At 32.5% G+C, this 72,089-nt stretch overlaps 3 protein-coding genes across 3 annotated transcripts in view; 1 reads left to right on the top strand and 2 right to left on the bottom strand.

The window, feature by feature from the left end:
- Nucleotides 1-300: 300 nt before the first annotated feature.
- On the bottom strand, nt 301-29,945 carry LOC110999605 (proton-coupled amino acid transporter-like protein CG1139). The gene is made up of 10 exons (XM_022268740.2): nt 29,836-29,945; nt 10,546-10,601; nt 7,213-7,329; nt 6,202-6,352; nt 5,455-5,576; nt 5,266-5,350; nt 3,926-4,170; nt 3,105-3,317; nt 2,083-2,252; nt 301-1,714 (listed from the first exon to the last, which is right to left on the bottom strand). Exons 2-10 carry the CDS (start codon nt 10,587-10,589, stop codon nt 1,440-1,442), a joined length of 1,422 nt encoding a protein of 473 aa, XP_022124432.1. The 5' UTR covers nt 10,590-10,601; nt 29,836-29,945; the 3' UTR covers nt 301-1,439.
- Nucleotides 29,946-40,960: 11,015 nt separating this feature from the next.
- LOC110999616 (sucrose-6-phosphate hydrolase) lies at nt 40,961-42,522 on the bottom strand. Its single transcript, XM_022268771.2, has one exon. The coding sequence runs from the start codon at nt 42,466-42,468 to the stop codon at nt 40,999-41,001; it is 1,470 nt and encodes a 489-aa protein (XP_022124463.2). The 5' UTR covers nt 42,469-42,522; the 3' UTR covers nt 40,961-40,998.
- An 11,901-nt stretch (nt 42,523-54,423) lies between these two features.
- The window catches only part of LOC110999611 (cholecystokinin receptor-like), a 21,658-nt gene continuing 3,992 nt past the window's right edge, over nt 54,424-72,089 (top strand). The window contains exons 1-8 of the mRNA XM_045632050.1: nt 54,424-54,666; nt 55,533-55,647; nt 61,417-61,617; nt 63,972-64,154; nt 67,964-68,061; nt 69,090-69,209; nt 69,567-69,638; nt 70,751-70,923. Coding sequence (XP_045488006.1) covers nt 54,424-54,666; nt 55,533-55,647; nt 61,417-61,617; nt 63,972-64,154; nt 67,964-68,061; nt 69,090-69,209; nt 69,567-69,638; nt 70,751-70,923 — 1,205 coding nt within the window. The remainder of the gene's footprint in view (nt 54,667-55,532; nt 55,648-61,416; nt 61,618-63,971; nt 64,155-67,963; nt 68,062-69,089; nt 69,210-69,566; nt 69,639-70,750; nt 70,924-72,089) is intronic.

Here is a 72,089-nt window from a genome sequence, read left to right on the forward strand (position 1 = left end):
TTCAGTTATTAGTGATTACATGCGCGCATAGATAAAACAGTCTACACAGCTGGGGATCGCGCCTTCTACCGCAAGAATTACGAGTCTCGCTTTGAAGCCTATCGAACAGAAATATTTATTTATAAATAATCTTAGTACTTATGATTTGCATAAATATACATCACAGACAATTATATATGTAGTATTCTAATGGTACAAACATTTCATTATGTTCTTTTTTTAATAATGCTGATCTACTATTAAGTACAAAGCTAGTGGACGTAACATATAAATCAGTTTCCAATTAAAATAAACAACTGCTTAATTTTTATAATTTATTTAAACTTATTTACACATTTATTTACAAAATTACATAATGATCAATGTATGAACGAAATGAAAAGGTAACATATTGTTATAAAATGTCTGACTAGTTTATTGTTAATGAGCCACCTTTGTTGATACAAAGTCTATTATAATTATGAAAACTCAAAACATATTTCATCGATTATGTGATCCACAACTAAAATTTAATGAGAACAACTGAAACAATTATTTGAAGCTCTAAATTCAATTATTTAAATAGTACGATATAACATTTTCATTAATGGAATTCTGCAGTAATTTTAGCACTATAGAATAAATTTTAATATTGAAATTATTGCATGCATTTCAGTAAATCGGTACCTATTTTTAATATAGGTATGTTTGTCTTACTGTTACAGCATATGTTAAATATACGTTTACGTATATTTAACATATACTATTGTCTAAGTCAGAGGCGGCCTTATCCATTGCGAAGTTTCGAACGGCAGCTCTTTACGAGGCCATTTGTCCTTAGTGAAAATTTGTGATGCGAAAGTATATCTGGATGTTTGCTTTAGGTATTTAACACGTAACTACATAATGATTTTTTCAATTATGTTATGAGTGAATAAATTAGTCAACTAACTTTATTTTAATTTACCGTTTTGTTTTAACTTTATAAGTATTTAAGGATCAAATACAAAAGTTTTCAATAAAAATAAAGTAAAAAAAACGATTTTTTTAATTTGCTTGGATTGTTGCGCTAGACCTCTGCAAGAACGAGGCCCCAGGCGATTACCCTGCAACCCTCTGAGGCCGCCGCTGCTCTAAGAAACTCAATTATTAATGAGTAGAATTCTTCATCAATTAAATACGCCTACTTTTATGCGAAGTATTGATAACAATTTGTAAGAAATGAAATAAATAATTATGATTATTAGTATAGACTGAACTTATAAGGGTAATGTCAAAACCACAGAAATGTACTCCTTGTCAGTGTCAGCGACTTATTTCACCAATAATACAAAATAATTTAAATAGTAAATTCACTGACTTTGTTGACTTACGTAAAAATATCACAATAATAAATTCTCGTCAGTTTTTGTGTACTTTGTTCGTTACTTAACTACATTATGGTCTAGTTATTATGGCAATTAAACAAAAGTGCTATTAACATGTTCCGGTTCCTTAGAAAAATCTTCAATCATTCCAACAACGGATACATAAGCCCCAGAAATCAAGGCCACTATGGAGATGATACAAATAAGTAGGTTTTTGATCAACCTATATTTAAGGAAACCAAACCCACGGTCCCAGTTGTAAACAGTGTCGATAGATGCTGGAATCAGGAGGCCGAGGGATGAAAAGAAGATAGCTCCAACGAAGCTGATCACAAGTTCCAAATTGGGGAACGCGGCGGCAATTGCAACTGAAATAAAGCAATATTAGTCCACAGTACAATGTTTGGAATTTTTAATCAAATAGCGCACAAAATGAAAATACGCCCGATTATAATTTCCATATTAATATGGATAGTCGCAACCAACAAGTTAATTTGAATATATTATTATTACAATATTATAATACTGCATACATGATAAAAGTCATTTTTACAAAAAATTGCTTATCACGAGTATGGTATGCTTCGAGTTTAATTGAGATACTTTGAAAATGCGTATTGATTTATGTCATTTTTGATATCTAGTACTACAACTGAGTTTTACAGCAATAGTTGAACCTGTCTATTCAAGTGCAGTGTGAACCGTTGATTAATGTAATTTGAAAGAAATAACTCACCAACTGTAGTCACGATGACCGTTCTAATACTAATCTGAATAATATTCTCAAATTTATTGGACTGTCGGCTCTTCAGTAATCTGTTTATGAACTCCATTGGCACGTAGAATTGCAGAGCGAATGAAAAGTATATTACCACCGCCATTAGTACTTTTGTGGCTTGAGCAATCCTGGTATAAATACAATATTTTAATAGTATCTTTCGAAAATGTACAATTATACTAAGAATATAACACACATGATGTTGGTATGGATGAATTTTTGAATGGGTATTTGACCAAACCTGAGCAATTGCGAAAGGACTATTATAAGGCTTCAGATACAAAGAGAAGTTTAATAACTTCCCTCTGAAATTCCTTGACGAAATTTGAAATAAACAACCTTTTTTCTACAGTTTTATTTAATTTCTTTTTTACGCTACTATAAAAGAAAATATAATAGTGTAGTTTATTTACATGTTATATGTATCTTATATTTACTAATCTATTTAGCGTTCCAAAACTTATACATAAAATTCTCGTTGTTTCATAAAATTTTCGCGATGTTTGTGGTTAAACTCCTCCGACGATTCTCATGCAATTTTGTGTGCATATTGGGTATTTCTGAGAATCAGACAACATCTATTTTTCATCCCCCTAAATGTTAAGGGCAGTCAGTCCACCCCTAAATATAATTTTTAAATTTTTAGATAAATTTTTATTTTTTTATCAACTGTATCAACAGCATTAAAAATACATACAACTCTAAATTTTAAACCTAAGATATACAAGGCAAAACGACGTTTGCTAGGTCAGCTAGTAATGTTATAATATGTCACAGAGCTTATGAATTAACACTTCAAAACCGTTAATAGTTTATTTGCCAATATACCTAGATCTATGAACAAACGGCAATTTAATGTTTGATAGAAATAATTACTACATACGATATAACTTAAAATTTACATTTTTGACACATGACAATCAACAAATCAACGTTTAAAATAGGTTAAAAAAATAAAATATAATGATCATAATACTTACACATGATCCTCAGGCAAGTTCAGGGTAACACTGCCTTTGGCTGCATCACCGTATTGGACGTAACCAAAGAAACCAACAACTCCAAATAGACTGATTACAATAACCATAGATGTGTTCCATACTCCAGGACAGCCCAAGAATCGCTGAGGGTTTTTCATTTCATTCTCAACTGGCATTACGACGCCTATACCTTCCATAGCGAAGATGACGGTACTGAAATTATATTTTTTTTAATTGCAACATTTCAAATGTATACAATCTAATAAATCCTGTAAACTTTTCTAGACTTTTGTCATTAATATAGCTATGCTGAAAATCAAACCGTGTCACTGACACAATTTTTAAGATATAGTAAAACACAGAGATCCATATTGAAGAATACAAACAGTTGTCTGATGGTTAAAGGGTTAAAAAAAAATTAAACCCCGCTACAACTTCTTTAGGTCTTGGCCTCAGATTTCTGAATCTGTTTCATGATCATTTTTAAATCTAATAGGCAAGTAGGTGATCAGCTTCCAGTGCCTGACACACGCCGTCGACTTTTTGGGTCTAGGACATGTCGGTTTCTTCATGATGTTTTCCTTCATCGATCGAGCAAATGTTAGATGTGCACATAGAAAGAAACTCCATTTGTGCACAGCCGGGGATCGAACCTACGACCTCAGGTATGAGAGTCGCACGTTGAAGCCACTAGGCCAACACTGCTCTCGGGGTAAAGAATTTTGCCATAAATAGAAATACACAGAAAACGTACTTCATATCTATAGATTATATATGGATCGGATAATATCTTATGTATTGTAATAAGCAATATTTAATACCTCATAAACAGGGGCCAGGTGGTAATGCTAGCTACCATTTCTCTATCTGTGATCGGTGGTAGGTCTAAGAAGACAAAGTAGAGTGTGATACCAAATACACCTAACAATAAGATGTTAGCTATCGTTGAGAATGGTACCAGGTACTTGAGATTCCGTATCTGACACAGCAATGCTAAAGGTACTAGCGTTAAAACACAGTACATCTGAATAGAAATAGTTACAGATGGAAAGTAGAAGTCAACGACCTGAAAAAATAATTATTAATTTTAAATTGGCAATTCATGTACAATGAAAATACAGTTTTTGTTACGAGATTCTTGATACCAGTTTCGAGTCATAATTTAAACTACTTTTAACTTATTTTGTTCTTACTTTTTACTAAAAAATATTAAACATGTATTTCTAAACCTTTTAAAAAGAAATTGATGTAAAAATCACTCAGCTGTAGATAACTAATGATGTTGACAAATGATTTTCAAAGCCTTTAGACAAAGATATCAAAATGAAAGTGTCTTAGCAACTGAAAATAAATGTTCGTAATATTTTATTTAGTACGTTTAATCTCGCTTAGCTTGTGTATAAATAGAATAGAATATTAAAAGTCGGAAGTCAAGAAATTCAAAGAAAAGCCTATTTGGCTTATACAACTTTAAAATTACTGATAAAAATATTTACATATTCTTCTTATATACATGATATAGGCTACGCGGTTTATCTCTGCTAAGCGTTGCTAAGTATGCAGAGCATATAGTGCCCGAGTGTATATGTAGGGAAGTGCACTCTCTATGTCATAACTCTCATGCAATGGCCCGGATGTCCGACACAACTGCATTGTGAGAGTAGGGTAGTACCTGCACACGCTTTGTACACTCATAAATCCTACAAAAGTGTTTAACTACCGTCTTCTGAACTTACTAGTGGGCCTTTATTTAGGAGACAAATCTAAATGGCCCACCCGGAAATCGAATCCAGAATCTCTCGATCTGCAGTAATGCTAGATCAATGAAACTAAAATCTTAATATATTTAAATTACGTGTCACGTTGTTTGTCCGCTATGGACTTCTAAACCGAACCGATATCAATGAAATTTGCACACCGTGAGCAGTTTGATCTTAGTTTGAACTTAAACGATCATGGCAAATATTTGTTTATTATTTGATACAATTCTAACAGATGGCGCTGTGTTAAAAGTACCAACGTTTCACATAAGTTCTCCTACCGTTTCCCTTGAATAGTTTACTACTATGTAATATAACAAAAACCAGCGCAACCCTTGACCGAGTCTGGTAGTATTATATATATATATATATATCGTCGGATATTTTTCGATAATCCTTACCTCTTTCAACGATGAACCGATGAAAACCACATAGACGCATAAAACACTAATGTAAGTAACCGCTATAGAGTAATCAATCAATGTCCTGAAACAATGTTTATTATTATAACTTATATTCCTTCGGAAATATTAAAGCAAGACTGCTTTTTAATAACGTTGCCTTTTAGATTCGTTGAGGCGTCAACTTACTTAACAAAGGAGCTCCACGGGCGAAGTTTTTTAGGTCCAAATTCGAACGCCGCGCCGCAAGTCTCCGCAAAACTCATCGAAGGCTTTTTAGCTTCGGCGCAAACCTTTTGCGATATTGAAACCTTAAAAGCATTAGAAGTATATATTTGTTGTTTCTATTATGGTAACTTTTGAAATTAAAGTTTAAAGCTTTATTGGAGTTAATATTCTTGTTCATTTTAACGCACCAGGATTTGGGGTAATTAAACAATTGTTTATTCATTGAACTGAAAATTTTTCTTTTCAGTACTGAATACATTATACGCGTCAAAAGGTACAAAAGTAAGTTATCTTTTAATTATTTAAATTTAATTGAAATATCAATAATTTATTTTGTATGTTAACCTAAGATTAGTATTATTTATTAAGGACAAATTTTAATGATTACATATTTTTCTAATGTAGAATGAGGTGGCGAGTTGTGAGAAGAGATGATATATATTTTGTATGTGAGAATTCAACAATATATCATTATTATAGGTTTCTGACGCATTTATATCGCATATTTGAAGCGATTAATCTTTTTCAGAAGGAATCACAATCGTCGTTTCATATTTTTATATAATTTATAAAAACGAGTAAAGATGCCTGTCGCCAATCAAAGAGCAACTGAAGACAACGTTCAATTCAATGCACTGCTAACAAATTGACAATTTATTACCTATCTCTACGTGTTCTATTTTTAAATAATCTCTGACATATACGTACCACAAGCTGTACTGTATGTGTGCAGACCAGTCCAGCGAATAACGTTCCTATAACTCCTGCGACGAGCCCTGAGTTCTTGAATGCTGCAGGCATAGCCAACACTCCTGTTCCTATGCATGCTTTCAAGATATGTGCTATGGCGCCAAATGTACTGAAAAAAATTACATTTTTAGTACGTTGTGTTATTAAAAACATGTGTGCAATTCACACGTGGTAGAACTAAAACCTTCAATGAGTTTGGTTTCAATATAATGAGACGAGTGTAATTTTAATTTTTAGTGTAGTATCAATTATTAATTTTAAATTACAACGATTAAAACTTTTTTATAATTAATATATAAATTCGACGGTTTCTATTGTTATCCTTCACCATATGAGCGAATGTAAAGGAAAAAGTAGGAAAGTACATCGGAGCACAGCCGAGGACCGAACCTACGACCTCAAGAATGAGGGTCGCACGAAGCCACTAGGCCAATACTGCTTTTTCCATTAATTAATTAGAGACTACTTGTAACTAGGACTATACGTTTAATTTATTTAAGCTTTGATTAATTAACCATCATTATTATAGGTGCTGACTTATTGTAGTTAAATTTGAAATATCTCTCGTCTTTGTCAAACTCCAGTGACAAAGGTCCCTCAACTGTAAAATTAAGATTCTTTTGCGCATTTTATTTAGGCTTTCATACTTTATCGAACCTAAGGTGGAACTAATATGGTAAATACAATTCTATACTTTTTACAGAAATAGTGGATGAAAGAGCAATAGAGCCTAGTGTGCAATGTACTTGTCTTTATATGGCTGTTCAAAATGTCATTCGCTCATACGGGGAGGAAAACATCGCGAAAAAATCTCGTCTGTTTCCGCATATACCCAAAAACCGATTGCGTGTGTCATGTACATAACAAGTATCACCTGCATGAAATATCAAGGAAGACATAAGAGACCAACCCCTAGAGTTGTTTAGCCTCAGTCTTTTTAAATTATTTAATAAGATATTTTAAACTCACGTTGTAGGATGTTCCACCTGTCTATGCTCGAATGGATTGTAAGCCTTCTCCTGACAAGCATCCTTTGACTCGATGCTCAGAGACGACTGGAATCCTACATTGCTTGTTAAGTCAGCACTGAAATACAAGTTTTAATTACAATTTTTAATGACTTATTGTATGAATTATTATATACTTACGAAATAAGATGCGGTAATTTGTAATTGTGTTGAGCTAGTGAAGCCTGCTTTATATGATCGTGAGTTAAGTTTACGAAACCCACTGTGTTCATATTGTAAATAAAATTGATGTTATAAATTTAATATTTCATGACGAATTTATTACAGAAGGGGAAAACCTTCATCATCCTTATCCTTGCTTCAGAACAAGAATTATATCTTATGACACTCCCTGACGAGTCTCGATTTGAATCATTAAACAAAAGTTTCACTTCCCTATTCCTCTTGCGTTACGGAAGTGGGTAAATTTATCAAGGAAACCAAAAGCCCTTCAGAGTATCAGCAAACATCGTAATATTGTATGGATGTGCTACATTTTCCTTATGTGAGAGTGAGAAAACCATAAAGTACGCGTCAAACAAGTTTATGCTTTATATCCAGTATTGAATTGTTTTGATCATACAAAAGGTTTGAGTGGTGTTTCCGATAATTTAAAAATAACCGTGTTTGTTTGTAATTTGCTCTCGATGTCTTGGGTTCAATCAAGTGACAAAATTTTTGCTCTTCAATGTTCAATGTTTTGTTAATTCTTTTCCCTTGAAAGACTGCTTATGTTTTATTGTAATTTATGTGAATGTGCGTGAAAATTTCGCATTTCGTAAGTCTAAGGAAATAATGCTTAGGAAATAGAAATATTTTAGCAGCCTTTCCTTAACATTCGACATTCGTAGTGAATAGTATGGTAATTGCATAAACAAGCATAGGAATTCTTGACAAACTATATGTAAACCATTTCAATATATTGAAGATTAAGTAATGGATCAAGTTAATACCATATTTAAGTTTGACAATTAGGGAGACAAATTAGATTACTAATGGTCACTGGTGTTACATTACACAACAGATCTATAAATTTATTTAAAAATCTTCTTTTTGATCATTTTTCTTCTGCCTCGTAATTGGATACTACTTATTTAATTTTTTAATTGTGACTCAATTAATCCGTGTATATACATATATTTGTTTTTTTTAGATTTACCTTATTTTAGTTTAAGGTTATTTTGAGTTTTTTTGTATATATTTATGAACTTCTTGTACTTTTACACTTTGTGGGTGTTTCTTTCTAAAGTGAACTTTTTATCGGCGTTGGAAAACCATTTACCTTCACATTTTTTGGTTACGCGTCACATTTTCCGCTACGCGCCATCATTCTTGTCCCTACCATGGTTGATTCGAAGAGATTCGAAGCCATTAATAACAAAAATATATAATAACGACAACATAGCCTTTTTTTTTAAAAAAAAACCAATTATAGTAGTAATCCTACTACATTCAGTGAAATTCTGTAATAATCTGTAATAAATAACTATGGCAGAACGTCGTGAAGCGCATTACATCTGCGCCTTCTACCTCATAGCGATCACGACCGCTCTGTCAATAGCGTACCGAATAAGAAGAAGAAGTAATAATCTAGTAGTGATGAGGTAAAATGAATTGTATAATAATTGTATTATTTATATTTAAGTCTACGATAGTCTTTTGTAAGAGTTTATCTAATTTGATGAATTTGGTTAAATTAAACTTATTTTAAGTTCATTTTTCAAAAAATAAGGTCATCAGGAAGTTCAAATTTTTACGTCTTTACGCTAGTACGCACACACATTTTTTTAATGTTCCATATAAGGGTTGTGGGTAGAAAACGATAAGTAACGAAGTTCAATTTTTTTTTATAGAACAGGGGGCAAACGGGCAGGAGGCTCACCTGATGTAAAGTGATACCGCCGCCCATGGACACTCTCAATGCCAGAGGGCTCGCGAGTGCGTTGCCGGCCTTTTAAGAATTGGTACGCTCTTTTCTTGAAGGACCCTAAGTCCTTAAATTAATTAATAGCAACACGTAAATTGCTATTGTAATAAATAAATTAAACAGATTTAATTATATACTTAAATGTGAATAAACTGAAATTGGTTTTGTATTATAAACATAATTTGCTAATCCGTGTTATTCTCTTATATAGATGTGTTTACAACTCTATCAATATTTACCATCGATATTTTATCACTTACAAATACTTAGCAATTAACCAATATAATTCATAAGACTTCGTCCAATAAATTAAGTGGAACTAATCCTCAATTGAATTGTTGTTTCATGATAAGCTGACTTTCACCAGAACTTCGATTCAATGCTCTAATAAATATTTAACAAATATTTGCTAGAACTGACAAATTCGATATTAATATGTAATAATATTGTATTGGTATTTTGAGGTTCATTCATACGGATGTTTTATACAAGAATTAACATAATATTTTTACTCAACATGGACAATGTTGTTACCTATGTTACATAGTTGTAATATAATATGTCGATGAGAGTGTCGGTGACTACTCAGATATACAGATGTCAGACATACTGAGATGGAAACTTTGACGATTTCGCTAATGGAGACGTATTTAAGACTAAGTAATGCCTCCACGAGTAATGTAAAGTTAATGTATTGCCTAAGTTAAATCTAAAAACATGTGTTATCGAGCTAGGTAGCTAACTACGATGCCGAAGCGCGAGTTTTAAATCTTTCGTGAAAAATTTCAGAGAGTATTGAAAATCCACCAATTTACAAAAGCCATTTAAATGTTAATGTTGTAGGTTTCGATTTCAATTGTTTAAAAACTATAATTTTGACTTTAACTCTGTATAATGAATAAAATGTGTTTTGATTTAATAAACAAAAAATAAGTTATGTTAATAACCAAAGGTTTGGTAAAGTATTAATTACATGTACACTATACGAATATTTGTATCGACTAAACAAATCTTTCGAGACTCAATAACTACTACTACAGCAGGATCAAGTAATCAATTTGGATTAAATATGAAAGTTACTTCGTAATGAAGGATTGTAATGATACAAGGTTTGTAACGATGAAAATTTTATATCAAGGGAAGAGGGCTTAGGACAAAGCGAGGATAATATAAAAGAGTAAGTCGGAGGCAAAGAAAAACAATTGTCTTTACTACAACCAACTAAGTGTCACCCAAGTTGACTACCATTTTATTTGCACCGCAGCAATCGCTATTTACCACTATTAGTTATTATTTATGTGTTTTGTTCCTAATTCTAGTTTTAAATGCAAGTAAATGTCATGTAGTAGCTAGTATAAGAACGCTTACGTAGACTTGAAGTTTTCAGCGACTGGCTTCTCCTTCGAAGACATTATGATAGTTATCTGAAACAAAATTTAATAATAAGTTAAAAAGTTTAGTCGAAATCACAGGAGAACAAGAGCTGGCAGGGACCTCGCACAAAAAATTAGTCGAGCTATTCAAAGGGGGAACGCTGCCAGTATCTTCGGAACCTTGCCTAATGGGACTCCGTTTAATTATATATTTTAATTATTAAATTTTAAGGTTAGTTATTAGGTATATTAGAATTACTATATGTACAACTTGTTTAAATAATTAATTATATATCACTACATAGTATAAAACAAAGTCGCTTTCTCTGTCTCTATGTCCCTTTGTATGCTTAAATCTTTGAAACTACGCAACGGATTTTAGATGGATTTTTTTAATAGATAGAGTGATTCCAGAGGAAGGTTTATATGTATAATAACATCCATTAGATAGTGGAGAAGTACTGATATTTTTGAGTTTTCTAATGTGATGTCGTAAATAATTACATTTTTTCCGCTTACATTGCAAACGCAGACTGAACCCTACGAGTTTTATCAAAATAATGTACTAAGTATTGTACACATTGAAAAGGTCTACAGGAAAGTCCATGATGGTATATGTCTATCTCTTATGGATAACCCATATTTTTATATACAACGTTCACAGATTTTCTGTAGTGTATTTAGTATCAGCATTGCACCCGTGCGAAGCCGGGGCGGGTCGCTAGTATATAATATATTGTCATTTAACGTCAACCTATACTTCTTACTTTATCTGAATTGATTTAGAATTGTTAACCAAACAAGAAACAAAATGAAGCCGAAAGAAATATTTAAAAAAAATATTTTGCAAACCCAGCAAACGTTGTTATATATTGTTGTATGTGTTTATTAATATAAACGTCAACTCGAAACAAAAGATGTGCTGAAGAAATGATTTGGGCCACTCGTACGGGGCCTTATGATTTTTTTTTAAATCGTTTATGTCGTTGTGACCACTCCGAACAATGCGACCACAATATTCGTGTCACATGGGTTTGAATTTCTATATATTGTATTGTCTTTTATTAACATAACTTTTACACATTTAAAGAAAAACACTTTTTAACGGATTATAGTTATGTATTATTGTATTTAAACTTATAATTATTTGTACATAATTTTAAATTTAAACCGACGTTTCGCGTGCTTTACAGCGTGCGTGGTCACGGTGACTGAAGACAAAGGTGTTAAATGTCAAAAAGTATTACAGCTGCAGAAAATGTCGGTTAATCGTCGGTTTAAATTTAAAATTATGTACAAATAATTATAAGTTTAAATACAATAATACATAACTATAATCCGTTAAAAAGTGTTTTTCTTTCTATATATTACCAATAATATCATACCTACCAATAATCAGTTACCAATTTTGTTTAAAGTTAAGTTTGTTATTTAGTTCGAATTGAATGCAGTTTTATTAGTTTATGTACGCTGTACGTATATTCATGATACGGTCCAATTTCGCGGTAAAAAATTCATACAGTAATAGAGGAATTACAGCTAATAAAACACTTAAATCATCCCTGTGTTTCTATTTCGATAGATTATTATTTGTGCATTGCTATAACTACCTTTTACTTTTTTCTAGTTTATTATGCCATTCTGGTAAGTGTTATGGAATATTATCCCCTAAACGGAACCCATAAATATTTAGTTCACATGTTAATTTTTAATTTTCGAGGTGGAAATGCATTTACGCTATCCCTGAAACTAGCAGCGATGTGGTAAGTAACTTTAGAATCTCTGCCATTTAGAGATCCGACACTCTAAAACCACTAAGTAATTCGTACAAGGAGACCCTAGGGTCACTCCCGAATATTACCGGGGATGGTGATGTATATATAAGGGTTTAACATTTGAGCCTCGCAGGTAATCTTTAATTATAAGTACTATGTACTAAATATAAGCAATTATCGTTAATATAAGCAACCTTGATTTCATTGCGTCTTGCATTACCTCGACACGGTGTTTTGAGTCGACAAACTTGACTTAAATCAACAAATTATGCATTTTAAGCTAACTATGTACGACATATTAGTAATATTACCTTAAAAATCACACTATAATTTTCATGTTTTTGATGACATTTTTAAACATCCATTCCAGGCCAACGATATAATAAAATGTAATGGGTATAATATACTGAGCTATTGATCATTAATGTAGGAAGACAGTTATGTGTTTGACGTCGCCACAATTTTATAAGAAACATATTGCCTCGAATGACGCAGGCATAAGAATACATAACTTACTCAATGCACACTAAAATACTTATTTATTTATTATTTATCTTTTATTACCTTATACAAAAACATACACATAACAAAAATCAAAAACAGGTTACAAAAGATAGGCAACGAGCTGGTTATACTTCCTAATAACCAACGAACAAACTGCATTAAAACTGAAACAATCATTGCGGAAATTAACTCAAGATAATAATTATTGCGTATATTAAAAAAAACGGTTGCAATTACATATCCAGGGCTGAGGCACTAAAGTAAACAATGAAATGATAGTGGACTATAATTGGTTGTGGTCCAATATGCTCTGGTGTGATTCCACACAATGATGCGGGCCATCAAAAGCACGTGCTCGTCGGCACAGAGGTGAATTTCGTATTCTGCGTGGACGTCTGTTATGATGTTTGCCTACAATTTTTTTATGATGTAAACAAATAAATGAACACATCATCCTTGCCTTGCCAGTATTCAATTTCATTATGTTTAAATTTCCGTCAATTTGTGACTTCAAAGAAAGGATGAAACGATGATATGTTACGTTTGATTGTTCAGTTGCATCGTTAGTCTAACGCGACATGTGACATTGTTATCATTATTATGTATCATTATTCCTGCGGTCGTCTAATCTCAATCAAATAATTTGTCGAAAACAATTTCGTCTTTTCGGTGAACACAACTATATAATGAATGAACTAACTTATTCTTTATATAGACTTTAAATAAAACTTTAATTTTAAATGTTACAACAATTATTGGGAAATTAGATACAACTTTAATTCTAAACATATAGTAAAACCAAAACGCATAGCGTTTCGGTTTTGCAAACACACAATGTCACGAAATTCGGTTGAGCCATTTCGGCCAGTTTTATTAGAAACAGGTGACACGATAATTGTATATATGAGATAAATAACATATTTTAGTCATACTATATATACACAATTTAATTCCGCATTAATTGAGTTTTATTTAAGCAGTATATAAACTCACACGCATTGTTGAACTGAAAGACCAAGAAATAGTAGGCGAGTTTATATGCCTCAGTTCCCTGATAAGCAGTCAAGGAGGAAGCGAACGAAATCCGAAAAAGAACACAGATGACGCTATGACAAGACTGTTTTGTCGGAAGGACCGGAACATTTCCTCAAAAACAAGAAGAATTTGGTTAAGATGCTGGTACCAGATGGACATAACGACGACGACGACGAATCCTGGACAATACGGAAATCTGAAAGGAGAAAAATAGATGCTCTGGAAATGTGGTGTTCGAGGCGGATGGTAAAGATTACCAGAACAGTTAATAAAAGAAATGTGTCTATACTAAGAAGGTTTCAAATACAAAATCGTCTTTCGACACTATTACGATCCTGGGGTTATTTGGCCATGTAAAACGCAGAGATGATCGGCCGACCCTCTAATCGCTGAATCGACAAAGTAAATGCCCTTACAGATCCTATAATCACATCGGCTTGCCAAAGACAGGGTAATGGAGGATGTTGGGCGGCGCCACTAACATGACCTTCAGAAATGAAGGCTGCGTCTGAAGTGCAGAACTATCTCACATAAAACCGCGACCCAGTTTGCGATTAATAAATATGTCATCTAACATTGATTATTAGTGTCAAGATGTACTTAAGATTGAATGCTAAGTGGATTTAAAACAATATAATTGATTTTTCATCAATTGATGAACCAACAAGCACTGGTTTCGGTTTTTTCATATATTCGAAATAATGGCGAAATACAATATTACAGCTTTCTTTATGGGAGCTGAATACATGTTATTTAAAATCATTATGAAAATACCCAGCGTTATATTTAACGTTAAATTTACTCAACGTTAATTAATTTTCTTTACAACATTGTTTTCTATGAGCAAACAACATTATATCAATATCTTTGTATTTTAATATTCATAAATTAATTTAAAAAGTCTAAAACATTCGGTTTACATATTACACTACTTGTATTGCCAAGATTGAAAACTATATGACACATTTTTAGTGTAAAACAAACATACTAACGCATATGAAATAGACGACACCCGCCAGAAACCTGGGAAGCCGAAATAAAGCAGATAATGAGGAAAGATTGTAGTAATGTATTGATTGTAGTAATGTAACACGGACATATGCTAATTTTGAACATCTTATGAAACGGTCTAGTCAATATAGCGTACGTATATGTACCAAACACATAGTTTTTCAGAGCGCAAAAAATATTACTAAACTGTATTTACTGCCTTTGGGAGAGGGGGCAGGTGTGTGTGAATTCTTACAAGAAGTGTACGGTTGTGGCATATGGCAAGCAAAAAGAGCTTCATGAACATCATGTACGCGCCTGCGATCAGAATATATAAACGTTATTATTATATGAAAATAAACGACCCGAATTACTTTTTACATTTCGATAACTTGGTAATGAAAAAAATAAATAAATTTAAAATCAAGAGATATGATATTGGCCTGTGACATAAATATCGTGAGATCTATATTTATAAATCGATAATACAATATTTAATATTTTTAACCTTGACCTGAGAAATCTACTGTTGTAATAGTTGTAACTTTATTTTGCAAGAGTTTATATATAAAGCATGCACCTTTATATCTAATGTGTATACATGACTTTATTATATGTATTATATTAGAATAGTTAATATTCTTTATATTATAATATAATAGATTTGATTCAATTTACCTTTATTATTAAATTATGAATGGATTAATAAAGAAAAATTACAGCTCCTAATTATTTCAATACATACCTCATTTCATTTTTAATATTAATAGGTTTTTTGAATCGCTAATTTTACTTTGTATTAATCTCCCAACAACGAAACCACACATCTATGTCTGTATTTTACTTTCATTATATGAAGTAGGTTTTACCCTTTAGAGCATTCACAGGAACATTATTAAAATGAAGGCAATTATAAGACTAAATGTAGAGAAACTGAAGCATTTGTGGCTCCATGCAATATATTTAATATTAGGTAATTGATTTATTTTACACACCTATATTTACCGAGCCCTTCGTAATAAGCACGTACAAAGAGTTGTAGCATAAGAGTGCTATACCTTAAGTACATTTAATAGACGAAAAACACCAATAAAATTAATAAAATACTAACCTAAAATGTATATTTAGTATCACAAACACAATTAGTTTGAAAACTTTGATACTTCACTTAACAAATATATTTTTTACAATTAATAAGCCCGCCGCGCGACTAATCCGTCACTGTTCTGATGTTAAACTTCTTACAGTTTAATATATATTTAATTAATAAGTCATTATCTCCATTTAACAAATGAACACTGATTTAGATTTACAATTAGTTTTTCGTTTGATTACTTTTATTAATAATGGATTTAATTAAATGAAATTAAATTAGGATAAATTATAAATATTGTAGTCACCGTTAAATTTTAAAACTTTTTTACGTTTTGTTCGACCAAAAACTCGATGAATTTTGTAATTAAAACTGAAATTAAATTATCAATCTAATAACGTAATTAAAAATAGCATCTTTTGAAATACTAAGATTATAATATATATAATATCAATAATTCAAAATACGAATACCATGATTACTTAACTGTTACCAATTATGAGTACTATTAATTATGTGATTATTAATTTTTTGCTTTTAAATTTAATCACAAAATTACTAATGGAGACAAATTTGATTTAATTTATTAGTTTCATTCCAATTCTTAGTATCATTAGTATAAATAAAAAATCCGCTGGCCTTTTAAGTCTGGGTCCCAGATTTCTGTATCTCTTGGCTGATAATTTGTTTTTCTATTAGTAGTTGAAACTTTTGTGCCTTTCATGCCCTTAGTTTTTATATCTATGTGTACAATAGATGCGCACATAGACAGAAACTACATTGGTGCTCAGATGGGGTTTGGGGATGGGAAGGGATGAGACTTAATCCCTGTTACACTGCGTCTTTTTATACTAATAACCAAATAAAATCAATATTAATTTGCTAGGGGTTGAATTTTTTTAATTGTACTAGTGTGTTACTAGTACAATTTGCAAATTCATAAAGATTGGAATAAAAAATAGTTTCTTATCTTTCGGGCTTTGAACCCAAGCATCTGAATCACGAAATTTAAATTTGTGCGTGTCTTGTATGTTGGTTTAAGATAAATATTGTTACGAGGAAGTGTCAGAATGTCTGTCAGTGTCATCATTTTATTCATTATGTTGACGGAAGAACATTGTTCACCTTTCCGCAAGAAATTCCATTCTAGTTTCATTATTATTTTACCTACTTTAATTTTACCTTCTGTATGTTTTCCTGATTTTGTATAAAACTAGAAACGTTTCTCGTCAATAAACGTGCGATTCGCCACAATTTTCGGGCAGCCGAATCCTGTTAAAAAATATTGCAATGAGCAGAAATAACACGTGCTCCTACGGAAAATATTGCGAGGAAATCTCCAGTGAGCACTAAGTATGACTTACCTAATTAAGTACTTACTTAAGTCAATAGGATTTTGACATTCATGATTAATAGTTCGCATAGACTCATCGAAAAACGAATGAATGCAATCAAACATTAAGTAACCGAAGAGATATATAATCGAAATTGAACCAATTTCATTGCCAATGTTACTAAAAGCAGGTTTTCACTTTCAGTGGCACCTATGTCCGAGGTCAACAGCCGTGAATATAGCCTCTCTATTCAAGTTAGTAGGTGTATGGACTACTGTTTATTATCATATGAGTCTTGACAGATTTGACTGATGAAACTGATATTATAATAAATATTGAATTATATTTTAAGATAATCTCAATCCACGTCGAATATCTGGTTTACCTGTTAAGCTGTCACAGCTAAACCCTTACTTACGTGTTTACAGATAATGTAGGTAACGCGTTAAGCTTCAGCAACGTTCTTATTTCAAAATTTTAAATAAATAAGATTTAATATTAAAAAAATGTTTAAAATGCAAATGTTTCTTGTCTATTAAATAAAAAATCAGCCATCAAAGCCAACGTTGTCGATGGGATCAATCGAAAAAGGTTACTTCTGTAAGACGAATACCTGATTTAACGAGAATTTATTACATTATTAACAGAACTCCACGTTTCGGGTGCTTAAGCAGTGGTGATCAAGGGGCGTTTGGGACATCCCAAAAAACTAATTTATGCTTCTGTTGCAAAATAATCTATTCCCGTCAAATGGATATTTTCATTTATCTGCCGGTGTAATTGCGGCTCATTCTTAAAATCAATCTACGCCAATTGAAACTACATTATATAGACTTCTATTTCCTTTAAACCGTAAGAATAAGAGGCTTACGTCAATTGAGTATTTTAGTAAAGCGTGACACTCATCCCTAAGGTCGTACGATACTCATACGATGAAAAAAAATCGTGAGGTCTTAGACCCAAATACAAATACAGCGTGTATCTGGTACAGAAGAGTCTACTTGACTTTTACTCTGAGACGTAGACCTAAAAGGTTGTAGCGTTACTATTTTTTTTAAATTAAATTATATTATAAATTATAAATTGTACATAAATTATAGTATGTACACTGACGGGCGCTTTAAAAATGAGATCGACTATATACTAACCAATAGTGTCAGATCATTCGAAGATTGTCATGTCCTTTCAAATTTAAATTTTAACCCTAAAAAAATGGGGGAGGCCTTTGCCAGTGGGCACACAGAATCAGTTATCGTAGATTAACAAAAACAATAGCTATAATATATTTTGTATTCTGATATAAGGCTATAAATAAACAAATAAAAAAATTGTATATACACTACATACTGTGTAGAACATTTAATTGAATAGCAAGGTACTAAGTTAAGTTAGGAGACTTTTCTTAGCTTATACGTAAGAAATTGCGGTTTAATAAATGAGTCGTATAGTTTTGGGTAAGTACCGAGTTTTTACGGCGCATACAGACGGTATCCTAATTTGGTAATAGCTCTAACAGTAAGTATGTCGTTTCAGTAACGGTTATTTTTAATGTCCATAGATTAATAACAATTACTTTGGATTTGGTGACAAAGTAGCCGAAACACTGCGAGTGCACAGCGATACCTAATTAAATGCGTGTTATAGTATCTAACATATGCAGTGATATTAATTACTGTATTTACATTCGGTTTAATTCATTCAGCAATCACAATATTTAAAAGTATTTGTGTGATATGTTAAAAGTATTATTTTTTGTTTTGTGCAATTGTTAATAGTCGGTACAAAGAGATTAATTATCTCTACATATATATAAATTCTCGTGTCACAATATTCGTTCCCATACTCCTCCAAAACGGGTCGATCGATTCTTATGATTTTTTAATGCATATTCAGTAAGTCTGAGAAATGGCTACTATCTATCTTTCAAACCCCTAAGTGATACGGAGTGTCCACACTAAAGAGTTTTTTTTATTTTTTAGAGAAAATGTATTGTTTTTATTTTTTTATGATACAGCATACAACCCTTACTTTTCATCCACCCTCTACAATCAACGTATCGTTTCGTTTGGTTCCGTTTTGTTTTGTTTTATTTTTATTATGTTAATGACAAAATAACCTAACAAAATTTCAAATTACTGTAGGGCGTTAAAGGTTTGTATTTCGTGATTCGATCGTGATAGTTATCGTGAATTAACAAAACAAAGCCAATACGAGAAAAAATAAATATATCCTATATTTTATGTTTTGTTAAACAATATTCCTATTGCTTATATACAAAACACATCAGCTAACTAAAAAAATTGTTTTGTTCTGATAATAAAATATGTAAGTATAATAAAAAAATTTTTTATTTTCTAATAAAGAATACACTGCCTGTATAATAAATGTGCTTTATGAAAGAACTATAGTTATACTTATAACTAACATGCGAACAAAATTTTATCTCTGTTCTTCTTCTAACTTTATTGCCATATAGTATAATATCATATCAAAAATAAACCTTATTAAACCTACAGCTTCAATGAAATAGATTCGAGTCCTATACACTTTTTGGGATGCTGTAAATTTGAGGATCATTTCACGGTGTAGGTACGTCTGGGCTCTTCAAAAGGCTATTTAAATTGATTCGCAAAAAATGGCGGTACAGTATTTACAAGCAGTTTGATAGATATACCCTTCTTTTATAGCGTGTATTTGAAGACTGGTATGCCGATAGGTTCAAAGCACGTTACTTTCGCTTTGACAAACAACAATTTAAATTTTTTGGCATTGATACGGCAACATTCTTTATACATACTATTTGAGTAAGGGCATATTTTACGTGTGTAAACAATAGTAATACTACATTATGATATACGTATTGATTAGAAAAATAATTTAATAAACAATAGGGGTTTAATCTTTTTTTTTTATAGAACAGGGGGCAAACGGGCAGGAGGCTCATCTGATGTTAAGTGATACCGCCGCCCATGGACACTCCCAATGCCAGAGGGCTCGCGAGTGCGTTGCCGGCATTTTAAGAATTGGTAACATAACCGTAACGAGACTATTTTAATTATTTCTTAGTATACTAAAATAGGTATATTGAAGAGTACAACTCACACCGAAAGCTAATTTCCAATAACGATGGATGAAGTACTGGGTACGAAAGTAAAGGAATTAATTATTTGCTTAATTACCCGACTCATTACGCCTAATGGAGTCGTCGGCAATTAGAGAAGTATTATCAAATCAATATTTCATACACACTTTTACATTTGTAGGTAAAATATATGAGTATTTATTTTTTTATCTTTATTGTAAGTCTTTACAGTAATGGAACGTATCAAATTTTATTGTAAAAGTTATTTTAGGTTAAAGGTTTAACGTATATAGTAAACTAGCAGCCTCGGCCAAGCGTTGTTGTGCCTAAGGTTTTTGTTATATTACATAGTAGTAAACTATACAAGGGAAACGGTAGGAGAACTTATGTGAAAGGTAGTTAGTTTATGTGAAACGTTGGTACTTTTAACACAGCGCGATCTGTTAGAATTGTATCAAATAATAGACAAATAATTTGCAATAAAATAAAATTGCGACTATAATTAAAGATCTAAGCTATCCTATCTCTTAAGTTGGACTAGACTGCTCACGGTGTGCCAATTTAATTTAAAATCAGTTAAGTAGTTTAGGAGTCTATCGCGGACAAACAACGTGACAGGAGATTTATATATATTAAGATAGTAAATATAAAAACTGAACATGAACGTTCAACAGTTCTAGAGATAGTGGAAAGTCTTGTTTAATTATAATAACCATCCCCATCTACATATACGAATTATTCATTAATTTCATTTTTATAATAGCTGTTACGGACAACGAACAATGCAATTAAGAAACAATGTAGACGAAGCTGCCAGCCAGATGTTGTTCTATGAAACGGTCGGCGACTGCGCAGGTATCAGAAGGGATGGTCGGTCCCTTTTACCAGCGTGTAGTTTTAAGGCTTAGTTTTAAGTTATTATTTGTATACAATTTAGATAGATTTACGCAGCCGTGCCGGACGGACGTTAGTCATAAGCTTGCTTCGCCTTATAATTGTGTTTTACCATCACTAACGTTCGACCAATATACGGAACAATTAATACTCCATTTCGAGTTTCATTTCCACTATAGCGGCGGTGCTTCAGATCGAGGCGCCGTACGCTTATAGTTTTGGTCCTTCGAGAAGCCGGATAACCAGAAGAAATATACTCAACGCATCGACGCCGAGAAGAAGGAAGATTTTACCTGCGATCCCAGGAAGATTTTCATCGGCAGTACTACCTGCGATCCCAGGAGTACGTGCAGAGGGTTGACTTCATTGCCTGTACAAAGTGACTCACCGCATCGACGCACTGCTGTCGTGAGTCGCCGACGGAAAGCATTATCCACCAGTTCATCGAAGCGAAGAATACAATCGACTTCAAAATGAACACAAGAAGCCGACAAGCGAGGAGGGCAGATGAAATCGATGAAGATGTACGGACAGAGAACGTGCCGTTACAATCACCATCGAAAGTCCTAGAACGTGGACTAGCTGATGTTACACACGACAGGGAGTCAGTTCAGACCTCTAGAAATAAGATGAGGTCAAAGGCGTCCCGTGTAAAGCAAATTGAATACGAAGCCCAAGAACGCTTAGTCGCATTGAGAAAAGAATATATAAGGAAACAGTTCGAATTAAAAATGCAAGAGATGGAACAAGAGATGGAGCTTGAAATAAAATTGTTAAATGAGCGATTCGCCATTGACTTAAGCAGAGCCGACGAAGAGAGAATCGTCAAATGCTTGCCAGAACAGCGGGACGGCAACAAGTCCGCTGCTATGGTAGATAGATGGCTAAGAAGTCATAGCGAGGTGAATAATCTATCTCAAGGTGATAGACAAGAAGACACAACGCTCCCAGAACGCGTGGAGACATTGAAACACAATGTGTGTCGGGAAATAGAGCGTCCCATATCACCTATCGAAGAGGTCTCCGTACCGAAAACGATATCCCAAGATCAAGGGATAGAACAGCTTATCGGAGCCTTTGGAAAAATAGTTACAGACAGACCCCCTGTACGACATGCTCAAGATCTGACGCAGTTTAACGGAAATGTCTGCGACTGGCTTTACTTTAAAGTTGCTTATGAAGACTCGAAGAAGCTCTACAAATACTCTAAAGCAGAAAACATGGAAAGATTACGCACATGCCTTACGGGAGCCGCTAAAGAAACAGTGGCCGCATTATTGAGTACTGCTTGCGATCCCGAGCTTATTATGAATGCAATAGATCAGTGTAATGGCCGACCGGAGATTATTATTGATAAAGCGCTGGTAGAAATAAATAGATTACCCAGACCGGGATATACAGCTGTTGAAATAAACCAGTTTGCAATAAAAGTGGCAAAAAAGGCGGCAGGAAACGGCGTTTACAAAGAAACATTGAATGAGCGTCTAGAGGCGATATTAAAACAAAGACAAATAGATGCCTTAGGGATAAATAATAAAAAAAGGTTAACAAGCGCCGACGCACGTGCAGTTCAATTGTTCAATAGAACAATAGAGAAACGAGAATGGCGTTACTACCTGGGATTGCCATGGAAGACTGATAACACGAAATTCCCAGAAAGTTATAATATGGCATTTAAGCGGCTTAAAAGCATTGAACGGAAAATGGATCAGTCGTATGAGTTTAAACAGTCATATACGAGACAAATAAATAACCTGTTGGAGAAGAATTACGCCCGCCCTATTGAAAGACCCGAAATACCGACATCAAAAGATTGGTACTTACCTCATTTTGCTGTTACAAACCCTAATAAACCGGGAAAAGTTCGTCTAGTATTTGATGCAGCGGCTAGATCAAATGAAGTATGCTTAAACGATGAGTTGCTAGACGGGCCAGACTTATTGCAATCATTGCCTGGTATATTATTTATGTTTCGCGAGAGAAAATACGCGACAACAGCTGACATTAGAGAAAGGTTCCTGCAGATTAAAGTGAACGAAGACGATCAAGTTGCTCAAAAGTTTCTTTGCCGTGGAGAAAATCGAGATAAGCCCCCAAAAGAATACGTTATGACTTCATTGATATTTGGCGCTAAGAGCTCGCCATTTCTAGCACACAGCGTAAGGGATTACAATGCTTCGTGCTACCGTACTACACATCCAAACGCTTATAATGCTATAACAAAAAATCATTATATGGATAACTTCGTAGATAGCTTTGATACCGAAGACGAAGCCATAAAAACAATGCAAGAAGTGATTGAAGTTCATAGCTATGCCGAGTTTATATTGGCTGGATGGAATTCAAACTCACAAAGAATAGTGGAAGCTACGCCACCTGAGCTTCGCACTACAAGCCCCAAAGAGTTGGGAACCACACCCTTGTATTATGAGAAGACATTAGGAATAATTTGGGAAGCCACTGAAGACGTACTTTCTTTTAACACAAGCCTCCACAGAGTTCCTCAAGAAGTAAAACAGGGAATCAGGCAGCCAACTAAAAGAGATTAGATTTATTTAGATTTAGATTAGATTAGAAACTAAAGATTTTTGATCCGCTAGGATTAATAAGTTATTATACCGTAACGGCGAAGATAATTCTACAACAGTTATGGAGATTAAAGACAGGGTGGGATGAAGAAATTCCTACTGACCAAGCTACTGAGTTTAAACAGTGGTTGAGCCAGTTAGGAAATCTAAAAACACTGAAGATGCCTAGATGGTATAATTACCCGAGGGGAGCTGAGCTACAATTGCATGTGTTTTATGCCGCATCTGAACAAGCAAAGGCAAGAGTGGCATATTGGCGAATTGGAACCGATATAATTGACGTCAGACCCACAGCGAAAGCGTGGATGGCACCTATTAAGCCACAGAGTATACCGCGGCTAAAGCAGGCAGCCCTAATCGGAGCGAGATTAGCCGTGGCCATTACAGAAAGTTACAGAATTGAACCAAACAAGATCGTGCTTTGGACGGATTCAACGACGGTATTACGGTGGATCAGAATTGTAAAGAAAACGCATAAAGGTCCTGATGGAGAAACCCGATCAGTAGAACTGGAATTGAAACATCATAAGCTGAGACGACTGGTATGCGCATCGTTGTCCTACCTACAGAAAGCTTCACATCATAGGAAGGTTTCGCTGAGGGGAGACTGTTACGGACAACGAACAATGCAATTAAGAAACAATGTAGACGAAGCTGCCAGCCAGATGTTGTTCTATGAAACGGTCGGCGACTGCGCAGGTATCAGAAGGGATGGTCGGTCCCTTTTACCAGCGTGTAGTTTTAAGGCTTAGTTTTAAGTTATTATTTGTATACAATTTAGATAGATTTACGCAGCCGTGCCGGACGGACGTTAGTCATAAGCTTGCTTCGCCTTATAATTGTGTTTTACCATCACTAACGTTCGACCAATATACGGAACAATTAATACTCCATTTCGAGTTTCATTTCCACTATAGCGGCGGTGCTTCAGATCGAGGCGCCGTACGCTTATAATAGCAGTACCCATATCTAGTGGTCTACCTACGAAGGAGTCGTGGGCTGGCTACGCCTGGCATAACACATTAAAGCCCAAACCCAATAACCTATCTCAATCCATTTTTGACCATCTGAGGTAGACATCTTAATCCAAACATTGATAAATGTGTGTCGACCATCTGTCACAAGCTATACAATCATGATAGGTCGGGTCGGTGTATGTGGATAGACATTTGTATGAAAATGACAGTACAACCGTGCCAATATCCTATCTTAAGATTTTAACTTACACCAGTTTTTTAAATAATAACAAGCTATTTTATATGTTTTAAACATAGACATGTATATTTTAATATTATTTGTACGGTTTTATTTACTTTTTTTGGTTAATATTGATTATCATATATGAGTGTAAAGAGCGAAGTGATTGCATTCTATCCGTCGCGAAAAATGGATTGTCTTCGTATGGTTTGGTTATTGGGATGCAGATAGGAGATCGATTGTTTTCAATTAGAAAATCTGGATTAATTATTGGGTGCGGGCGTTAGCCTCACCTCTCCGCAGTTTGATAGAGTGCGAGTTACGGAGGGAAAACAAATTATTGGATTTGTATTACCTCAAAATGAGATATAAGTCAAGAGGCTGAATGCAGATGCTTGAAATTTAAAAACAAATATCATCACCCTCTGCGTAAAACTCTAACGTCCTTGTGGTAGTGTAACGTGAATTCCAAAAGTATTTTACATTATATTAATAAATACTGCAATGGTAAACAATCGATAATTCAGTTACTTCTCACCTGAAGATTGACTCATAATAAAATAATAGTAATTCTTTTGTCTTCTTATTTCATAATATCATAGATGTTACGGAAAGTGGCTTGAGAATGCGAGGCCGCTATTACAAATTAGGAAAGCGTTCTGATCAAGCACAAGGGCAACGAAATTATTAAAAGGCCGGCAACGCACTCGCGAGCCCTCTGGCATGGAGAGTGTCCATGGGCGGCGGTATCACTTAACATCAGGTGAGCCTTCTACCCGTTTGCCCCCTGTTCTATAAAAAAAAAATAATACGGCGAGAAAATTAATAATGCAAATATCTATGTATCAATTTAATGTTTTATATTAACACTCTTTTTTGCAAGCTCCGTACATAATGGGGCATATTTTTGATGTTATACAAACAAAGTCGGATTGTTAGCTGGATCGATGTGTTATTTATGTTTTGAATTTGTCCGAATTATTATTAAAAGCATTAAAAATTGAGAAAAAGATACACTATTAAAGGTTTCAATTAATGTAGATATAATAACTATATGCGGATTATAGAGTATTTATGATTTTAAAAATGTAAAATAATGTTAGTATTAATTTTTCTAGTAGGAATTAATATTTTGTATTGTATTCATTGTATTACTTTCATAAAATCAGTTAGTCTTTAGCACGACATTCATTGACTGAAGTTCCCCGGGTCAGTATATAAACTATAGTATATATTTAAATTTTAATATAAGTTATCAATGCAGATTATATAGAATATGTATTTGTTTCTGTAAAATTTGTTGAAAAAGCAACGATAAAAGTAAGTAATTCTAGACAGGAAATTGAAAAACATACTTTTTCCTTGTATGATGATAGCTTCACAGACAATGCATGACAATACGTATACATCGGAAAATCTAAATATTTATTTATGATAGAATACATGACCGATTAAAGTCACGAACATATTTATGCCCTGGTGAGTAATAACCCAAGAAACGGGCAGTTTTAAATTTTCCAACTATTGCTACAAATTACTAATTACTTTATGTTTGAGTGAGCGACTGCAACCTAATCAAATAATTATTAAAATTATAATAATTCTAAGGGACATATTTTTATATGTGGTGGATTTTGGTAAAAAAAACGTTTACCCTGAACTGTATTTGTTGAAATTATGATTTATGGACCGATCCTTGTTCATGGAGTATCGAGGTCGGTATATTAATGTTGTTTTTATTACGTGTCTTATAAGCTACTTGTCTTTATACTTTTTGTAAATGTTTTCGTTTATACTTATACTTTCGTTAATACTAATAATAACTTTTATTCATTTTCTCACAAAAACTTCATACATTATACAGCTACAACGATTTATTAATGTATGTCAATAATTGTCATTCTTCTTTTGAGGGATAGTTATTATTAGTATAAGTATATACGCAATTGAGTGCTTATTAACAATAAGATATTTTGCAAATATAAAATAGCAATTTACGATTAAGAATGCCAAACTCCAGACATGTTTTGTGCTTACTATAGTGAATAATTATATTAAACAACTAGTTATTATCTCTAAACATATTATTACTATCGACACAAAACTACTTTTACAACTACGGGTTTGAAAACTTCTGGGTTGTGCAAATTATGATAGAATGAAAATCGAGGTTTATATACTAGTATGCACAAGTCAATAATCACAGATCACTAAGACTAATATTGACATGACAATTGACAAAAGTTGGTGTGGATATGAAAACAAATCGATTGTTTAATATAAAGTAAATAAACTTACGTTCAAACCTTGTAAACTTCTAATAATGCTTAATATAAAATATCCGTCGAAATAAAAATTTGTATCAATTGAGGAATCCGATTACTTGACTAAATTTATTAATATTAGGTAATAATCGTGATAAAATATTAAAACCTATTTTCCCCGGAGTGGCAAATATTATTTTTGATAGGTAATAGGAATAAATATTTTATTCAATTCTTTAAATGAAAATGTGACGTGAACCCAATATTCCTGATCCTATAATAACATTGAACTTTGGATTACGGTTATTTTGATATTTTTCATGAACTGGAGCAATGTCACGGGGAAATTTCGAATTTTACTTACTGCTTCTATTATAAATATATAAAATATTCCGTTTGTTTATAAATTACGTTGGAAGGGAATTAAGCCGGATGAAACGACGCGCAGCCAGATTTAAAAGCATATAATTTTGCATGAAAAAAAATTGTATATGAAAAATGAATTATGAATTTAAATTTTTATTATTATTCATATATTATAGAATTTATATATTAAATATTATTCTTTTAATCTTAATATATATATTTCTTGTGTGCGTGTGTATGTGACTGAACTCCTCCTAAACGACTGGACCGATTTAGACGAAATTTTTTGTGTGTGTTCAAGGGGATCTGGGAATGGTTTAGATTCACAATTTTGTCCGCTGGACAATGTTTTTTTAATTAATTTTCAATTTATTAGTTGTTGTTGATTTTGGAATGTTTTACATTGGATCCGACAGACGGCGCTACCATCGCAGTGTCAAATTTTAAATAATATTCGAATTTTAATTTTAGTCTGTCCCGAAATTTAAAAAAAGTTTTGTTATCATTGTGTTATATCGTGTGTGACCATGTGCTGGATCGTTAGATATTGTCATAACATTTGAATAATAATTTTCATCAAAATGGCTTATTAAAAATTGAAATTTTGAAATTAAAGACGTGTAGACAGGACAACGTCTGTCGGATCCGCTAGTAACCGTATAAATTTGTTTCTTAAGAGTAAACAGTTATGAAAGACTGTCTACAACGCTTAAATAAAATTCAGAGTCGAGACTTAGAAGATACTCTTATGTGTCCTAAGCCTCGTTCTCCGTTACATCGGATTTTTATCCGTTTTTCCTTGTCACTGGTACTTGCCCTCGATTTTTGAATATATTAGGTTATGGAGTCTAGATTCTGCCCACTACAACGGCTCATACTATAAACTTGTCAGGTATGAAAGCCAGGACAACTCGGCCTACTAGAGCACTTCAAAGCATTGTATAGTACTGACCGTAGCATCTCTGTATAAATTTTTTCTCGCGCTGAAGTTTTAGTTCGCAAAAAACTCCCTGTAGTATATTGGTATAATCATTTTTTTATATAAACTTTCTAATTAATTCCCCGAATATAATGTCGTTGGAGGTATAACTTACATATATCTATTACTGAAGTAAATAGCATTGGTATCTAAGATGATTCAGCATTTCTTATATTTTTTAACAACAACTTGTATAATTTTGACAGAACATTTTAAAAATATGTTTATAACATATTTTCCAACATCATTTCTTATACCTACAACTTGTTCAGTTTTGTTTATTTAGACAATCATGACATGTAATGAGGACCTGTCTCTTCAGCTAAGAGGACAGGCAGCACTTTGTCTAACTCTCTGAACCTGTGATGGTACAAACACATTTGGAAGGAATTACTTAGTTTTTGCCCTGTTGTTATCTGTGCTTCCATTTTCCTATTGTTCTTCAGATACGATATGGGTAAACTATTGTACACAGAGTCCCGTTCTAAGTGAGCATAAGGTTTTTTTTACGTAAACACACACAATGATGATTAAGAAAAAACTTATATTGAAATTGTATAAATACTTAGAAATAGCTGTTGCAAAAATTACATATTACCCGCGTAGGAATGGCAAAATATTCTCATCGTCAACTTTATATGGCACGCGATGGTGTTGTAGGACAAAAAAAAACGGACACACATATTCATACCAACACAATTTTTTTTTGAATCCATCGTCTGCTCACTTACTGATCATGGTAAGACACATCGTGTCTACCATCAGACTCTAAAACCGGGGCTGTTTTGAGATGAATCCTCAAGGAGAAAATACATAGACTTGCTCGCGCTCAGCCGTTAAATTGATTTAATTTCCGTCACATTAAATAAAAACAAATAACAATATATTTAATCTTAAATGTAAAAATAGTACACCTAGTATAAAAACGTCTTGATATGTTACTACTCAAGTATATTCAATTTAATATTCAGTAAACCGTATACCTCAAGCCAGACCAAGTTTTTCGAATTTTCAAAAAAAAAATTCCCAAAAAGTTTTCACCAATTAAATTTTCTATTATCAGTCCGGAAGTATAGAGAGCTGTATAAATATAACATAGAGTTGTGCAGAAAAATAAGTTTAGACAAATTAATTTTCTGCATCAATAGCTACTAATAAATAGAGTAATTAATGAAAAAACTTACAATTCAGTCAAAAGGCGTAAATATTCACGAGGTTGTGCGCATTACAAAAAAAAAATCACTGCTGCGCTCTGCGACATTTACTATACGACTGGCTGAACTAAGAACCTGCGCAAGATTTTGACTGACCATTATGCCATTCACGCATTTTATGCTCTATTACAAACACCTAAAACTCAAAGTTGAGTATATTCCTCCAAGGCTGTTAAGTATCAACGCCCTTCGTCAGAGCATTATCAATTTTTAACCGATTGCAATTTAAGGTAAAATATTTGTTTTCATATCAAACTCTCGCATTTTAATTGGAACAGTACTGTTTTAAATCAAATGCACTAATGCTAATTAAATGATGACACTAAGATGTATATATTATTCAAATTTTTACTAACTTTAAATAATATACACATACTTTTAGTATTGATTAGTTTGCATACATACAAAGATCATGAAGCATTCTGGATGTCAAAAATAAATGTATGTGATGATGTAGTTCAATCAATTTCATCCTTTTTAACAACGTATAAGGTTTTTCAGGAAAGATCTTTTTCGTATAAGATTAAGATTATGCTCGAAGAAAAAACATTTCTCAATTTATTATCATCGTTACTGAGAATATCAAACGTTCATTTATCTGTACCATGTCAGTCGTTGACAAAATAATCACGGCTATTTAGTGCTGAGCATATTAACCAATAATTACCCGAAGACTTACCAATAGCAAAATCAATATACAAACTAAACATTTATTCTACAAGACCTGAAATATGATAAAATAAAAGTATAGACACAAAAGTTTGACTGTCCCTTGGGCAGGAAGATGCGTTCAGATATTGCTCCATTATCACCAAATGGCGATGATGAAGCATCCGATTAAAGCACTCACATCCAATCAGTGAGATATAATGAAAATTATAAAAGTAAATACATAAATAAAAAAATATGTATCCTTAATAAAAATGTATAATCTTGGTTTTTAAGTTCGTCAAAAACTTAATTTTAAGTATAGAATTCAATCCAACTCCTAGTACTTATACTGTCTCAGTATATTGGTAACCGTGTTCGTCTGCAGATGATGTGGTCTTGAGTAGTGAAGCAAATAGTGTCAGGCCTACGCTTGATATCAAATGCAAAGCGACATTCACGATGTGAATGTCGAGGCTAACTAGCTGCTGAACTCCACCGGCCTCAGAAAACGTGGATTAATGTTAGAACGGCATTTGTTACCATTATTTTTTCACGAAATTATCATCGTTACCATGGCAACAAACACATGAGTGTAGTGAAAAGACTTAACTTCTTCAGTGCTAGTTTGAAACCCTTAGAAAGGTAAAAATATATTTTACTAACAAATTGTCGTCGTCTTAATATAGACCGTAAGAAGGGTTTACATAATTTAGCTGTAAAAGTATATATGAAGAACGTTCTGGAGTGCCTTTAGATAGTTACATTAAGACATCGTCTCAATAAGGAACATTCTTTTTATTAAAAATACTTACTAGAGCTATGCAGTTATATCATTGTTACTGCTACCTAACAGTAATATATTAAGTACTTACATATGAATTTGGCATTGCCATCGCGTCAAGTCGATCTGGAGAACTTTAACATATTCATACATTCGAGAACTACAATAAAGGAATTGTTACGGAGTTACTACTGCAGCAACGTTATTACCTATATATTGTTGTATTTATTTTAATGTAAAGTAACAGTAAAATTTAAATTAAAAGCCCAATACATATATGTGAAGGAAGCAACAGTTAATATAGAAACCGCTGTGATCATAATATAACATATAATAAATAAATATTTGATCCTCATAAATGATTTTACAAACCTATTTAATTTATATTGAATTTATTTGGTTAACATATTGTTATTTGTTTTCTAGATGCAGTATTTTCAATTTTCTTAACCTACAAAGTAATAATAAAAATTAATAATGTATTAAAAATAAAATCAAAACAAATTTAAATAGTTTGGCCCCGGTGACAGTGTCCCTTTAACGCTGCCAACATTTCCTCGCTGTTTTGCGACATTTATTGAGCCAGGAAAGTACCAACTCTGGGGTCACCGTTACCATCTACTAAGCGCATGTGGACTTGAACCTCACGGCCCAAGAGGAAAAATTACTAAATACTCCAAAGGGAAAAATTGACGTTGGAGGAAAGAGTCTTATATTTGTGCTGTTTATTATTTTCTGCCTGCTCTGTGACCGCCCCAGCTATAAAATTATTGTACATTTATTATAATATTGTAATTCTATTTTTAAGATTTGCAAAGATAATTCTAACTAGTGCACGAGTGCAAACAAGTCATGAATATACGACACTTTAATCACAATAGTAATTAAAAAGCATCATAATGATCGTTGATAATAATTCAGAATGATGATTGTTTTTATCACTTTAGTTCTGGCTGACATTATTGTTTTAAAAAGATCTGATCTAAGCTACGTGGATAATAAAATATTTTCTTTACGTCATCTGGTTTGAATCTATGGCTTTGTTTTTATATCCACTACAATTACTACTACTAAAATATTATTATTTAAGTATACTTTACCCACTTGACAGTAATTTCATGAACTTTTACTTTATCGGCGACAGTATTTGACGGTCTTAAATCATATAGAGCATGACGCTTGATTTATTTAAATTGTTTTATAGTTAAATTTACAATAAGACGCGGCGTTGCGAAACATCTGCGTGCATGTGGTCAATCGTTAAGTATATAATGTACACGTAGTATTTTGATGGATGCTGCATACGGTGAACATACGTAATACCTACAGCACAGAACAATGTTCACCCATTACAGTAGACAAAACAATAGTTCTTTTGTGTCTAATAATGCTTGATTGAAATCGTGTGCTCCATTAGGATCAAACGATAAAAGAAAATTTGGTTCTTTGATTTAAATAGTAATGAAAATTATTTTATAAGTTACTAGCGACCCGCCCCGGCTTCGCACGGGTGCAATGCTGATACTAAATACACTACAGAAAATCTGTGAACGTTGTATATAAAAATGTGGGTTATCCATAACAGATAGACATATACCATCACGGACTTTTCTGTAGACCTTTTTCAATGTGTACAATACTTAGTACATTATTTTGATAAAACTCGTAGGGTTCAGCCTGCGTTTGCAATGTAAGCGGAAAAAATGTAATTATTTACGACATCACATTAGAAACCTCAAAAATAACAGTACTTCTCTACTATTTAATGCATGTTATTATACATATAAACCTTCCTTTTGAATCACTCTATCTACAAAAAAAAACCGCATTGAAATCCGTTGCGTAGTTTCAAAGATTTAAGCATACAAAGGGACATAGGGACAGAGAAAGTTGTTTTATAATATGTAGTGATTTATAGAAGATGTCACAAATTTGGCAAAAACTTCCTTTATTTAGTAGAAGTAGATTAAATAAAAAACCTTCTGTCTCAGCGTCTCTGCTATATGCACCATTAAACACGTGAAGGTGATTTTTCTAAATAATTACGATTCATCTAATTACGTCACTACCAGTGACATTGTTCGGACAATTTCTTTTATTACACAAAATTGCTAAGCCTTGAAACTATTTATCTGTAGAAACCCACCGTTTTTCTTGATTATGGTTCCAACTAAACGTTTGTCTATTTATTTAATTATTAGGATTCATTAGCCTACCGCTGCGTATCATTATTTATTTATAAATATGACGGTATAAAAAAGTGTGGAATTGTTTCTTGCCTGTTCTTCTCGTCCATTTCACGGTCTTGATTCTACTCTAAAATCAATTAATTGTGTAAATTGATATTTATAAGTATACCTATTTCATTGCCTACTGGTCCATTGAAATGTTACAATCTAGGGCCAAACTGAAAGTTTTAAGAGGACGCAATTTTGTTAATGGGACATGTAGGGGGGGGGGGGTTTGTGGGGTTGGCTCTCGTTGTCCCCCGGCTATCTTGGGAAAGGGGGTGAAAAGACGTTTTTGACTATATCTCCTAACTTATCCATCGTACCAAACATTTAAAACACTTATTTTATAGCAAATCGCTTTGCCTCCTTTTTTATAAGTAAAAAAGTGCACAAGTTTAATTAAATATTATCTTTTTGCTTAATAACTTTTCTCATTTAGTTTTATCAAAAAATTATATCAGAACAATTTTGTAGAAAATCTTTTTCTGAAGATTTTCATTTAAAAATTTATTTTAAATTACGTTTGCTTAAAACGATGTTACAGCGCTCCACAGTTGACTCAGTTTGTCAATGCTCATGACAACCCGGTTAAAACCACATTTTTGGTATTCTTTGAAATTTAAAAAATTGATATACAGAAAACTACTCAAAAAGAGATCCTCGGCAAAATTATAGACCGCCACTGCACCCGATCTGTCGATTTATATAAATATAACTAGCAGACTCGTCCAAGCGTTGCTGTGGCTAAGGTTTTTGTTATATTACATAGTAGTAAATTAAGGGAAACCGTAGGAGAACTTATTTGAAACGTTGGTACCACGACACGGACCTAAACTAAACTACCTTTAACTCAGCGCCATCTGTTAGAATTGTATCAAATAATAAACAAATAATTTGCAATAAAATAAAATTGCGACTATAATTAAAGATCTTACCTATCCTATCTCTCAAGTTGGATCGAACTGCACATGGTGTGCGAATTTTATTATAATCGGTTAAGTGGTTTAGGAGTCCATTGAGGACAAACATTGTGACACGAGATTTATATATAATATTAAGATTAATTCGCGTTTTAATCAAAAGACATTCCTCTGTTTTGCCTTCGAAATCTATCTTATGTACGTGACCGTTGAAATATTGTTCTTAAAATGGCCACGTCGACATTTTATATCTTACTCAACGTTGGGCCATATCAATTTCGTAGAATGACATATGTATGACTTTTTTGTAATTTGTAATTTGACTATCATTTGTATATTCCGTTGTATAGTACCTATGCTATATATTATATGTAATATTAAACGATTAACTAGTTTGCCGTTTGCCATTTCCTAAACTGTTTATTAAAACTTGTTTTATAAATAGTTCATCACCAATGCCTGTCCTAGGATTGCGGAAGAGGCGTCTATAATCCTTTTAAGAATTGGTACGCTCTTTTCTTGAAGGACCCTAAGTAAAAACAAAATACTTCAAAATCTTCTACTTCTACTACTACCTTCTTGTAGAACAATACGTTGACAAAGTATGTGCCTACTAAAAATGTTGAAGAGAAACTGCTTTTCTTTTAAACACTTTTACTAGTACTATTGGCAAAAATATTTATTTGATAAACTTGTTGAAATCTTATTGGCGGCGTACGTAAACTTCTGTCTGTCATAGTATTGACATATTTATCAATTTCTAATCAGGACAAGATTTTTCTTAAGTGGGACGACCAAGGTCAGTGACATTTCAACAACACTTATGAAATCACTATTTCTTAATAGTCACTAAATAACAGGTAGCTGTTTAAGATAAGTGGATACAATTTTTTTAGTTTGTTCCTTAAAATAAGACTTTACTTTGATAAGTGCTAATGCACAGTACTATCTTGCGCCTGATCAAAAAGCTATCATAGCTGTGTAATTGATACGCGTTTTACGAGAGAGGTTTTATAATATACGAGTGTATTGAATCAAAACGAAATGTTTAGATTGGCTGATGTGTTAGCTACCTTTTTAGGTGGAATAAAAACCATATAACATTATTTATTTATATATTAACACTTCGTTGCATTACAAAAAGAAAAAAAAATTGAACATAATTTAATGAAAAGCAACTGGCGGCCTTATCGCTTTCGAGCGATTTCTTCCAGGCAACCATTGTGAGTAAAGAAAAAAAACATGTATTACAAAAGGTAGGCAAGAAGTGCAAAAATACATATTACAAATACAATGAGAAGGAGAAAAACATACTTAACAGGAACAAAAAATAAACAAAAATAAACTAAACTTATATAGGATACATAAAAAAAATAAAAGTGCACATGAATCATGATAATTTAATTCATTAGTTAAGGTTGGTAAGGCAACTTATTGATAAATTTGTTCCAGGCGGTAACACAGTAATAATGACTTACAAGACTTTCATTTTAATCTATTCACTTATTATCTAGAGCAGTGTTGGCTAAGTGGTGGCTTGGGGCTTTCATATAATGGAATTTCTGTCTATGTATGTACGGTACCATACTCATACATTTAAGGAAAACATCATGAGGCAACCGGCAACGCTTCCTAACGACAAAATGGCTATGTCAGGCACTGAAAGCTTAATACCCACTTGCCTATTAGAAAATATAATCACAAAACATATCCAAGATCTAAAAAGATTATAGCGCCACTGGATTTTTTTAAACTTATAAAGTATTTTTAATTTATTTTTGTAATCCATACTAGATTTGTCGTAGGACTGAATTCAGTATCTTGACTTAGCAAAGATGTCCACCGCGAGTTCAATGACTGGCGCCTAATATTGTGCATTTATACTGCACAATTTCATAGTCTCTTTTTGTACGCTGCTTTTATGAGACAAATGGACAACATCTCTTCTTCAACAGAATTAATCTTCAAATTCTATTTTTAGTCGAGTGCAAAGATCTGGAAAGACACTTCTTCTTCTGTATATTATATTATAGAAGTTGTTTGTGTATATTTTTAAAGCTGCTATAATACACCAATAAAATATGCTATTGCTGCTATAGGTAATTACAAAATTATTTATATTGCTTCTATAGTATAGTATGCTCTGTTGTATAAATAAAAACTCAACGAAAGTAGTTCTAACTTTACCTTAATGACAATAATTTCATTTTATTCAATAGAAAGAACTTATAACGACTATGCAACGAATAAACGTAGTTTAAAATAAAGTGTACGATATAATTCTTTGTGGCGTAAGGCATTTAGTAGAAAAACCACTTAGTCGTTAATAGCAATTCATTTCGTTTAAGTTAAAACGTATTCCTCTAAAAACATTCCTTTTAAATCTAATTGAAGTTATACTTTTTATGACTTAGAAGCGCTTATTGTGACTTACTTACTTATGGAGCAAACACCTTACCATCAGAAGTAATACCATTCGCTAGTGATTTGTATCTGACTTGATTTACTAAATGTGAAGTCTACGTGCCCATGCGAAGGTAATCGCTACGAATATTGAAATAACTAGAGAGTTTACTCTATTGTTAGGTAAATGGAATAAAGTTTGTTAAATTTGTAGCTGGATACAGGTTTGACATAGACGTTTAATATACTGATGTTGTCAAACATAATATATAGATTTAGAACTACCCAGACGCCATGGCAACACGGTCAGCGACATCGCCAACTAGTTCTTATTGAAATGTATGCCGGCTAACTTACTTGGTAACCGACTGGCTACGCAGCCAGTTGTTTGCACGTATGCTCCGTCACTAACTAAACGATTGGCTCGGTGTCTGTGGATAGACCTTTGTATTAAAATGACAGTTCAACTGTGCCAATATCCTATCTTAAGATTTTAACTTACACCAGTTTTTAAAATAATAACAAGCGTTTTGATATGTTTTAAACATAGACATGTATATTTTAATATTTTTTGTTCGGTTTTATTTACTTTATTTGGTTAATTATCATGTATGACTGTAAAGAGCGAAGAGATTGCATTTTATCCGTCGCCAAAAATTGATTGTCTTCGTAGGGTTTGGTTATTGGGATGCAGATTGGGAGATGGATCGACTGTCGCAGTCTGATCTCTGATTGTTTTTTATCTGAGATTGTGGATTAATTATTGGGTTCGGGCGTTATTTATAAGGTCATGTTTTAAACAATTACAGCCAGTTGTTACCCAGTTTTATACAAAACGTTTTATTTGAATATATCCATACAAAAACCGCCACCTAATTTATTTCACGTCAAGACTTTTTACCATACAACCAATAAGCAAAATTTATGGAGTTTTAATTACAAATTGTCGTATTAACATGACAACATTTGCATTTAAGCTATGAATACATACTTGATGTTAATCAGTCATTTAGATTAAATGCTTATTTGTGAATAGTAACAGTTATCTTTATCGTTAAAAAAAAACGTTCAGTTGAATATGATCTAAATGACACAAGTTAGATCATTTTTTACAGATCGTGTCTTTTTGATTGATAAAGATAACTGTTACTATTCACAAACAATCGAAACTAATATGTGCGTCTGAGGGCTGATACTGTCAAATACATTCATAGTACAACATATCAGTCGATAATCTTCGATTTAATTTTATCGATGATATAAAATAACTTATGTAATATACGATATTGTGACTGTTGTTTTGCTCTAATATTTATATAAATAAAATTTTTCTTATGCTACAATTAACGGCTAGTTTTACATTATTTAATAACTTTTATCCTAGTCTTCGATGCTTCGTCGATTTTTTTTTCATTTATGACTTTTTACCACTTAATTTCACGTAACATAGACGTTCATAGAAAGAAGAATCAATGGGAAAATAGTCGCCAAAGCTCATAATTACCAAGCACTATCTGCATATATGTAGCAAAATTTACCTATTTGAATAATTCATACAAGCCCAAGAAACAGTATTAACAGACAATGCTTTTAAAATACAAGAAAATTTACTAAATATTTAATTTAACTTATTTGCAAGAAAATGTGTCGCGATACAATAAAGGAAAGTTAATGTTTTTACAGGTGTGGCACACCTATATATAAATATTGAAAATATACAACAACAAAATGCGTTCTACCTGCAAATATTAAATATTTTTTTCTACGCAGATCTGTATATAATATATTGTGTGAGTGTATCATCATTACCGACCAAGAAGCATTTTGACAGACCAGATATATGTAATTAGAAAAGTTCATGAGAAGAATGTGTCATCAATTTTTGCCTAGGTATCTATAGTGTGGCTTTAGCGTGCTACCTTCACCCCTAAGTAATAGGTTCGAGCCCCGGCCGTGCTCCAATGGAATTTCTGTCTTAGTGCGCATTTACCACTAGCTCCTACGGTAAAGCAAAAATTTTGAGAAACCCGCATGCCTGTTACTCAAAAAGTTGACGTTGAGTTTATGTTTTCCTTCACCGTTCGAGCAAATGTTAAATTCGCACATAGAAGGAAACTCCATTGGTGACAGCCGGGGATCGAACCTACGACCTCAGGTATGAGAGTCACACGCTGAAGCCACTAGGCCAACACTGCTCCTACCTCCTACTATGATATATGTCCCTTTCATAAATCCATAGACACTCATGCCGTAATCTTTTTAGCCGATTTTGGTGATTTAGTTCGATTAAGTTTTTGAGCAATTTATGGATACATACACTTTTAAATATTAGTGCTACGTGCTAGATACTGGTGACAGCAACTAGTCTATATTTACTTAATTAAACTTCTTAATTGTTGTGTGTTGTTCAATTCATATATTTAAACTAAAAAGTCTTTAAAAACACAAGATTGCTTTCTTGGCCCAGTGACAAAGTCATTGTCCATTTTTTTGTCCATAAGCCGTTCTATAAGTTTTTTCATGTGGGAAAGGATACGGATACAAGGTGAGTGAACGCACAAAATAGTAGACAGCTTATTTTCGCTTAGAGTATTTTATTACTACTGCAAATATTTTACGTTTTGAGCTCACTCTTTATCATCCTCACAGCACAGGCGAATACCGTTGGAATAAATTCTACGAACAATTCCTCAGTAAATGATATAATTTGTACGAACGACAAAGACAAAGAAATTGGATATCGAAATGAGAACGTTCAATTGTACAATAATAGTAGGAATTAAACTATTTCTAAAGTTTCACACTACCTCATTGTTCTAGTAGCAAGTAGCTCATCATGAGATGCCATTTATATTTTACCAAGAAAACTCCAACATCCAGCAAGTTGGTGTTCAATCACCTGTATAAGGGTGGCACCCCTTCGCCATTTGCCAAGGGGTATGAGATAGATAACTGTTACTATAAAGGAAAAAACAAGATGAATCCGTTACTATGCTACTGACCTGATAAGTTGTCAACACTCACAATTTATCATATCTTTCGATAAACATGAAACATTAGTACATCTATAATATATTATATTTTTGCATTTATTTCTTATATTAAAAGTTAGACAATACAACATATGGGAAGATGATGCAAGTAGACTGATTTCAGGTGGGCAAAGAAATTGGCAGAATGCAAGAGTTCGAAAGAGACCATTTATCGGGATCGCCAAAGACATTTTGAACCTCAGCATTTTATTAGGATTAGAGTTATTAACATGAGGAATTCCATCAGGATAGAAGGACATTACAACGAGTATTAAACGGATAATTGGAGGTATACAGGACGCAACTTGCGAGGAGTTGAGAAGAAGAATATAAATTATGACAGGTTGTAGATATGGTTTGGTTAAAAGTAGGACGAGTAAAGGAAGAATGTGAGGGCATTCTCTGGAGGAGGCCTTGGTCGGCATCGGCAAACGAACTTTAGTTTGTTTTTGATTGAGTGAGTGTAAGAAAAAGGACTTGTCCGAAGTAAAAAATATTTTTATTTTGTTTAAAGAAACTAATAACGACCGTATACGTTTATGTGTTTATTTACCTTATAAATAAAGAAATGTACTTTAATTGACATTCGCTGTATTAGTTTCTTTAGTATATTTGTAAGCCATTACCAGATAAGTATAATTGTGAATTATTATTATCTATAATTGTAAAACGCTTATGTTTTTATTTTTACCTATTTCTACATTTTAATTAATTTGAACACTGACAAACGTAGTCTACAAACTTTTTTGTTTAAACAGAAAGAACATTTTGTTTGTTTCAAATCAATGCATAGTCATATTATGAATGTAATATGTACATAAAAAATATAAATAATGTTACTTCACAAAAAATGTATAGATCCCAATAAAAACAAACTGTAACTTCATGATCAAAACATATAACTTAAGAATTCAACTATGATTATCTGTAAAGAGCAATTTGTCTATTGTTGTACTTGTATACCTACTAAGAGTTTTAAAAAATGTCTTAAATAATGTGATAATTAAATGGTGGACGGATATTGTAAACGTGTTTTTAATTAATGTATTTATATAGAGGAGCATTAATTTAACATGATATTGCTTTATAGTTTATTACATCAATACATCTTTTACTTAAGAGGATTGCGTTGTAGTTGCTGAAGTTGGTTGAGGATAGCTAATATCTACAGTCTGTTTCATACTCCTGACTGTCATATTATCTGCGAAGCTCTGTCTTCCTAAACGGATGCTAACCGGACCTGTTGGGAAGAATCTACTAGAGAACGTTACTTCTCCGTTACCACAAAATAGTTCTATGGAACTAGAATCGATATACAATCTCCAGGTCAATTTGCCTAAAGGTCTCCAATTCGTACGGCGCACTGCGTCATTTCCTCCACGATCGAGAGTAATAGTACCTTTTTGACGATCATAACTGATTTGCACTTGACTTCCTTCTGATTCAATATACACGTCCAAATTATGCAGTGGTGAAGATCTTATTGATATTTCGGCCGTATTGTTTACCAATTTTATTACTTTGCCGCCCCTAGTTATACCCGTATGGAGGACACGTCCTCTCGCAGCATCTATATCATTAACTGGTTTCTGTAGTAAAATACCATTTTTTCCCAACTTTAGTTTTCTAGCTAAGGTCATTTGTCCTGCGAAACCTTGATCCATTTCAGGATAATTTTGTTCCCACATATCCATCCAAGCTATAACAATTCTGTTACTATCTTCATCTAGCGTAGTCTGAGTGGCATAGAAGTCATGACCATGATCTAATTCTTGAAAGTCATGCAATGGAGTAAAGGCTTTAGTGTCGTAACTGAAGTCACCAATTATGTATCCAGTTTGGTATAAATTTTTATATTTATCTCCTTCAGGTTTGACACCTTGTGGCGAAAAAAGTAATACCCAGTGGCCGTCCAACTCGAAAAAGTCGGGACATTCAAACATGTATCCCAGTCTACCATCTGATTCTAGTAGTATAGATGCCTTTTCCCAGTTAATTTTATCAGAAGATTCCCACAATAAAATACGACCTAGAGTTTCATTTGACTCTCCTTTAAATGAATTACCTAAAACCATGTAGTACTTATCACCATGTTTCCATACTTTAGGGTCTCTTAGGTCTGGTTGAAACTCACTTCCATTTATGATAGGATTCATTTCATACTTTGCGATATTGTACCCATCGTCACTAGTTGCCAATGCTTGATATTGACTATGATCTGGAGTTTCACCTTCATGATTGACATTTCCTGTGTAATATAAGTACATTTTTCCTGCATCAACTAGGCAACTTCCAGAAAACACGCCTCCATCATCATACCATTGGTCAGGATCTAGTGCAACGGGAAGATGTTTCCAGTGAAAAAAATCGGTACTAACAGCGTGTCCCCAGTGAACGATTCCAGGCCCATAGCTACTGTATGGGTTGTGTTGATAGAAGAGATGATAGACACCGTTAAACAAGCAGAATCCGTTAGGATCGTTCATCCATCCTCTATCAGGTGACAGATGGTACTTAGGGTACAGATTGTTCGCAGACGCAAATCTGGAATAAACGAAAATAAATGTTATAAGCTTAATAATCATTATATTGCAGCTAAAGGACGACCTACAGACAGCGAATAAATCATTTCCTGTTGGCAAAACATTTATATGATGAAGCAAGGTCACCTTGTCTTTGCAAATTGTTTGTATGACGTATATATTTCATTGCATTAGAGATGGTTGATGGTTTTGAATATGGTAGAAATTATGAATTCGTTTTGTATTCAAATATTACCATGAAAATAAACTATTTGTTCATTTTATTCTCATTTTCATATTAACAGAGACTTTAGATTTAGAAATAATTTCTATTTCAAAACATATATCATTGGTACAATAATGTAAATCAAGTAAATAATTCTGTCCTTTTGTTAAATAACCTGTATTGAACTACAGAGAAAATGCTTCGGGGAAATCTTGACAATGTGTTTTGAATATTATTTGTAATGTAATTTTCAGTTTGCTACGAATAGGGGCTTATTATATTTTGTATCTCAAAACAAATCTAGTCTTATCAATTACCAACAATTACAAACTTAGTAGATTAAGGTTTCAATAAACCTCCAAAATAGGTTTGCTAAATTTTGTTTAAATTAAATCAAATCAAAATTAATTTACTTAATTTAGATGCGTCTTAGGGCATGCTTATGAATGTCAAAAACGTTTACAAATTTCGCGAAAGAACAAAACTACGCCATCCGTTCGCAAAAGCACCAGGAGGCCTTTTTCTGAGAAGAACGGGCAAGAAACTCAGCAAATTGTTAAAAGTATATCTAAATCATACTTAAACACCAGCCATATATGTATGGACTTACTGATGATATTAAAGAAATAAAATAAACAGTAGGATCAGTCCTTTGTTTTTTAAATCCTTACTACTGTATTTACCAATTCTAATCGATAAGCAGTCGTCGGTATCGCTATTCGGTTAAATTGACAATTTATATACATATATACTTGGGTGTTCTGATATTATAGTTGGACCTTTTTGTTTGATTAATTTATTTATTTATTACAGAGTTAAAACTTGGGTATAATAAATATTATTAATAACTCAACATATAAACTTAACTTAAGCTGTTACTTAAAATAAATTGATTTTAAAATCTCGGAAGCCGCAAGCCGCCAGGTCAGGACGCTAAGGGGGATGACTCATTATCTCGACACCTTTTATAGTCAAATCATTCAACAGATCATTTTGCGGAGTGCGCTCAAACATTGTCCTGGTGATGGAGGATCCTTGGTTCGAGAGCACTACTGTTGATTTTTTTCCAAGACAACAGGCAAACAGCGATTGACATACCAGTCTGCTGCAATCTGCTCGTAAAACTGTCGCGAAATGACTTTTCCGACCAAATAATGAGGCAATCATCCTTTTTTCCTTGACTTCTTCTTTTCTTTACCTTAGTTGACCGATCCTTGAAAGGAAACCCACTGTGCTGATTGTTTTTTAGTTGCTGGTTCGTACAATTAATATATTCAGCTTTCATCACCTGTGTCGATGTCAAATACAGCATTTGAGTCACCGCCATAATTTTTTTTACGTGTAAGTAGAGTTTCAGATTTGCCGCCAATTTACAAAAACAAATGACTGAAATGAAATGAATGAATGAAATTTACTACATTAGGTTACCAAAGAGTTCTAAATTGATATTCAGAAGAAGTTGTTTCTAACTGGCCAGTTCTTAACATTTTTAGTGCTATATATGAGCACGGTGCATATAAATAAATTTGTAAACTTAGATAGATAATGTTTTGTAAATAGTGCACATGCGCAGAAGTATTATCCGAGTTATAGCAACACCAGTCAGCTTTTGTATGTCCAAGTGCGTGCGAGCCTGGAAAAGCTCTTCGAAACTTTTGCGATCCGAACGCGAAGTCATTTCTTAAATAAAGTTAAAAATGTATGAGTGTATTAGTGTTAAAATGTATTAGTGTATAAAAATAGAATAAAATAGTTTGATTAATTGTTCGACTTACTTTGTTATTAAGTGATAACTAGTGTTAGTTATAGTTATGTGAAATTAATCATTAGGAATATTTATTCCTTAGTAATTAGGATTATTTAGGAATTGTCATAAGGTATGTTTCCAATCTATTTTTACATCTTTTTTGAGACGGTTTTAATAAATTTTTAAATAAAATTGTATATTAAATACAACGTTCGTTGAGCACAAATTATAAATTATGCTTTTATTAAAATATGTTTCTATCATTATAATCTAAATCTTGATTTAAGATATAATGATCACACGTTTTCTTTGAAATAAATTTTCTTAATTAGAAACTACAGACCACCCGATTAAAATGTACGTCTTATATTTATATATATACATTATAAAATATATAATTTTTTATTCGAAAAAAATTACATTATACTACAAGAAGCATATAAAAATAAGAAGCCACATTATCAATACATGGCAGCGATAATAACCATATTTGTTATTTCGATTGCTTTCATTGTATCAATCGGAAGATCTCTCAAAATTCGCAATTTATTGTAAACGAACGTAACCGTCTTACCGCCTAACAGAAATAAGCGGCTGAACGCAATGATAAATGTTTGACAACCAGTATGCTCGTATAGATTTGTTAATCCTGTTTCATGACTTTACATTTAAAATCTAAAACGCGTCAATCTCCGAGAGTTGTGGACAATCTATCAAAATAATATCTAGCCTAGGTACTACGTAGTGGATATTGATAGGTATCAATATCTAGTCGATTCAAAATCTTTATTAAATACATTCTTTAATTACGTATGGAATTATTTCGTCGATTCGATTTAATGCCTGACCGTTACGAAACCCATGAATATTTTAATTTTAAATTATTTTTAGGCCTCTAAAGTTTTTATAGTTATTCTATTGGGAACGAATCTAACAAATCAAAAACAATCAATGACAGTCGGAGCCGTTATCGAGTTCGAACAAATCCTATCTATATAAGAAACATTATAATAATCATAAAACTATAAGCATAACATACAAAATAATAATCATAAAATTATAAGCATAACATTAAAAAACGCCTCTTATTAAAAAACAGCAAAATGTCTCAAGAACGTATATTAAAGCTTAGAAAAAAAAATTAACATTCGTGCGGTAAATACCATAACTTTTTTTTCTCTTTTGTTTTTTAATATATATATATATATATCTCTGTAGGAACTTTAATAGGAATTATCAAATAGGAATCTTTGCAATTTTACTGTAATAGACTAGAGATTTACCAAGTTTTACTAAGTTTTGTCATGTGATTGACAGACATAGGAATGGAATTAGCATGTTGTATCTCTAGCTCTTGAAAATTTATCTCATGAAATAGATCTAGCCGTCTATCGTACATTTGATCGTGATATTATATTTATGTTTTCATTTGTGTGTAGAAAATAATGATGAAAAAATAATGAATAATGAATACTGGCGTGTAACATTTTGATTTTTGTGTAAGTGCCTCAAATGAATAAGTTTAAAGACACATTCTAACAATTCTCTCAGCGATCTCAACACAAAAGCAAGTAGTCGCATTCATAGGATACCGAACTATTAAAATTAATAGTAAAATAAAATCCTAAATAAATTTAAGATGCCTGTCGCGTACTTAATTAACATTCAGCGAAAAGGTACAGAAATCGTGCCTGCGGCTTGAAACAAAGTATTAAGTCTTCTTTGCAATTTCTGCATTAGTCCTTTAATGTTAAAGTTTGTATGCGTGGATACATCATTGATCTATTTTTGTTGCAATTATTTTTACTAGAAAATAAAAATAAATTAGTGGCGCTACAACCTCTTTAGGTCTTGGCCTCAGATTTCTGAATCTGTTTCATGATCATTTTTAAATCTAATAGGCAAGTAGGTGATCAGCCTCCAGTGCCTGACACACGTCGTCGACTTTTTGTTTCTAAGACATGTCGGTTTCCTCACGATTTTTTCCTTCACCGTTCGAGCAAATGTTAAATGCGCACATAGAAAGAAAGTCCATTGGTATAGCCGAGGATCGAACCTACGACCTCAGGTATGAGAGTCGCACGCTGAAGCCACTAGGCCAACACTGCTCTATTTTTACTCAACGTCAGTTTAAAATGTTACTTTGTCTGTAATTATTTGAGATTTTTATTGTTGTCTTATTTAACCTACAGTGGTAACGAGAGTTTTATTTCCGTTTTGTAATATTTATTGTAATTATATTTTCTAAACCTAACAGGGTTTATTAACTATTTATCCTATAATATGTACGGTACTATAATATTATATATATATATTAACGTCATAAGCTTTGAATAAGTTATTACATTTATTTTCTCGTTGAGAGATTTTATATGCTAATCATCCGTATTGCAATATGAAATGTCAATATAAAATAAAATAAATATTGGCTGCTACTAAAGAGGAAATAGCTTGCTATATCTTTCTAGATGTTTCCGTAAGTTGATTTCTCTTCGACGAACTCTAAGAGCATACTTTAAAAATTAATTGCGTATTTATTATTTATGACTTATTAGGTTTAAAGACATTTAGGGCCTGTTTCACAATGTATGGATAAAGTGCCAAATAGCTATGCAACACATAAATTATTCGAAAGATAAAAGATCCAAATAAGATACTTCGAATTTCATGACGTATAGCGCTATCTGACAGTCGTGAAACGCAAAAATACTATTTATCCTACCAATAAGTAACAAATATCTTATTTGGAACTTATCCGGACATTGTGAAACAGGCCCTTATTCTCATAATACACATTCGTCACTTACATGAGAACACTTATATGCTAACCATACAATTATATCACGTGAAGGTGGTGGCAGCACTTAGGTAGACTTTAATTTTCGTGGGATCACGCAATATGGTCTTTTAATGGTCTTATTGGTCTTTGAATCTTAATTTAAATATAGCTAAGTTGCCTACACTTTTTATTTTTATTTATTAGCTTTAGTACGAATTACATACTAATAAAATGATGAAATATGAATAATATTTTTCAATCTTACAAAAAAAGTAAGTTTATATTTAAGTTGATAAAACACGAATAAAATGACATTTTCTAGAAATAATTCAATGAAACCCCCCGAAACTAAATTTTATGAAAATCGTTGGAGCCGATTCCGAGATTTTATTTATATATTTATATACATATATACAAGGATTGCTCGTTTAAAGATATTCAGAACTTTCAATAAATATTTTTGTAGTTTGATAGTTATCTATCTAGGGTTATGATGCAATTGTCAATAAAAATAATTATTATTAAAATAATTTTCTACACGATAGCTAAAAGAAGCACATACCGCATCCCATTAACACTCATGTTTGCGGTGTCCGCCTTTGGGAATGTAGTACGCTCTTTTATTAATTAACATTATACCTTTTTTAACTACATTACTAAAATAAAAATACAATAGCGATGGAACAAACAACTTCGCATCAGATTGTCTCAGATTCTTTGATCAGTATAAAGTAGATACTTGTTGCGCTATTTTCTTTATTCTACAACAAAGTGTGTTTTACGTGCGCTATAAAAAGATTCAGCATTTGTTTTTCCATTCATGAACAATCAGCATTTTCCGAACGACCTCAAGTTTGAAAGTCGCAAGGGTAACTTTCTTATGAAGGTACTAAAAATATTAAAAACTTTCAGACTCTTACATAAAAGCGTCGCTCCTAATATTTGTAATATTAGGAGGCGTTAGATCTTTAAGAATTGTTTAAAAATTCGTTTTTTGGTTTTTGAAAGCAGGAGAGAACATTAACTATTGAATGTATATACAATTTAGCGCACACTTTAGATACATAAAAACTCATACAATATAGTCAATCTCAATTCAATTTGAAATAAAATAAAACACAGCGAATTCAGAGTAGCAAAAAGTGATTAATTTTCCGAGACACTGATTATGAGATATTTCTTTCTCCGATATATTTTACGTTTCTGTGAAATTACTTAGTAGATTAAGGGTCGGTTTCACAATGTCCAGATAAGTTCCAGATAAATAAGCTATTTATTACTTATTGGTAGGATAAACTCTATTGTTGCGTTTCACGGCTGTCAGATAGTGCTATCGTCATGAAACGCGAAATTTCTTATTCGGAACTTTTATCTTCCGAAGAATTTAAGTGTTGCATAGCTATTTGGTACTTTATCCATACATTGTGAAACAGACCCTTAAAAATATCTTAGAAATAAAAATTTACTATGGTAAAGGTAATCTTTGGCTTTGACATCGTAATATTAAACCAGTAGGGGATTAGCTACTGAGTGTATTTTTTATTGTGACTAAGCTACACTGATAGTTGTGATAAATCTATACTTAATATATTGAAGCCGATTACAATGTCGATAATAGTAAAGATTTCTATTTTTACTGAATAAATACTTTACTAATGGATCAATTACTTTATGTTTGACATTCCATTTATCGCAGGCAAACTTACACGCTTCAACCATGTTGACACGAGCGAGACTAAGGCATGAGTGCTCTAATTTCATTATTGTCATTTCAAAGTTTGAAGTTGTATGAATTTTTTTTAGGTTTTAAAGAATCTGTGTTTAATTCATCTCGTTGATCTTGTACTTATAATATACTAGTGACCCGCCCCAGCTTCGCTCGGGTGCAATGCTGATGAAAAGCAGGTTTTTATTATGTATTGTTATTTCCGTCGCTGGAAAGCTCCGATAATATAACTACGCGTTTGATCGCTGCTAAATAAGCTGTAATGGGCTGAATAGATCTATATTAAATAAACAATGTATTCAAGGTATTTAATTTGTTAAGGATTAATGCTGTATTGGTTAAAATCGCTTCGAAAATAAGCCATTATTTGTCGTAAAAAGTAAATGACAAAAAAAAGTTATTGTGGGTTATCCATGAGAGCCATCCACTCGCCATACCATCAGGGACTTTTCTGTAGACCTTTTCAATGTGTACAATACTTAGTACATTATTTTGATAAAACTCGTAGGGTTTCAGCCTGCGTTTGCAATGTAAGCGGAAAAAGTGTAATTATTTACGACATCACATTAGAAACCTCAAAAATAACAGTACTTCTCCACTATTTAATGGATGTTATTATACATATAAACCTTCCTTTTGACTCTATCTATCTATTAAAAACCGCATCAAAATCCGTTGCGTAGTTTCAAAGATTTAAGCATACAAAGGGACATAGGGACAGAGAAACCGACATTGTTTTATACTATGTAGTGATATTGTATTGCGTATTTTATCCCCGTATTGAAAATAATTATTAATTTTATCAAAATATGTTAGTTAAGGCGAAATTATACGAAAATATACGATTAATGGTTTCGAATTGTTGTTATTGAACAATAATAATGAAAACACTTTATTTACAACACCATAACACAAAAGAAAAAATATAACAAAGTATGTAGATAGGCGGGCTGCAGCAAAAGCAGTTTCTTAGACAACACATACGTAAAAAAAATACAATAGAGAACTTAAACTTAACAAATAAATGTGTTTATCGATACAATATTTATATTGATTCTCAAATCATATTTACTTTGCGAAAAGCTGCTTAAAGTTCTTTAAGTATTCAACAAGTAATATATTATTCAACAATTGAATGGCAGTGACGGCGAAGATTGTATTGAAATGGTTGGATCTATGCCTAGGTTACAGGAGTGACCGGCTATGAGAGCAATAAAGGGATAGATAGATGGGTATTGTAATATGAAAGATATTCTCTCTTATAATTATAATAAGTTTGAGATAAGAAAGTATGGAATACAGGGTAAGTATATAAATAAGGATACTTTTAGTAAGCATAAGAAAGTAAGCTTTGCGACTTTCAAACTTGAAGTCGTTCGTCCAAGTCCTGATTGTTCATTAATGGAAAAACAAATGCTGAATCTTTTTATAGCGCACCTAAAACACACTTTGTTGTAGAATAAAGAAAATAGCGCAACAAGTATCTACTATTAAATGATCAAAGAAACTGAGACAACCTGAAGCGAAGTTGTTTCAATCTTCTATCGCTATTTTATTTGTATTAAGTAAGTTAGTTAAAATGACGCTGACAGATTGCGAGTCAGTTCTGACTCTCACGGTATTCCGTGATATAATTAAATTTAAATCCATATATGTAGCACATATCCTTCAAGGTCCAAAACGTTCAAGGGCGGAAAGTAGTTTCATTAAGATTCCAATAGCCATAAATTAACGTAGCAGCAGCATCCTTTTAGTAGGGATGGGAGACGTAAAACCGTTTTAGATAAACCGTCACAGCTTTCATTGTTCTACGTAACATTCCAGAATAAGGTCAGAATAAGGTCTATATGCCAAGATAGATAGTCAACAGGGGACGCTATAGGTAGAATAATATCGTTAAATGTGTAGTGTCCCTAGGCAGTGTATTCCAATCGACTCTTCCTAAGATCTAATCACCTACTACCTAACGATACGCTGGCGGCTACAATATTAAGTGTGATAATTGGAGGATACATTTTTTTTCTTAAGATTACGTCGTTATCAACAGTGTTGAAAGGATTGCTAAAGTCCAATAAAGTAATGGCATTTAAAAATTACTGTTGCATACCTAAACGATTTTTTTCAAAGCGGTGACTGTACTGGCTAAAAACTAGATGCGATTGAAAAGATTATTTCAGATTAGAAGAAAGTTAAAGTACTCATGCATCAATAATTGTTCTATAATTTTTAACGCCTTAGATAAAAAGAATATTGAAATAGGTCGGAAGTCAGAATTATAACATAAATATTAGCTTTATTGGCAAGGATAATAATAAAACGTTCTGCCACTTATTAAATTAACCCAGAAGAAAGAGAATTAAGAATGTAGAAAACAACTGGGGTTTAAAAGGAAAAAATACATGCCAATGATGTAATTTCCATTCGACAAAATGGAAACAATATTTTTTTAAATGTAAAAGATAAATAGATCTTAACTTAAAAAGAAGAACTCGAAAAAGTTAGGTGTAGATTGAGAAAAAATATTGTTTTTGCTTCCTTAAAGGGGTTGAAATACGTTCTAGCCTTATAAACTTTTAACACTGCCGAAAGATTGGAGGAAGGATAAGAATACAAGGATTATTGAAGTCGCAGCCGGATCATATTTTAGTTAAGTTTGTATTATTATATATAAATTTGTATTATCTTACACACATTAACCAGGGTTCTCGACACACACAACTTGTATGACACGTTGCAATAATCGCTAATAATCAGCAAGGGGCAGTATTGATTTCAAATAACCCGAGTCAGACTTTTCTTAACCCAACAAATAAATTTCGTACCAAAATTCAAGAAAATAATTGCAATATCATGCTGCAAACAACTGTTTATTGAGTTATATGTTTACATGTATGTATAAGTTGTCTTCAACTTATAGATACATGTCGAAAGATTATATTTGATATAATTAAATCACAGATACAATCAATCAAGAGCTGAGAACTACATTAATCAGTGGCATAACCGTAATAATAGGGCTGGCAAAATGACCCACGAGGCCGCGAGCTCAAAAATATGTTTTTACAGTGTACCTGAGTATTTTATTAAGATTTTATTTAAAAAGTATATTATTATAAATTCTGCTTGAAATCGAAAGAGAGACAACTAAAGACCATAATAAAATTCAAGAGTTGTACACATTACTAGTGACGAGTAGTTTCTGTACGGGTAAAGCAACTTTTTTTGAAACAGCTAAACAAATGTATAATTTTTTGAAACAAATGAATATTTTATAAAGTTTTATATCTAATAAAGAAAGTGGGTCATCAACTTCATTAACATTAAAAACATTAAACCCTACGCGAGCAGGATGTTATGATGCTGTTTTTGCTTTAAAAGTTCTTTTTGTTGTAGTCAATTCTGATAGGGCCCCATCAAAAGAATTTACCACGGGCCACAGATGGTATTATTACGCCACTGACATTAATCTTCAAGGTGATGAAGCAAATGAAGGTAATTTGACTTAGGTATAATGGTCATTTTACTGTTTTCATATATCAAAGCCCCAGGTTTTTGCATATATACTCAAAATGCGTTTGCTTATGTACATACTAATGGTCGCCCTTATTTCACATGTAGTAGTTGAGACAAACTGCGATAGATAGATACGATATACTTGCAAGAGTTTTAGATTGAAAGTTAAAACGCTAATTACTATTATTGTGTTATGTATTTTAAGTATTGTATTTTTAGCATTTATTATAAACATTAACTATTTTTGCTTTTATATATACCCTTACGCCCAAACCCAATAACCTATCTCAATCTGTGTTGACCATCTGAGATAGACATCTTAATCCAAATATTGATAAGTGTACCAATAACCAATCGACGGATTGTAATAGCCATCTGTCGATACTAGCTATCCATGGTAGATCGGATCGGTGTATGTGGATAGACCTTTGTATGAAAATGACATTTCTACTGTGCCAATATCCTATCTTAAGATTTTAACTTACACAAGTTTTTAAAATAAATAAAAAGCTATTTGATATGTTTTAAATATAAACATGTATATCGACTCGATCGATCGACTGTCATCGTCTAAAAAATACACAATCTCAGATTGAAAATAATCTGAGTTTGTGGATTAATTATTGGGTTCGGGCGTAAGTCTATATTCGTAGTGATTGATTGTTAAATAAAACACGCTGTGTTTAACAGTTTTCGGACGATGCTCGGATAATACGCTGTATTAGTTTTCTGAAATTTTAGCTTTGACATCTCTTTAAATAGAAAACTATTGTTGAGGGCGATGCTTAAGAGGTTTAGGGCATGAGGTTTAACCACTTTAGGAACTAGGAAATACACTTAATTATATAAAGTTTAAATGAGACGTACAAATAGAAAATTACTGCCAAAATCTAAAAAAATACGCTTGAAGTAACAACGTCTAGCACAAGCAAGCTCATTTTTGTAATAATCTCATTACATATGAACGTCAATTAGGGCCCTCTTGTGACAAATATTTTAAACAGGTCAGATTCATACATTTGCAAAATCGTATTAAATTGTGAATTCTCTTAGAATTATAAATAATACTAGCATTGTACCTAGTCCAGCCAAAATCCAGTAATGAAATATTATTAAAATTTATACCTACATATTTAATAAAGTCTCAGGAAAAAATAATAAAATTTTCTATTCGAAAAGGCAACATTTGACCTTTATACAGGCATTAAATTTGTTTGGCCACGCATCGATGGATTTATGTTTTCAAGCGAAATTTCGCTATTGCTTGCGCCAAAGAATTTTTAAGAAACTCAAAGTGGACGTGTCGTTTAGCGTCGTGTCCTCTAAAACTGATTATGATTTGAAGTCTAAAGGGTTGAGGTCTGAGCCAGCCTTTAGCTCTTAAAAAGTCCGAAACGTTGATTTCAAGTCAGGCTTGGGTAGTTCGTGCCTTGTGACCAGGTGCAGAAACCTCCTGGAAAGTCCATGATATATTTTAAAAAAGTGTGTTGCTTAGAGGTTTCTCTGTGACTATTTGATCGGCCACACCCCACTAAACCATCACTACCTGATCCTTTCCGACTTCAGCGGATATTTTAGAATTGTGAGCATACATTTGCTTATTGTGTTTTTCAATTTTTAAAAAAAAAATATCAGTAATATTTACTATATTTCTGTGTTTTTCTCCTGCGTATCGCGACAGAAGGCGTTTTTATGTATCCACTCTTTAATTGTAAATATTGATTTATGGCATGTCCTGTATATCGAGGATAAGCACCGAGCTTCAGGTCTTGTTCTATCATAGGCGAAAAAGTCCTTGCGGGAATATTTATTTCTCACTATAAGATTAAATAAAATAATAAAAGTGTTGAAAAAAATCGGTTTTCATTAGTAACTTATGGCTGACTACTTAGAATACAAATTATTATACATATATTTCAATCGATATATTCTGTGCAAATAACTTCATTGTTTTCCTAGGTTTCACTACATATATATATATATATTCACAATATACTAATATAGTGAACCTTTGTTTCAGATTTGCAATGGATACAAATAAAACCCTTCTATTCAATATCAGCTCCCTCGTGATGCGAGATACTTCGTCGAGTACAATCAGCACAGTGTCAATGAACAAAACTGTATCCAATGCCTACGAATGGCGTTTTGTGTTGCCACCCTATTTCCTGATTTTCCTCTTGTCGATATCCGGAAACTGTCTCGTGATAGCAACACTGGCTAGTAATAGGAGAATGAGGACTGTCACTAATGTATACCTATTAAACCTGGTAAGAAATTTGTTTACTTTTGAAGTGAGTGCTAATTTTTTTTATAGAACAGGGTGCAAACGGGCAGGAGGCTCATCTGATGTTAAGTGATACCGCCGCCCATGGCGCCCATGACGCCCACTCTCGATCCTAGAGGGCTCGCGAGTATATATTACAAATTATAAATTAAAACAAATAAAATACATTATTACAAATTAAATGAATGGGCTTTTCGCTAACAAGCGATCTATTCCAGGAAAAAAAATACTAAGGATAATGTGCAAGAAGTGTATAACCAAATCAACAAAAATAAATATACATTAATTAAAAAAAAATTGCAATTGACGCAGTGCTTCTCTGCGACGATGCAGGCGAGCTACTAGGGAAAGTCAGCAAATCATAATTTAATTTATTCACATTTTTCTCAGTGAAATTATTTAAAATCTGTAGAAAAACCTCCTAAATATGAAAGTAGTACTTTTTATTTCAAGTAAAGTTACGTTTAAATAAAATTCATCATAAATTCAAATACTTAAAAGTAAACAAATCAATTCGGTTTTTATCCAATCAAATGTGTCATTTACTTCGAAAAAACATCTATTCTATCTAATAACTTAATTTTTTTTTAAATTTAAATATCTTCTTGATTTATGGTCTTGATTATACATAATATGTCGATTACCAGCGCCTCCGGTTGCCATTGACTAATAATTAAAGATCTAAGCTATCCTATGTCTTAAGTTAAACCAGACCGCTCACGGTGTGCCAATTTAATTTAAAATCGGTAAGTAGTAAGTTTTGGATTCCATCGCGGACAAACATAGTGACAGGATATATATATATGAAGATATGTCTTTAAAAATACATTTAAGTGTGTTTTATTTTAGGCCATATCAGATTTCTTGCTGGGAGTATTCTGTTTACCTTTTACTCTGGTTGGGCAAATTTACAGAAGATTTTTGTTTGGAGCTACACTATGCAAATTAATACCATTTTTGCAAGGTGAGACATTTTCTATACCTACTTTTAGCCGTTAATCTATAAATGTAATTAATGAATAAATGTATGTAGAAGTTTCATACGAACTTAGTTTTGTACACTTACTTATTTTTATACACTTTACGAATTATATCGATTATTTATGTTTTAATAATCATCGTGTGGCTTGCATTTGCGTGGCCAAACGCCAGTATCCTCTTGAAAGTTCTATGCTGTAACTGGAAAAATCTGAAAAGCAACTGGTTCCATAAAGTAGGTTGATAACGGTAGAAAGAGCGGTAAAAAACGCCCTGTCATGCATCGTCGTCCGAAAAATTTAAGGATTATTTAAAAAACTGATTAATTTGTAAATTAATTGAACACTGTTCAATGGTTGTTCGTGGCTTCTAATGTATATTATATATACATATAAAAACCATCGCAAAGATTTACCGTTACGTATTTTTATATTGTGTACATCATAACCTAGCCACTAGTAATAAAAATGCTGAAAGTGATCGTAAAACCGATAAAATTCTCAATAACATTCAATGGTATGCCTGGAATTTTCCTTGTACGTAATAGTATTGGAGTAACTGTCCAGATTTTTGTCATATAGTGAGAGTTAAAATGAGTAAAGAAGAAACGGTATAAGCCAAACCCATTTATTTCAGTGAGACTATAAGCAATCCTACTATTGACAAGTTGATAAGTCACAATATATTTTGTAATGGACTTTAGGTAATAATTAGTATAATACACCGATTATTTCGACATATACGACAACGCAGGCTGTGATCTATGACTTCTAAGCCAAATTTTGCTTTTCGAATGCAAATGCGTTATAAAATCCAAATCGCGCGTTAAAAATTTATAAGTGCGCAGAATTTCAATTTCATTTAATTTACTGTATCAAATCCTAGTCTGAACTGCCCTTACAAACAAAACATGATATTAAGTGATACCGCCGCCCATGGACACTCTCGATGCTAGAGGGCTCACGAGTGCGTTGCCGGCCTTTTAAGAATTTGTTACGCTCAAAGCGACATGTCAACAATAGAGGAGGATAATAGGAGAGCGTAATGAATGTTTGAATCTCTCTAGAAATTGATCTATTCACTTTTTGTTAATTTTTTTTCTGAAATGAATTATAAGATATTTTAAGTTTATGATTTCATTATTATTTATTATTTGATTTTTTATTATTATTTTTTCAACATAAAAATAAAAAATACAGTTAATTAGTTTAAGTCTAATTAATCATCTTCGTCAGGGGCCTTCCTTAGTAAGATTTAGGTTTTTATAAAATTCATGATTCTATCAATCCTAAAACCCAATAAATTGTGCCCTTGAATTTTATCTTTCTAATAATTTTCATAAAGTTCGTATATTTTTAATTAGTATGTAGCCATTCTTTGAAATCTAACATTCAACGTATAGGATGGGACACTGTTAGAATATTCGAACCAGCGTATATCAATCATCAGGTGCATACATGATTTTGTTTCTTACTGATGTTTCTATAAGCGCATGGACTCTAGCCACCACATTTTGAGTCTGGCCCTTTTCAAGACTATGGCACATCTATCTTAAATTTGTTGCTTACAAAGAAGTAAGTCTGTTATTAGTATATTGGGACGAAAATATACTATATAACTATTACTTTATTCATGTTTGTACATCCGCGCTGTGTTTACGCAACAAGTCTATTTAAATTGCGAAAAACTCTCGTAGTGTAAATACGACTTTTAAACGTGCATTTATTTTTGAGTACATTATAATATATTGCCTTTGAGTGCGTATTTGCTTTAACATCATCCAGATGAGAGTCTTCAAATATGTTTTTTGTAAATGAGTTTATATATCCTGGTAGCAAACCGCTGCTACTTTGGCCTTCGCAGATATTTCCAATCGCGACTTCTCAGGAAGAATACCAGCTTGTTCTGTACAAAACTCTGCTGCGACCAGTGCTCACTTATGGTTCTGAAACCTGGCCCCTTAGCAAGAAAGACGAGATCTCTCTCCTTATTTTCGAGCGAAAGATTCTCCGAAGAAACTTTGGTCCTGTTTGTATTTCTTGTTTGTTTTGTTTAGTCCTATTTCACCATGCCTTCTGCTGATAGCGGACAGATCTTTGTTTTTAATTTATTTTATTAACCTTATTAATCAAGATGTCATATGGAACATGGTGTAATGGTTGCAGCTCCTTACGAACGTTGTGGAAAAGAAAAAACTTGGCGATTAAAAAGAGTGGCGAAGAGTTTATTGCCAGTTCTTCTTGGCTCTACGCCCTTGATTTGAGAACTAGCAGAACTACTAAATGTAAAATTAGAAGCATTTAATTTATATTTCTTTTTTAACGTTCATAAGTGTACATTATGTTAACTACATGAATAAATAATTTTTGAATTTTTTGAAAGTTAATATCTATTCCAACTAAATTTACAGCGATTAAGATAGCCTGATTGTTAATAGATTGGTTCTATGGCGTGTACTTAATCATGCTCGCATCTTGTCCTATTGTGAACTGTTAATGACGTGCGTTACGTTAATATTACAGAACAAAACAATTTATATATAAGTACTTGCTAACATGCTAATGGACCTATAATTTCCTATACTTAAAGGGTCGCCATTTTGGTTGATTATATATCGGACATAGACCAATGTGATGGTACTTCTTCTGTCTTTCGTACCCAGTTGAACAGCTGAGTTATATATTGAAGTCAAAATAACATATCAAACTTTAAAACTGCTAAACTAGGCTAGGTCTAGCCTCAGATTTCTGAATCTGTTTCATGATTATTTTTAAATCTAATAGGCAAGTAGGCGATTGGCCTCCAGTGCCTGATACACGTCATCGACTTTTTGGGTCTAAGATATGTCGGTTTCCGATGTTATGTCACGATGTTTTCCTTCACCGTTAGAGCAAATGTTAAATGCGCACATAGAAAGAAAGTCCGTTGGTGTACAGCCCGGGATCGAACCTACGACCTCAGGTATGAGAGTCGCACGTTGCCTATAATAAATATTTTACTACATAAATATACGCAATGACTAAAGTTGTATCACTTACGAGAGTTACCACAGTGCGAGTTTCGAGCAAATCATTTTTTATATGTAAGTATTATATGTTTTCTTCGACTTTACTAAGAGTTTTTTACAGTTGTATGTGTATTGATGGACTTTTATTTTTGATAGATTGATTGATTTGTTACCAACCCATGTTTCAATATTAAGACCATTAAGATGTTTTTGTAATGAAAAAAAATAAATGTATACCGAAATTACTACAATATTTTTGTATGTAGGATTGTTATGTGGAAGAATTTGAAGTTATTTTTTTTTACAAAAAGAAGTAAAACACAAATACTTCCTTTCTTTATTAATAGGTAAATAGTTAGTGTAGTGCGAATACTCATAATCTACTTTATTTATTTATTCCTTATTTTAGCGTCGGGACGTGATAACTCCATCCCCCACTTGTACTAACCAGATAATAATAATAAAACCCTTGATTGCTGTAATTACTTATACTAGTACATAAAAATATGAAATACTAAAAAAATAACAGTATTAATAATAATTAATCGGCGAGACGGTTAATTTTTGTTATACAGCTTGTCCTTAGACTAAGACCTCCTTTTAGAACCTCCAATCTTCTCTGTTTGTATCTTTCATCAATCAAAATTAAAATCATTTATTTGTGTTGTAAAGCTTATCTCATGATTTGTTTAATCTGTGTTTTAATTGTGTGTGTGTTGCTTAGCTGCCCTGCGTTATTTAATGTTAATAATGGAGTGTTGTGATAGTTTATTAATTTTTGTACATGAAGATAAATAAATGATTATATAAAAGGAATGATTTGATTACATAACAACACAAAAATTTATATACTATACATATATTTATATATAATTTACGAGAATTTATATAGGTGGCACAATGAAAGTCAACGTTTGACATTTTTGCATATTTCATTGATCATTTTTCACAGGCAAGAGTGATCTGGGCATTCTAAGCTTACAGACGTAGATTTTAGTCCCCGTACTTTCACCGTTGGCACAGCTAGAGTAATTTCATCAAAATCGGGACAACAGCTTTTTCAAGTTTCAAGTCATACTAATTATTCTAAACTAATTATATCTATTTTTGTGTTCGAGTCGTTAGTTGTAGAGTTCGATACACTTATATCGTTCAAATGTCCGAATTATTTTCCCTAATGGAGACGGAGACCCGTTCAGAAGCTTATAAGAAATTTACCAAACTTTCCCACTCCTTGTGATGTAACGTTACACGACTAATGAGAATTATATCAGTTTTCCTTTAGGAAATTGTCCGGAGCGTGACCAGATGTTTTTCATCCTAAATTTCCAATAGAATCAAACCTTCAAAGAGACTTAAGGGCTTTTCTTTGATTAAAAAGTTGTTGAATTCAATCTGTTCTGGCTTTATCCCTATTGTTATTCTTGACTTAACATTTGATATCAATAAAATTTGCTTTTTCATTTTATAAGGTATCTAATGTTGTTGTTTCACCCGTGATATGGAGCTCATATATTTCATCGTTTGTTTTATTAATTTTAAATGCGACGGTTCTCTAATCATCTGTGAAAATGTGGCTAACAAGAAAGGAGAGATTTATCTTTTATTAACAAAACTTTTACACATATAAAGAAAATACTTTTTTAAAGGATTGAAGTTATATATTATTGTAAACATATCATTATTTAAACATAATTTTAAATTTATCCGACGGTTAGTCACCGTGACCACGCACGCTGTAAAGCACGCGAAATGTCGGAAATTTAAAATTATGTTTAAATAATTATAAGTTTACAATAATACATAACTTCAATCCGTTAAAAAAGTGTTTTCTTTAAAAGGAGAGATTTCTTAGAAACAGTTTTAATTAAAACTACTCGTTTACAACATTTTATGGACTTTAATAGATACCGCTAGCAGAAAAATTGCTAATGGTATTTAATATCGTTCATTTCAATTAGATACCAACACCTTTTAATACACCTTTTAATATGCGTTTACTTTTATGAACATTCACCACGCTTTGCATACTTTACTTGATTTGCGATAGGATTGTTAATTAAGTCAGTATTAGTATTTTTTTACTAGTTCATTAATGCCATAACCACTATTAAATTTGGTAACAGTTTAATATTCCCTGTTTAACAGATTCCCTGAGTTTTATTAACGCTAATATGTATATTATATTATTTACATAACTCGACGTTCACATTAAATGGATGACGGCGTTAAATTTGTCGGTAAAACGGTGCCAGGTGGGGTGGCAAGCCTGGTGTATGAAACGCACGCTGTTCAAATGCACTACATTTCTGTGCATATAAGTAATATACAGCACGATCGAAACCGGCTACCTAAAATACGATGATATGAAGTATATAGCCTACATAGAAAATTATTAATCCAGCTTTTGTACGTGGAAAACCCAGTAAATTATTATACTGGAAACAATTAACTGTTGAATTATGTATTGTAACTTAGGCTTAACTGTCAATTAAAAATGTCGATAAAATTATTGTACGCGTACATCAACTACCCAAAGCAGTAATAAGGACGTGCGTTGTTTGGATATTCTGAGCATAAAATTAGCATTATTTTCACGCTTTACCGACATTACCATGAGTATCAAAATACACTAAAAGTCATTAATTGTTTGCACATATTAAATCTTTGAGGAATCAATGCTCTCAAATTGATTGATGATTGTCAAACGTTTTATAGAAATCCATGTAAAGATTTATTTGTTTTCAGCTGTCTCAGTATCAGTTGACGTGTGGACTCTTGTGGCCATATCTCTTGAGAGATATTTTGCCATCTGCAGACCGCTGAAATCCCGAAAGTGGCAGACACAGTGCCACGCGTACAAAATGATCGCAACTGTATGGATTTTGTCACTTGGGTTAAATTCACCGATACTGATAGTATCCACGCTGCAACCAATGAAAGGAAATGGTAAGTTCTAGAAAATGTGTATTACTGAAAGCGTACAAACAGGAGGAATTACATTTTTATGAAACCATCGTTATGGTATCTCATAATGTCACTTTTCAGTTCTTAAATTACACTAGAGCTAAACCTACAAGAGGCCTCCTATAACAGACTAAATCAATGTAAGCATATGTATCATCTTTTGTTTGTTCGTTTGGCCATATTGTATGGGCTGTAAGTAAATAAATCAATCTTTACTTACATTATAAAGAGGAAAGAATTGTATGTAAGCATGTTGTAACGAATTGGCGCAAAAAGTACTGGATCGATTTAAAAAAAAAATTCACCATTTGCTTATTAAAGAACATATAAATAATTGTTTAAAATCATGTCTACACGTGGGAAGCTAGGACAGACCGCTAGTAAGATATAAAATAAAGGACAGCGAACGAGAATAATTTGAATAATGTTTCATGATTTAACCGACCGATTTACCCGAATTATGATTTAATTAAACATTATATGTATTGTTATGGTGAGCGTAGCCCAAGCTGAACTGTATCCGTAGGGGCGATAGCGAGATTACATAAAAAAAAATTAAATGTAATTTATGGCTTTCATATCGATTGTTATCATAAGGTAAAACTATTGATCGTCCTTTGGTCTGATTAAACACAGTTGTGCAACTCAAGAATCTCTCTGATTTCTCTTAAAAATTACACATAATACTTAAAAGTGTTTTAGTGTTTGCTTAGTAGTGTTGCAATTTTTTCTTATTTCTCCATATTATGTAACCTAAAACGCATGAGAGCTTCTACTAATTATTGTACCACTTGGAGGTGGATTCTGAGAACTTGTATAGTGTCAAGTTACAAGTTGACACTCATTATTGAGTGTCAACTTGTAACTTGACACTCAATAATGAGAGAATAATTAATTTTCACTGCTATGCATACAGGTAATGAGCTTCTTGTTCTAATTTTACTTTGAGCTCTTGAAAATATAGACAATGTGATAATGTCTTACGTGCAAAGAAATAAATTGGTGTTGTATTAAAAATGATTAAGCGAACCTACAGTCATAAAATTAGACATAACCGAACTCTGTTATAAATTATTTATTTACCTTGTAATATGGGTCTTAAAGAGCAGGCCATAACCAAAATCACTCATCGTAAATTTGATTTTATCTAAGATTGTTATGATGGAATTAAAAGCAATTAATATGTATGATATGATAATTTCAATGGTATAATCTAATTGAAACACAATACAATATATTTTTTTATACCAAAAACTCACAAAGTCATCTAACTTTTGTCTAATTTCGTTTTTATTCAATAATAGAGTATTTGGAGTCAAAAACCAAATGTCAACAAAAACAATTTCAACCATATACATTTGTCGGAACTCTTTGCAATGACTGGCTTTCCGCACTTGTAGTGAAATTTTCAAAACAGCGATCCTGTTTGCAGGAATATTTCTTAAGTCCTTAAGGCCGAAGACGATTAGGAGATGTCTGACTCTTGTATGTACCTAATAAGAGTACATATAAGAGTAACGCCTAGACCACACGCTTGGCGTTCGCCGCAAACTTCAAACCTCTACAAATGCTTGGCAAACTTTGGTAAGACAAACGTCGTTATCCACACGTTTGCGAGCTTGTCAGTGTGTTCAGAAGACACAAGCATGATGGACGTCGAGGTATTATCTGCCATAACGTTTAGCTTAACTTATTTTTATTATAAAAAGAAGCAAAGTGAAAAGATGAAAAGAAAGCGAAAAGTTCAACAAAGAAGATGGTGGATGATAAAAATTCATAGAAACCGCACTAGGTAGGTATTTTCTCATATTTTATCGCCACCAGCGCGCAAGCGATACTAATAAGGCACAAACATGTGGATGGACCACAAGCGCTTGCCGCAAACTTCCTTTGATTTGTGCCCAAAAAACCGACACTCGATCGGATCGGCGACAAGCGCTCGCAAACCCAGGCAAGCTAAGCCATCCACACGTTTGAATTTGTGAAAGCTTGTCAAGGTTTGACAAGCGTGTGGACTAGGCATAAGACATCTCCTGATGACGGTATTAAGTTAGTGCTAGTTTCCGTTTCTCGTTAAATTGTATGTTTTAGAAGGTTTCATGACAATAGTCAGGGGTTTAGATAGAAAAGATCCTAGTAAGATCTTTATCAAAATCGTTAAACTTAGTTAAATGAGTATGTTAAGGATATCTATTGAAATAACTTGATCTGTACGGTTTGGTATTTTTTATGATTTTAATCGTAAATATGGTGATAGTACTGGTAGATTGATGGTTATCACTGTAACTGATATTATAAAAATAAAAAAAATTCGTTTCGTAAAATTTGTTTTGTAGCATACAAATGTCGTGAAGTCTGGGCAAGTTTGGAACTAGAGAGAGCATTCAACCTGGGATTGGATGCGGCACTGCTCCTTATCCCATTCTTCGTAATGTCAGTTGCCTATTCCCTCATCGTTACCAAGTTATGGCGAGGGCTGCAGCACGAGATACAGCATAACTACAATTGGCAAAAATATTGTAAGTAATTTTAAATTAAATTACACTCATGTCTGAACCTTCGCAACAAATGTAACTGTCCTCTCCTGGAACCCACGAAAACAACCAAATACCTGGGATTAATTATAGATTCAAGACTTTGTTGGAGTCCTCAAATAAACTATCTAATATGTTCTCGAGTTCGCAAACTTATAAATGTTTTCAAACGCCTTAGAAAACCTTCTGACACACATACAGCCAAGATAGTGTATACTGCATTATGCCAGTCGATATTATCTTACTGCATATCGGTATGGGGTGGAGCGGCATTGTCTTCGATGCTGAAAATTGAGCGCACCCAACGTGCCATTCTTAAGATATGCTTTAGAAAACCGTTCCGCTACTCAACTTCAAAATTGTATAGTGAAACAAAACTCTTAACTGTGAGACAACTATACTTAATAGCAATATGCAGACTTTTTTAGAAACAAACACCCACAACACCAAATCAAACCAAACGCAAACCTATATATAAGCAACCTAAAAATCGCACTTTTTTCGCTCAATGCTTTTTCTCCTTCCGAGGCCCATTCACCACTTCATTAAAAATAAAATTATCACTAACATTACAAAAATCGCATTACATACTTTTACTAAAAAACTCAAACAATATCTTGTTAAGCTGTCCTATACTGATACAGAAAACATTCTTATTGTACAAAAATAGTATAGATATAAATTTGTTAAGTAAAATTAATTAATTAATTAACGTTTAGATGTAAAAGGAAGAGACTGGCTGCCCACAACACAGGGAATCCTAGTGTGGGGGCCAGTGCACTCTACTTTATAGAAACATTAATGTATTTTGTGTCTAATAAAGTTCTTTCTTTCTTTCTTTTCTTTAATTTACTAATACTAACAAATTCCTTCGGCTGCAATAATTTTAGGAAATTTTGCTAGTTGCCAGTAGAATGTGCTTTAGTTTACCTTAGTTTTTCATCAATTTATCATCTTATTTAAAAAAGTACGGTTCTATCTCTTTTTATATCATTGTAAATACTATTTGACGAAAAGAGATTGAGTAAAGGGTAGAAAAGTACGAGAATGTACTAAAACTCATTTTCGAAGTTTTTTAAATTCCTGTAATTATTGTGAAGCTAAGCATACCTATGTGTATGTCTTTGCTATTTAACTAATTTCTATTGTTCATAGATTGAGCTTTCTGATGTCATCTATGGCATTACCTATAACTGTCCTATAGGTTTTTAGTTGCTCAAAACTTGCTTATAAATCTGCAGGGATGTTCAGTTTCATGTCAAAATTATAACACACACATTGACGTAGCTTATATTTATGTACTTGTCATTGTTATTACTGATATATAATTAAGATAAGAAGCCTCGCCAAAAATATAGCTGGTGCGGCTTGTGATAGGGCTGAAAAAGTTAAAGCCCGCAAATACAGGGGTCTAGGCTCCTAATATGATTTTGTCACATTCGATGTCGAGACCGTGGTTGGATCGTTGTTGGTCCGTGGGGTTCTAGTGCTATAAGGCTTCTTAGGGATATCAAAAAGGTTAGTCAACAGTACAGGAGACCGAAGAGCTGGCAGCTACCTCGCACAAACAATTAGTCTAGCTATTCAAAGGGGGAACGCTGCTAGTATCTTCGGAACCTTGCCTCTTTAGGCATATATTTTTAAAGTTAGTTATTAGGTATATTAGAATTAACTACAATTATATTTTTTTGTATTGTTGTGTATATTAAGATTATGTTTGGTGAAATATTAAAATTAATATTAATAAAAAATTAATATTAAAATGTGTGTGTGTGTATTATGTATACATATAAATATAATAATATTCTACAAATATTTAAATTTATTTCATATTTTCATTGGTAAATTAATATTTTTGCAGAGATCTTTTATTTTTATTCATTATTTTCATTGTTGGATACATCAGTAATTACTGTGGTTGATTGTATAAACGAGACAATAGGCTTATCGTATGAGAAATAAGATACATATATTTTCGAATTAAAATTAGACAGATATCTAGAAAAAACTGCATGGATCCATATGGATCTGGATGGAACTGGATGGTTCCATATCTTGTAGTTGGCACATTACGGTTATTATTCATTTGTTGTTATAAAATTTGGCTATGAGAGGAAGAGAGAAAAGAAATGTTCGCGCGCACTGCTGTCTCTTGCTTATATCCCCCACTCAACTTCTGTTCGCCTTGCCTGATCACACTTTTCGTAACGCTTACGTCACGCCTCTTTGATTAAATTTTTACAATATTTAATGCTTTAATTTCTCGGTACTAGGCTATCGAATATAGAAATGTCAAGATAGATGAAATATTGAAGTAAAACTTCTTTAGGCACGACTAGGCAGTAACTTACATTTTTTTCTGATGGAAGTAACGCTGTCTGTGGAGTTTCCGCTATTTAAAAATAATAACGATAGCGCGTTTTATAAATATGTCAGCGCCATTTAGTGGTGCATTATTTGAACTCATTTAAGTGTTTCAAGTAAGAAAATCCATACTAGTAACGTGTACATATTAAAATTCCACTAAAGGTTCCCATCCTAGATTGCTTTTCTTTTGTTACATATACGGCCTGATTTTTTGCTTAGTTTCGTATTTTACCATTTTGGAAGACGTAAATTAACACCAAATTAATTATCCTAAAAATCTGGTATATATTGTGTTATTTGTGTTTCTTTCTAGCAACGAAGTGTGAATAAATAAATAAATAAAATAAATATATAAAAATAAACAAAGTTGTATAAGAGTATGTGTAGCAAAGTGAATAAAAGTGAATTTAAAATTTTCAAAAAAAAAATTAAATTGCGAAGGTTTTGAAAATCTGTAGATATACTTATTGATTTATTACTTTGAAAATAAGTAAATAAGTAATAAATTTTCTGACTAACTAAGACTAATATTCAATAACAATGTTATATTGAAATGTCCCGATGTAACCTTCGTATTTGAATTATCTTTGTGAAGAACATGAATAATAAATATAATTAAATTATAATATGATATTTATTATTTAAGTTGATATTAATTCATTTCAGTGATATAATATGCCGTTAACGCTAAAGAAGTTTTACCTCAATCGCGCGTAAAGGTTACACGCACACACTTTTTTTTTTGTTTCATAGTCGTTGTAACGTTATTGTAGTTTAATTATTGAAAAACATTCATGTTATATTTTATTTAATCTATTAAATAAATAAAGTATTCAGGTTCTATCGTAACTTTATGTAGCAAGCAAATAAACATACGATAAGCTAAGACTTCTCTTTAATTGTTACCCTCAGGATGTTTGCACTTTGACTGCACAAAAGAGCTCATGCAAGTTCATGCGTATTTATTAACATCACTTAATTTGTATGGTAATTTGAAATCGTAGTGTATTTAACGCTTTATATTTTAAAGTAACGTTATACTAAAAACATTGGAATTTGTTCGTTTTATAGATAATATTTCAACGTTGTGTATATATTTACATTACTTTCTTTCTTTTATATACAATAAATGTATAAAAGAAAATATAACATTTTTTTATCGTTACTTTAACAATATTATCAAATAATACTTTTATATAATTCAAAATACATTTCAGGTCTTGTAATGTTTGTTTTTTTTTCTGGATTGTAGAGGTTTGGAATTTTTTGCATACAGTATTTAACAGTGTAAATTAGTCATTGGTGTTGACGTAATCACCAATGACTAAATAACCTAACGATTATAGTCTTTAAGCGTCGGCGACGGCTGTTGATCTCTGTCGAGGCTGAATATATATTGGATTTAATATTAATATATTTTGTTTTAGTGCATAGAGACGATCACCTACCAACATCTACGCCAATTTTGAACGGCAATGCAACAGCACTGTGTTGCAAAAATGGCTGTAACGTCAAGAAAATTAAGGTAAAACAAACCGTTTCAGGTTAAACCGCCATTACCATCTAGGAATAAAGCTTTTTATAAATTTGACGATTAATAATCGTAAATTTATATAGTATATATATATATACTATATATATATATATATATATATATATATATATATATATATACTATATAAATATAAAATATTCTAATCCTAGGTAGTGATTTGTTAGTGAGAGTTTTTTGCTAGTTCTTGCCTGCTCTTTGCCATTGACTTGGGAACTGGTAGTTAATGTAAATTTAGAATTCACATCTTTTTTGTTGACGTTTATAAGTGTACATGGTAACATATATGAATAAAGTTAATTTAGTTTGAGTTTGAGTTTGATATGCTGCAAACATTAAAATTACCATCCCGGAAATTAAGGTAGCTAAATCTGTTAAATAACTGAAGGACGCACTTCAGTTAATAGGGAAATTTTAATTGTATGGACATTTTGAATTACCCAAAAACCGACACATTTCTCAATTTTTTTTATTGTATGTATATGTAGTAGAAAACGCTATAATTGTGTTATTCGTAGTTATTTATATCTTGTATAAAAGAATTTTGTTTAAAAAATTCTAGTGAACAAACAGCTTTTTAAATACAACAGTGTTGCGAACAAAATTAACAACAAACCATAATATAGCTACGACGGAATTATCTGATATCGGGAAATTCTGAACAATGAGTGTTATTTCGTCTGAAAGAAAATTAATTATACATTTGTGAATAAATTAATGTTGTCGTAAGGAAAATATTGGTTCTAGTTCACTGTTACTCCCAGAGCTATAGTATTTTCTAGTAAAAGTAATTAAACAAAGAGGCCATTATCCTATTGCTTAAGTTTAGTTAAGTAAATATTCAACATTCAAATGATATGATATGAAAGTTGTATCGAATCATAATAGAAATACCCATATTTACTTTGAGACCGTAAAGTTGTCTAGACTCTGTAGACGTGATTAACACATTACGAATAACTTATTGTAATTAATATCATTTAATACAATACGGTTTTTAGGAGAATGAAGAACGTCTTGATGCCGAGAAAAAAGCAGTGTGCTGTCTGCAAACTGACCTCGAGTTTAGACACGTCGTGCGATCGACACACATAGACAAGAGCATAGAAGCAAAACGAAAAGTGAGTTCTGAACATGGTCCAAGTGCTGTTAAACTTCTAATAGCATAGACAACCCGATGTGTAATGTTATTATATATGATTTTAACGTAGGTACCAGTTTTGGTTAAAATTATTATTAAATTATTTATTGCAAGTAAATGATGTATGGTGACCAAAAGTGGTCTTATTACGTTTTACAAACAATGTAAACGTTTTAAAAAAAAATTTAAATTTGTTTCTGACATAATTAACGTACATATTCAAGACTTCGACTGTGGATTAAAATAAATAAATAATAAATAAAAAGTTTCTTTATTCTATACTAGCCTGTACCTTAAACCCTTTTTGGATTGCCCTTACTGTTTTCTTTTGTCACAGGTTATACGAATGCTGTTTGTAATAATTCTTGAATTTTTCGTCTGTTGGGCCCCGCTCCACGTCATTAATACCGTAAGTACTTTAATCTGACATAGATTTTGAATGTTTCGTTGGCTGTAATAGTACGTTTGATATGTTATTTTATAATTAAAGAGTAAACATTATGACGTATTTCATTAATTCTTTGATCTTCTATGGAAAGCTCCAAAACAAAATGCGTAATAATAGTATTAGTAAAAACTTTCAGAGCTACTGAAGAAAACCATAGAGGTTTTTGAAGTAGCGATTGACCGTACAAAAACAAACCGCACTTCAGATGGCTGGTCTGCGGAACGTCACAGACCTCCACATGTTCTGAGAGCGGGCTCGGGGACCTCCCAGAATTAACGGCCGTAGAAATCCGACGGACTTTAATCAGATCTTGCAACACTTTTTACGCAATTCCTTATTTACTGTGCGATCATATCTTTATAGAATAGCCGTTATCAATCTGATATAACAAATACACGATAAAAGGAATAAGTTATGGTGAGAGAGAAGTGGAAGACAGTGAGATACTATCTCCAAACTTTTCACTGCGATAACTCTTGAAAACGTCTTGATAAAAATGCTACAGTGGGACGATGATAAGGGAATCAACTTCAGATTTGTTGATGACATAGTTTTATTCATTCTTATTAACCCTGGGGATATATGGCTACGGCGAGCTACATCGGGAGTCAAGAAGGACCTTAAGATGAACTCTTCCAAGACCGAGGTATACATCTAAATAACCAGACAACAACGACTACTGGTACATATCGTAGCCCACTTTACACGGTAGTATTGACCTTGAGCAAAACATTTCTCTAGGATGTGAAAGTCAAGCTGAAGTAGCGAGACGTATTTCACAGGAGTTGGCAGATTTCGGACCGAAGATTTAAACGGAGCCTGTCGATAATGACACTTTATGTTAAGTCACCTCACCTAGGACCGTACGGGACGATTCGGCAATCTTGGTCTGAATATGATTTGTGACCAAGGAGATCACATTTAACGCGTAGTCGAACGAGACTCGATTGTCTGTTGGTAGGGCCAAATTCAAAGTGAACCGGGATTTGATGACTAAAGGGTAGACTGGAAACCCTTTAGTCATCAAATCGACACAAATTAAGTATTCAAGTGTTATATGCCTTTGTCCGCAGATTTATCTCTTCTATCCTGAAGAATTGTATCAATATATTGGGTCGAAAGGCATTATTCTTCTGCAACTGCTGGCCTACTGCTCATCTTTCTGCAACCCCATCACTTACTGCTTTATGAATCGAAAGTTCAGGCAGGCTTTTATCAGTCTTTTTAAGACTTGTAAGATATTCAGGTAATGTAGTATGTAGATGAATGTGTGATATTGCATATTTTAGATGTATTTTTTACGAGTGCGATTTCAATGATGTTAATTTGATTATGGTGTAACCGTAAGCCTAGAGGCATTCTTGATATTAACTATTACAACAAAATATTTAGTATTGTCTTTTATTAACATAACATTTACACATTTAAAGAAAAACACTTTTTTAACGGATTGAAGTTATGTATTATTGTAAACTTATAATTAATTTTAAATTTATCCGACGTTTCGCGTGCTTTACAGCGTGCATGGTCACGGTGACAGAAGACAAAAGGTGTTAAATGTCAAAAAAAGTATCACAGCTGTAGAAAATGTTATCTGTATTTATTTCCCCGGAGTTTGTATCGACTAAAAGATAAAGTAGGGTTTCTGCAGAAATTGCTCACGGTGTCCTTTGCTCGGTGTTTTTCTTTGAACAACATATTTTTAATTGAAACTGAATGAAATACAAAGAAACTCTTCAGTATAGTAATGAAAGAGTCCTTCAAGAAAAGAGTGTACTAATCCTTAAAAGCCCGACTACGCACTAGCAGTGTCTGTCCATAGCGTCAGTATAACTTAACATCAGGGCATCATAACCCTGTTCTAGAAAAATATAATATTATATATTGATAATAATTCGATGTTAAAAAAAGAAAGATCTCTTTATGATACACCTTCTCATTAAATTAAGTTTTAATATTAAGCGCACAATAGTTCTAAACATTTTCCTTTCAAAAAAACTGTTTTGAATTTCGGTAAAGAATAAGAGAGTTTAATTTTCGTAGTTTTAAATACGGTAATACCTTACATACGTCATATAACTTAAGCATTATCTAAGTAATTCAATAGTCAGCACTTGGTACTTAATTAACCACGACATTCCTAGTCTTCATTAGTAAGTTGCCCGAAACTTTAAGGTGCGATTCTGATACTTACTTTTCAAAAACATACAGCGGATTCCGCTCTCTAATCACTCATGAAAGTTATTTGCGTCACCAAAGAAGTCCCGCGGTGTAAAAATTAACTAATTTTCCAGTAATGCCAACATGGAGTTTTTCCCCCTTATTTAGGAGGAAACGATAGAGGTGTTGTTTAGGGCGTACTTTGTTTAAGTTTTCTTTTTGTTTCATAAAATAAACGAACTATTTGAAAAT

Source organism: Pieris rapae, chromosome 18 (assembly GCF_905147795.1).
Source record: "Pieris rapae chromosome 18, ilPieRapa1.1, whole genome shotgun sequence".
In the NCBI taxonomy this organism is placed as follows: domain Eukaryota; kingdom Metazoa; phylum Arthropoda; class Insecta; order Lepidoptera; family Pieridae; genus Pieris; species Pieris rapae.

What these genes read in the sequence shown, in the direction of transcription:
- LOC110999605 (XM_022268740.2), bottom strand. Translation starts at nt 10,589, where the DNA reads ATGTCTTCGAAGGAGAAGCCAGTCGCTGAAAACTTCAAGTCTAC. An exon ending in TCGGTTCATCGTTGAAAGAG is followed by an intron (nt 4,171 to 5,265) that starts GTAAGGATTATC and finishes TTATTTTTTCAG; the next exon opens with GTCGTTGACTTCTACTTTCC. An exon ending in AACTTGCCTGAGGATCATGT is followed by an intron (nt 2,253 to 3,104) that starts GTAAGTATTATG and finishes TATTTATACCAG; the next exon opens with GATTGCTCAAGCCACAAAAG.
- LOC110999616 (XM_022268771.2), bottom strand. Translation starts at nt 42,468, where the DNA reads ATGATTATTAAGCTTATAACATTTATTTTCGTTTATTCCAGATTTGCG.